This window comes from Triturus cristatus, chromosome 1_2 (assembly GCF_964204655.1).
Source record: "Triturus cristatus chromosome 1_2, aTriCri1.1, whole genome shotgun sequence".
Taxonomy (NCBI): domain Eukaryota; kingdom Metazoa; phylum Chordata; class Amphibia; order Caudata; family Salamandridae; genus Triturus; species Triturus cristatus.
In genome coordinates, this window is record NC_140580.1 from 519,381,200 (window position 1) to 519,432,688 (window position 51,489).

Here is a 51,489-nt window from a genome sequence, read left to right on the forward strand (position 1 = left end):
GACGTCTCTGGAGAACAGAGCCCTGCGTTGTGATAGACAAATTGACAAAATAAAATATGTTTTGAAAAAAAAAAACTTCGATAATGATATTTAAAGGTCATAAGCTTGTAAGGTTTGAGACTTTGGTGTTACAATATATTTTCAACAAATATCAAAATATATCATCTACAAACATTATTCTATGTGTCTGTCTTTTTCCTTAGACTGATATGCTCAAATGAGAGAAAACTCCTGATAAAGAAGCCAATGTGCTTTGAAATGCATTGTCACACAATATATTATGTTTTCCTTTGGACTTTGTAAAGTTTTTTTGAAGTTGTGTTATCACACGTTAAATGAAGGATGTTGTGTACAAAAATGAGAATCTGGATTGAGAAATAAAAATGAATCATCATAAATCTTAGCTGGGTTTCCTGCATATGTCCTTTAGATCCATTTGGCGGACACAACAGTGATCCGACTGAGGGTGGGTGGTATCTGTAGCCCGTCTCAAGGTGCTTGGGGTCCAGCTACAATACAAGCCGTGTCTAAATTCCTATGTGGAAAACATGAGATGTTCTTACTAGACTGCGATCCAAATGCTACAGCAGGACCCAGTCCTTGGCAGGGGAGCAGATTCCCACCCATTGCCCTTAAATTCACCCACAGTTGGCAGCGTTATCAGTGGCTAATCATACGCTTCACCTACAAAGAAATTGGCTGGTCCGAGTTCTGATGATTCCATTCCATTATCTGTGCACTGTACGCGTTGAGTACAATATGGCACGCCTAGTCAGAACACACTTGGCTGGGTTAGAAGGGAAATGGGCGCAGCAGCCAGGCAGTTCCGCAGACAGAATAACTGAGCTCCTCGCGCTCAGGAGAGACAAATACACAACCCACTCCTTGAAAACTTCCAGTTTACACATATAGTCATTCAGCATCCCTTTCCCTGAAGTAACAACCCAAGCAATCACTACAGGCACTGTGATTCACTCTGGACTCTGCTCCAGGCATACCCCAGACTACCGTCCTTCGTGGCAGAAAGCACAATCTTGTGTTTCTTTCTGGGCCTCCTGGCAGTGTCTTGGTCTGAGGCAGACAGACTATCTTATCTCTCACACTCGGTCTCTTTAGGTCTCGCCTAGGCAGCACTTGCGCTGTCTCTTCGAGACATGCTGTATTCAGGATATGGGCATAAAGCTCCGCCCATCTTTATAACTGGCTCCTGTCCTTCGTAAATGGTGGCTTTTCATTGGTCAATAGGCTTAGTAGTCCCTCCTTAGTACCACCCTGTCTCTTCTTGTAACCTCCATGAAGACACCCCCGTTACATGTGTTGTTACTCCCTAGGTTTTAATTACAGCCTCAAGGCACTACTTTCTTAAAAGGCTTCAGGCAAGACACACACTTGGTCCTAAGCTAGGCTGGCAGTGGTTACTACACTCACTAGAACATCTCACATTTATATGAGTCAGTCTATAAATTTCCCATCATCAGCTCCACACAGAATACAGCCTAATCCGAAATTAAAGTAATAATTATTTTGTTACATTTCAAAGCTACTAACTGTATATATGGAGATAGCAATTTTAATGTACTCATAGTATAGTCTTGCATGCAATGCATTATGGGTAGGGTGGATTTACCATATCTTCTGCAGGGTGCAGTACCATATGTGACCAAAAGAGGTCTGCAGTGCTGGTGCCTTGCTCACTAGGGGCCTCTAGGAGCAGCTTGCGGTACTGCACCGAGACATGCAGTGTTAGTGTCCTTGCTCACTAGGGACAGCTTGTGGTACTGCACCGAGAGATGTAGTTCTGGTGCCTTGCTCACTAGGGACCTCTAGGACCAGTTTGCGGTACTGCACCGAGACATGCAGTGCTGGTGCCTTGCTCACTAGGGACCTCTAGGAGCAGCTTGCGGTACTGCACCGAGATGCAGTGCTGGTGCCTTGCTCACTTGGGACCTCTAGTAGCAGCATGCGGTTCTGTACTAAGACATACAATGCTGGTTACCTGGCACACTACGCAAGCATTTGTAATGCACTTGGTTTCGCATTACTGAAAGTATGAGCTATTAGCGTTGCATTATTATTTGAAACACCAGTACCTCAAACTATCATTAATGCAAGACCTATTGCATTGCAAATGCTTGTTTTTCACAGCACGGAAGCCAACCCTACAGTTATCAGTAAGGTCAGACGGCAACAGGTGAAATTAGTGCCAGCTGTTATACTATACCACAGGCCCCCTTCAGAAGTGGCACTCGCAGTCTTTGTTGATATTTTATGGGCAGGGCGATGACTTCTTAAGAGACGTGTGGCAGTGGTGTATAGTATGAGTTATCTAGATTAGATACACTACAAAGGGCAAAGCACATGATTGAAATGATTTTAGCATCTTTTTATGCCGGTAGAAAATTACTTTAACAATAGTTGTTCATAACAACATTTTTATTAGTGCACACCACTGAATTATTTGTAAGCAGTGTCATAATATAGTCTTTTAGCCCGCCATAGCGGGCTGTACCGGCCATTAAAGGCCCTCTCCAGCGTTAAAGGCCCGAGCTGAAGGCGAGGGCCTTTAACATGGGAGCGGGACTTTAATGGCCGGTATAGCCCACCTATGGAGGGCTATAAGGCTATTAGAACATTCTGCCACTAGAGGGCAGAATGTTCTAACAAATAAAACAAAGGCCTCTCGGAGCTCAAATGGGTTTAAATCCCCTGGAGCTCCGAGAGGCCTTAGTTCACAGCAACAGCTGTAAACAAACACCATGTGAAAAGTTGCTCAGCGGGCTTTTACCGGCCCGTAGAAGCATGGAGCACTCCATTGTCTTCAATGGAGTCCTCCACATTCCACTGATCTAATAAGTATTAATGAGTACCTCAGGGTCTTCGACTTTATGAAATGCTGAAAGGATAATTATGTGAGCTACATACACAATGGGCTTGATTCACAAAGTTAACTTACACGTTTGAGTAATTTACACTTTGGAATATGTTTACTACTTTCAGTATTCACAAACTCTGGGCCTGATTCATAAACTGCACTTTGTACTAGGTTATGTAGTGTTACAGAAGTACTACAACATGTACGACATAGTTCTGTTTACAAACTGCACTTTTGTAGCATCTTACCTTTCTGGGTAAGTTTACTACTTTTCAGAATTCACAAATTGCACTTTTATAGTACCTTATACTTTTGTATACTTTTGTACCTGCATTATTTTCTACGAGAGGGTGTTGCATTATCTGTGGTTGGCCATGTGTAGAGCTGGACTTACTACAAAAGCGTAAGTCACTACAAAAGTGCAGTTTGTGAATACCAAAACGTACTCAAAAGTGTAAGTTACTTATGTGAATCAGGCTCATGAAGTGTTAACGTACTACAGAAGTGTAAGTTGCATGTCTCCATCCCAGAGTAATGCAATTGGCTTATTTTTGTAGGGGCGGGGGTGAAGTCCCTTACCAAGGCCCTGATTGACCCTCACTTACTCCCTTCTAATCTCATCCCCGTTTGTACCCCTTTTCCCTCCCACTCCCTCCAGTCCTACCTACATTTACTACTAAAACGTAAGTATGTGGAGACTCCAAAATCGAGGTGGAGAATTCCGCACACATAAATATAGGCATTGCTGAAGCATAAAACTTTGCACGTAGTTTGTGAATTGCAATTTGTAGGACGTTTTGTAGTACTACAAAACATACTACAAAGTGCAGTTTGTAAATCAGGTCCAGTGTATTTAAATGTCTGTTTTTTGGGGGGAAATGAGTCACTAAAGGTTACTGTCTACTTCCAGTACATATTTAGAGGTGCAAATCCAGTTTTCGCTTATATGAAACACAACTAAAAAAAAAATAAACGATGAAAATGTTAGGCAACACTTACACCACTTAGTGGTTGCGTCGGTCACATTTGCTTGTATTATTTTACATTACATATACAAATGGACAAACTACAAAGACTGCACTGAGGCTGAGTTAGATGAATTACAGGTGGGAGGCAGGGTAACAGATTCCGTTCTTGGTGGTATTTTGTCCTGCATGCTGGGGTCCAGATGGCATAAGTCCGATTTCTCAGGAATAGCTTCAACACATAGCGACTTTGCCATGTGACATTTTGCATAGCGTCCACAAAAAGCGCGCTCGCTGGTGCACACACCTTGCGGGCTTGTATACGATGTCTGGTAATTGGTGTAACCATCAAGATAGCTGGTTGCTTTTGGAGGTGTATCATGACTCCATAGAATAAAGTTCTGAGAAACCTGCTGCCCTTTATCTTTGTCAACCTTCTTGCGCCCAAGGCCCTATGGAAAGTATTGAAAATGCAGTTAGGAAAATCGAACAATTAAAAAGTGCAAACGTTTTGTTATTTCTTTCTTGTATCTAGCTGCTGACATCTACATCAAAATCACCTTCTAATGTAATTTGTTTTAAATCTCTCGAACAGACATTATATAAATGGCCATCTCTGGATCTGCTAGGTAAATATTTGTTTTACTGAATTTATATTTTGTATTCATTTGAGTTTTATAGCTGTCCCTAAAGAACTTCTCAGTGTTAAATCCGTCTGATGATAGGTAAAGGCAAATTGCAAAATCTACGACATCGGTTCCTAAAGTTTTGACTTCTGTGGACCCCTTACTGAATCACAACTGGAAGCCGAAGGCTCTGACCTAAGCAATATCTATGATTTAAACTTCAAAACAGTAAACAAAAATACAGAAACAAGTATACATCCAACAGATACACAAATCACGAACATTTGTATTTAGTTCAGAAACAAAAAATATACAAAAGCAAAATTTAACTTCAGTGGTTGGGATAGATCTTTCCAAAATTTGGTTTTATTTCTAAAAGACAAACAGATATATGCCACTGCATACTCTTATTCTGTCAGTCCATACCAGTGTTTCAAATGAAGCAACCAGTCATCCATACTAGACTTTGGTTGCTGGACTTGCGCTTCTACCATGAATAAGCTAAGGATACCAACTTAACTTTAAACATCCAATTTCAAATTATTTCACGTTTATGGAGCATTGTACTATTTCAATTTTGCTCCTTTATGTATATATACTTTATTAATCTGCCAATGGTATTTCATTTTGTAAACAGCCATAGGCCCCCTGAGCTGGGGTTGGGGACTCTAGGGTAAGAACCGCTGATCTAGGATAAAATAAGAACATTTTAATCACATTCAAATAAAAGCTGAATGTTTAAAGCCAATCAAACCATTGTTACTTTTTTAGATGAACCTACATTAATTTCTATTGACATTTAGGTTACTTACTCCTACAAAAATCTATATTAAGTCCAGCATAGCTTGTTGAGACTTTTCCCCATAGTAAGAATGTATTTTTAGTGTAATGAGTCCTTCCTAAGTCATTCTAGAGTTTAATTCTTCCAACAAAAGTAGTCGTGTGAAGTCCTATGAAAAGTAACCAATGTTTGTGAAAATGAAACAATAATTGGAGGTGCCACTGTCAATGGATGCAAACTTATAGATGTCCACCTACTCAAGATAAGGTACTGTAGAGGATATAAAACAACCAACAGGAGGAGGGGAAGATGCTAAACAGGTAGATATCCAAAAATCTAGAAGAATACAGCCATGAGATAGGATTCCACATCTAAGAAAACAGAGGTGGACCACTGCAGAGTATAGTGTCGCTGTGACTGATGTACTTATGTCATGTACATGGAAATGCCAGATGAAAGTAGGAAAAATACCATTGCCTACAAAAGCAATAAGGCATCATCAAGATGGCAGCAGAATCTGATATAAGAATGCAACTGATGAATGTTAAGAGGTAAAAAATTCAAGAACATCACTGCCCACCAAGTACAACCCTAGCCAGTGTGGACTGTTTGGACCATTAGGCGTTGAAAGACTAAGAAGCAACACTAGAAACATTCTATCTTACCATGTAACTGAAGAATTCTCGAAATGTTGCCTTCGAAAAAGAGGACGCAGAGCACATTTAATAAACTCTCAAGAACCATATGTCACTTTCACTGCCTTCCCTTGCCAAATAAAGGCTCTGCAGCTGTGGCGAAGGGATGCAGACCAAGGACTACAGGTGGTGTATGTTACCAAGGATGAGAGGTGGTATACGTTACCAAGGACTACAGGTGGTGTACGTTACCAAGGACTACAGGTGGTATACGTTACCAAAGACCACAGGCGGTATACATTACCAAGTACCACAGGCGGTATACATTACCAAGGACCACAGGCGGTATACGTTACCAAGGACTACAGGTGGTATACATTACCAAGGACTACAGGTGGTATACAATACCAAGGACTACATGCGGTATACGATACCAAGGACCACAGGTGGCATACATTACAAAGGACTACAGGTGGTATGCGTTATCAAGGACCACAGGCAGTATATGTTACCAAGGACCACAGGTGGTATACGTTACCAAGGACTACAGGTGATATACGTTACCAAGGACCACAGGTGGCATATGTTACCAAGGACTACAGGTGACATACGTGACCAAGGACCACAGGTGGCATATGTTACCAAGGACCACAGGTGGCATATGTTCTATGGCACCCTCACGCTGTCAGATTGCAAGTCTTGGAATGGGAGAGGGATGGTCTGTCCTCTGTTCCATGGATATATTTTGCTTTAACCCTTAAATGTTTGGGGTGTGGCTAGCCACCGATCATGGGGGACGCAGAATAGAAGAGCTCCGGAGCCCGGGCACAGATATCCTGCAAAATCCCAGTGTGCCGAGCCCATCGTGACGTGTCGAACGAGCAGAGCTGAGTGTGGATCGAAAGCAACCCATCCTGTAGCCGTGACACCGAAGTATTCACTGCACCCAGCAAAAACTGAAACGTGGCCTTCGCGATGGCTGCCTGATACAGGGAAAGTGAGGCAGAGACCTACGCAACACCGAAGATGTCCGATGTGGTCTGCGCTGCGACCTGAGAAGCCATCCAGACGCTATGCCCATCCCCTTGCAGAGGCCCCTGCTGTCCCTGAAATCACTGAGGGGACAGGGAGGGCACCGGGGGCCCTGAGCGCCGCCGACTCTGGTAAGGAGCAGGGCAGACCGCACCCACCAGCCAGGGGCGTAACAAACACCCCCGCAGCCCCCGCGGTGCGGGGGGGCCCCCAGTCTTCGGTTAGGTGAAGGGGGCCTCCTCAGCTCTTCGGTAAAGAGCTGGGAGAGAAATGCTTGCTGTAAAAAGCAGGTGCAGTCTGCAGCCTGCTCAGAGCTCCTCGCGCTGACCCAGGGCAGGACTGAAGAGAAACAAAGTAACAAGTTACATTGTTTCTCTTCAGTCAGAGCCCGGCCGGAAAAGGGATGGGGGTGGGGGCCCCAGAGAGAGCATTCCCCACAAGGCACAGCCTCTGAGAAGGGACGAGGCAACAGAGTGTTGGCGGAGAAGGTTTGCAGCTCCAGGGACAGGACTCTGCTGGGACACATTGGAAGGTAAGCAAGCATTGGAAATGCAATTGGCTTCGCAGTCTCCCTGGATGGCACAGAGTGTTTCCTCTGTGGCCTGCAGTGTCCCCCGATGCTGATAGTGAACATGGAAACGTTCCCAGATCTCCACAGAAGAGAGAAAAAAAAATGGCTCAAGAATGTTTGAAAATGGATGTACGTGTAGAAAATGACAGAGAATACTTTATTAAATAGTTCAATATAGCGTAAGCTCGCCCCCAAGGTATTGGAGCGCTTTACACGAGCACCAGTTACATTACATGGATATTTATTTTTCTATGCAGCGCAGGAAAAAATAAGTTTGTTTATTCCTATCACCTTTCCTGACCCCTGCAGCTGCTTATCACATCAGGCTGTGACACAAAGTTTGACTAAAGGTGTAGGTAAGAGAATGTGTTACCATTTGTTTTTCTTTTTAAAATATGCACAGGCCCAGCAGGACACATACTTTGTGTGTACTTCATTTAAACAGTTTTTATCATTATCATGGCTGATGCAGGACAACAATAAGACAATGCAAAATGCCCAGATAACGCTGGTGCTAAATGATCCTGCTGGAGAGAAATCATTTGTCTGTTAGTAGTTTTTAATTGTAGAAGAACTGTATTTTATGTGGAAGCTCAGTGGGTTACTGCCTTTGTCACAGAGATCCTTGTGCTACTTGCAGTTCAGTAGTTACAATCCTAACATAGGACAGTGACCAATGACCTGTCATCAAACAGCTGCAGACAAACATGAATGGTATAGTTAGAACTTCGCTTTCTTTTTTTGTGATATAGTTAGAACTTATCCAGTCTTTCATTATTCTAATGTTGCTAAAATGAGTAGGTGTGGGCAGATATACATTTTTATCAGTAAAGCTGACCCCCATGGAATACTCTTTAAATCCTGAGCTTGTGTTTCCCCAGACCAAACCCTCTTAAAATATACTGCCCACCAGTATGGATGACATGTGATTCCTACACCTTGTAATCCTCATTGGCTTATGTGACATTCCCTGTAGACTGATTTACATACTTGTATGATTCACTGTCTCTGTATAATGTGTGCGTTGTGTAAAGTACTGACACACACTACACTGATATGAGTAGCGCTACACAACAAATGATATGCATATGAGAGAGGCGCTACGTAAAGATGAGGAGCACTGTTGGAGGGTTACACAAGGCCACACTTATTTTTTAAGCACGGGGTTAAGTGATTTGCTCAGAATCACAGGATGTTGAACCAACGCTGAGACTCGAGCATGATCCCCCAGTTCCAAAGCCAGCATCTCTGGCTGTTATGCCACATTCCATTTGTATCAGTGGTCTTCCCAGCTGCAAAGGAAGGGAGAACATGTCTGTGGTTGTTGTACATTTTTGAGCGACATTTGAGACCAAGTGCAAAACTATCTGGAGCCTTCAGCAAAATTCTATTTTTCTGTTTTTTGCTCCCTCCTTAGAATTAATTGGTAATATTTGATGCTTTTGGTGTCAATTTGGCACTGTCTGGTGCTGGCACCCTCGGCACCTGCCTAGTATTATTGACTCGCTTTATCATCAGCCCTTTTATTTACTTTTAGACTCTGGCCATGGGCGTACGTACCAATGGTGCCGCATTGCAGTGGCATCGGGCCTAGGAATGGGGAGGGGTACACTGACTACAGCTGTCTTTCAGTACCCAGCCAGGAGCCAGGGGGCACTTTCACCTCCTTAAATGAGGTCGCGTGAGGCTCGTGCTATGCCACTGACTACAGCTTAACTCAAAAACTCACATTTTAGGGGCCTCCAGAGTACTATAGAGTTGGGGAAAGTCATTCCCAGGTTCCACAGCACAGAACCTTCATTTTCTTTTTTTTAAATACATTTTAGGTATCCAGTTTCTGCCCATGCTGTGCACTTTTTATTTTATGTTTGTTTTGCTATGAATTCTATTTCTTGTTATTCACATTGGTAATATTTTCTATTGAAGAATCCAATAAAGAGCAGGTTATGAATTGGTACTTAAAGTCTAATGATGCATAGAATGAGCCCAGAACAGCAACGAAATGCTAAAAATAATAGAGATATATTCAGGGAAATGAATGGGACTGGAGTGTAGCAAACTATCACCAGAGTCATATGGGAGAGAGTAGGACACACATAAGAATGGAAGGACATTGTGGGTCGGAAGGGGAGAATCCATGTAAGATGTCATATCTAATAAGCGTTGGCAAAGCCAATAGGTCTGACGTTGGTTGGAGGACTATTGGCTGTACCATTGTATGTTTCTTTTGCTGTAGTTTATTATGAATTTATTGTTCCAAGATGGCTAATGGATGCTGAGAGAAGAAAGACATGAAGGAATCATTGAAATACGAAAGGGTGTAAATACAGCGGGTGGACAGCGGTGTATGAGAGACAATGAAATACTTCAGGGTGTAAATACAGTGGGTGGACAGTGGTGTATGAGAGACAATGAAATACAGGGTGTAAATACTGCAGGTGGACAGTGGTGTATAAGAGACAATGAAATACTAAAGGGTGTAAATGCAGTGGGTGGACAGTAGTGTATGAGAGACAATGAAATACTACAGGGTGTAAATACAGTGGGTGGACAGTGGTGTATGAGAGACAGTGAAATATGAAAGGGTGTAAATACAGCAGGTGGACAGTGGTGTATGAGATACAATGAAATATTACAGGGTGTAAATAAAGTGGGTGGATAGAAATGTATGAGCGACAATGAAATACAGGGTGTAAATACTGTAGGTGGACAGTGGTGAATAAGAGACAATGAAATACTACAGGGCGTAAATACAGTAGGTGGACAGTGGTGTCTGAGAGACAATGAAATGCGAAAGGGTGTAAATACTGTATGTGGACAGTGGTGTATGAGATACAATGAAATATTACAGGGTGTAAATACAGTGGGTGGACAGCGGTGTATGAGAGACAATGAAATACAGGGTGTAAATACAGTGGGTGCGACAGCAGTGTATGAGAGACAATGAATTACAGGGTGTAAATACAGTAGGTGGACAGTGGTGTATGAGAGACAATGAATTACAGGGTGTAAATACCGTAGGTGGACAGTGGTGAATGAGAGGCAATGAACTACTACAGGGTGTAAATACAGTAGGTGGACAGTGGTGAATAAGAGACAATGAAATACTACAGGGTGTAAATACAGTAGGTGGACAGCGGTGTATGAGAGACAATGAAATACAGGGTGTAAATACAGTGGGTGCGACAGCGGTGTATGAGAGACAATGAATTACAGGGTGTAAATACAGTAGGTGGACAGCGGTGAATAAGAGACAATGAAATACTGGGTGTAAATACAGTAGGTGGACAGTGGTGCATAAGACAATGAAATACTGGGTGTAAATACAGAAGGTGGACAAGGGTGAATGAGAGACAATGAAATACTACAGGGTGTAAATACAGTAGGTGGACAGTGGTGAATAAGAGACAATGAAATACTAAAGGGTGTAAATACAGTAGGTGGACAGTGGTGAATAAGAGACAATGAAATACTGGGTGTAAATACAGTAGGTGGACAGTGGTGAATGAGAGACAATGAAATACTACAGGGTGTAAATACAGTGGGTGGACAGTGGTGTATGAGAGACAATGAAATACAGGGTGTAAATACAGTAGGTGGACAGTGGTGCATAAGACAATGAAATACTGGGTGTAAATACAGAAGGTGGACAGTGGTGAATAAGAGACAATGAAATACTACAGGGTGTAAATACAGTGGGTGGGCAGTGGTGAATGAGAACCAATGAAATACTACAGGGTGTAAATACAGTGGGTGGACAGCGGTGTATGAGAGACAATGAATTACAGGGTGTAAATACAGTAGGTGGACAGTGGTGTATGGGAGACAATGAAATACTAAAGGGTGTAAATACAGTAGGTGGACAGTGGTGAATAAGAGACAATGAAATACTGGGTGTAAATACAGAAGGTGGACAGTGGTGAATGAGAGACATTGAAATACTACAGGGTGTAAATACAGTAGGTGGACAGTGGTGTATGGGAGACAATGAAATACAGGGTGTAAATACAGTAGGTGGACAGTGGTGCATAAGAATGAAATACAGGGTGTAAATACAGTAGGTGGTCAGTGGTGAATAAGAGACAATGAAATACTACAGGGTGTAAATACAGTGGGTGGACAGTGGTGAATGAGAACCAATGAAATACTACAGGGTGTAAATACAGTGGGTGGACAGTGGTGTATGAGAGACAATGAAATGCAGGGTGTAAATACAGTAGGTGGACAGTGGTGCATAAGACGATGAAATACTGGGTGTAAATACAGAAGGTGGACAGTGGTGAATAAGAGACAATGAAATACTGGATGTAAATACAGTAGGTGGACAGTGGTGTATGATAGACAATGAAATACTAAAGGGTGTAAATACAGTGGGTGGACAGTGGTGTATGAGAGACAATGAAATACAGGGTGTAAATACAGTAGGTGGACAGTGGTGCATAAGACAATGAAATACAGGGTGTAAATACAGTAGGTGGTCAGTGGTGAATAAGAGACAATGAAATACTACAGGGTGTAAATACAGTGGGTGGACAGTGGTGAATGAGAACCAATGAAATACTACAGGGTGTAAATACAGTGGGTGGACAGCGGTGTATGAGAGACAATGAATTACAGGGTGTAAATACAGTGGGTGGACAGTGGTGTATGAGAGACAGTGAAATATGAAAGGGTGTAAATACAGCAGGTGGACAGTGGTGTATGAGATACAATGAAATATTACAGGGTGTAAATAAAGTGGGTGGATAGAAATGTATGAGCGACAATGAAATACAGGGTGTAAATACTGTAGGTGGACAGTGGTGAATAAGAGACAATGAAATACTACAGGGCGTAAATACAGTAGGTGGACAGTGGTGTCTGAGAGACAATGAAATGCGAAAGGGTGTAAATACTGTATGTGGACAGTGGTGTATGAGATACAATGAAATATTACAGGGTGTAAATACAGTGGGTGGACAGCGGTGTATGAGAGACAATGAAATACAGGGTGTAAATACAGTGGGTGCGACAGCAGTGTATGAGAGACAATGAATTACAGGGTGTAAATACAGTAGGTGGACAGTGGTGTATGAGAGACAATGAATTACAGGGTGTAAATACCGTAGGTGGACAGTGGTGAATGAGAGGCAATGAACTACTACAGGGTGTAAATACAGTAGGTGGACAGTGGTGAATAAGAGACAATGAAATACTACAGGGTGTAAATACAGTAGGTGGACAGCGGTGTATGAGAGACAATGAAATACAGGGTGTAAATACAGTGGGTGCGACAGCGGTGTATGAGAGACAATGAATTACAGGGTGTAAATACAGTAGGTGGACAGCGGTGAATAAGAGACAATGAAATACTGGGTGTAAATACAGTAGGTGGACAGTGGTGCATAAGACAATGAAATACTGGGTGTAAATACAGAAGGTGGACAAGGGTGAATGAGAGACAATGAAATACTACAGGGTGTAAATACAGTAGGTGGACAGTGGTGAATAAGAGACAATGAAATACTAAAGGGTGTAAATACAGTAGGTGGACAGTGGTGAATAAGAGACAATGAAATACTGGGTGTAAATACAGTAGGTGGACAGTGGTGAATAAGAGACAATGAAATACTGGGTGTAAATACAGAAGGTGGACAGTGGTGAATGAGAGACAATGAAATACTACAGGGTGTAAATACAGTAGGTGGACAGTGGTGTATGGGAGACAATGAAATACAGGGTGTAAATACAGTAGGTGGACAGTGGTGCATAAGAATGAAATACAGGGTGTAAATACAGTAGGTGGTCAGTGGTGAATAAGAGACAATGAAATACTACAGGGTGTAAATACAGTGGGTGGACAGTGGTGAATGAGAACCAATGAAATACTACAGGGTGTAAATACAGTGGGTGGACAGTGGTGTATGAGAGACAATGAAATACAGGGTGTAAATACAGTAGGTGGACAGTGGTGCATAAGACGATGAAATACTGTGTGTAAATACAGAAGGTGGACAGTGGTGAATAAGAGACAATGAAATACTGGATGTAAATACAGTAGGTGGACAGTGGTGTATGATAGACAATGAAATACTAAAGGGTGTAAATACAGTGGGTGGACAGTGGTGTATGAGAGACAATGAAATACAGGGTGTAAATACAGTAGGTGGACAGTGGTGCATAAGACAATGAAATACAGGGTGTAAATACAGTAGGTGGTCAGTGGTGAATAAGAGACAATGAAATACTACAGGGTGTAAATACAGTGGGTGGACAGTGGTGAATGAGAACCAATGAAATACTACAGGGTGTAAATACAGTGGGTGGACAGCGGTGTATGAGAGACAATGAATTACAGGGTGTAAATACAGTGGGTGGACAGTGGTGTATGAGAGACAGTGAAATATGAAAGGGTGTAAATACAGCAGGTGGACAGTGGTGTATGAGATACAATGAAATATTACAGGGTGTAAATAAAGTGGGTGGATAGAAATGTATGAGCGACAATGAAATACAGGGTGTAAATACTGTAGGTGGACAGTGGTGAATAAGAGACAATGAAATACTACATGGCGTAAATACAGTAGGTGGACAGTGGTGTCTGAGAGACAATGAAATGCGAAAGGGTGTAAATACTGTATGTGGACAGTGGTGTATGAGATACAATGAAATATTACAGGGTGTAAATACAGTGGGTGGACAGCGGTGTATGAGAGACAATGAAATACAGGGTGTAAATACAGTGGGTGCGACAGCAGTGTATGAGAGACAATGAATTACAGGGTGTAAATACAGTAGGTGGACAGTGGTGTATGAGAGACAATGAATTACAGGGTGTAAATACCGTAGGTGGACAGTGGTGAATGAGAGGCAATGAACTACTACAGGGTGTAAATACAGTAGGTGGACAGTGGTGAATAAGAGACAATGAAATACTACAGGGTGTAAATACAGTAGGTGGACAGCGGTGTATGAGAGACAATGAAATACAGGGTGTAAATACAGTGGGTGCGACAGCGGTGTATGAGAGACAATGAATTACAGGGTGTAAATACAGTAGGTGGACAGCGGTGAATAAGAGACAATGAAATACTGGGTGTAAATACAGTAGGTGGACAGTGGTGCATAAGACAATGAAATACTGGGTGTAAATACAGAAGGTGGACAAGGGTGAATGAGAGACAATGAAATACTACAGGGTGTAAATACAGTAGGTGGACAGTGGTGAATAAGAGACAATGAAATACTAAAGGGTGTAAATACAGTAGGTGGACAGTGGTGAATAAGAGACAATGAAATACTGGGTGTAAATACAGTAGGTGGACAGTGGTGAATGAGAGACAATGAAATACTACAGGGTGTAAATACAGTGGGTGGACAGTGGTGTATGAGAGACAATGAAATACAGGGTGTAAATACAGTAGGTGGACAGTGGTGCATAAGACAATGAAATACTGGGTGTAAATACAGAAGGTGGACAGTGGTGAATAAGAGACAATGAAATACTACAGGGTGTAAATACAGTGGGTGGACAGTGGTGAATGAGAACCAATGAAATACTACAGGGTGTAAATACAGTGGGTGGACAGCGGTGTATGAGAGACAATGAATTACAGGGTGTAAATACAGTAGGTGGACAGTGGTGTATGGGAGACAATGAAATACTAAAGGGTGTAAATACAGTAGGTGGACAGTGGTGAATAAGAGACAATGAAATACTGGGTGTAAATACAGAAGGTGGACAGTGGTGAATGAGAGACAATGAAATACTACAGGGTGTAAATACAGTGGGTGGACAGTGGTGTATGAGAGACAATGAAATACAGGGTGTAAATACAGTAGGTGGACAGTGGTGCATAAGACGATGAAATACTGGGTGTAAATACAGAAGGTGGACAGTGGTGAATAAGAGACAATGAAATACTGGGTGTAAATACAGTAGGTGTACAGTGGTGTATGGGAGACAATGAAATACAGGGTGTAAATACAGTAGGTGGACAGTGGTGCATAAGACAATGAAATACAGGGTGTAAATACAGTAGGTGGTCAGTGGTGAATAAGAGACAATGAAATACTACAGGGTGTAAATACAGTGGGTGGACAGTGGTGAATGAGAACCAATGAAATACTACAGGGTGTAAATACAGTGGGTGGACAGTGGTGTATGAGAGACAATGAAATACAGGGTGTAAATACAGTAGGTGGACAGTGGTGCATAAGACGATGAAATACTGGGTGTAAATACAGAAGGTGGACAGTGGTGAATAAGAGACAATGAAATACTGGATGTAAATACAGTAGGTGGACAGCGGTGTATGATAGACAATGAAATACTAAAGGGTGTAAATACAGTGGGTGGACAGTGGTGTATGAGAGACAATGAATTACAGGGTGTAAATACAGTAGGTGGACAGTGGTGTATGAGAGACAATGAAATACTAAAGGGTGTAAATACAGTAGGTGGACAGTGGTGAATAAGAGACAATGAAATACTGGGTGTAAATACAGTAGGTGGACAGTGGTGCATAAGACAATGAAATACAGGGTGTAAATACAGTAGGTGGTCAGTGGTGAATAAGAGACAATGAAATACTACAGGGTGTAAATACAGTGGGTGGACAGTGGTGAATGAGAACCAATGAAATACTACAGGGTGTAAATACAGTGGGTGGACAGCGGTGTATGAGAGACAATGAATTACAGGGTGTAAATACAGTAGGTGGACAGTGGTGTATGAGAGACAATGAAATACTAAAGGGTGTAAATACAGTAGGTGGACAGTGGTGAATAAGAGACAATGAAATACTGGGTGTAAATACAGAAGGTGGACAGTGGTGAATAAGAGACAATGAAATACTGGGTGTAAATACAGTAGGTGGACAGCGGTGAATAAGAGACAATGAAATACTGGGTGTAAATACAGTAGGTGGACAGTGGTGCATAAGACAATGAAATACTGGGTGTAAATACAGAAGGTGGACAAGGGTGAATGAGAGATAATGAAATACTACAGGGTGTAAATACATTAGGTGGACAGTGGTGAATAAGAGACAATGAAATACTAAAGGGTGTAAATACAGTAGGTGGACAGTGGTGAATAAGAGACAATGAAATACTACAGGGTGTAAATACAGTGGGTGGACAGTGGTGAATGAGAACCAATGAAATACTACAGGGTGTAAATACAGTGGGTGGACAGCGCTGTATGAGAGACAATGAATTACAGGGTGTAAATACAGTAGGTGGACAGTGGTGTATGAGAGACAATGAAATACTAAAGGGTGTAAATACAGTAGGTGGACAGTGGTGAATAAGAGACAATGAAATACTACAGGGTGTAAATACAGTGGGTGGACAGTGGTGAATGAGAACCAATGAAATACTACAGGGTGTAAATACAGTGGGTGGACAGCGGTGTATGAGAGACAATGAATTACAGGGTGTAAATACAGTAGGTGGACAGTGGTGTATGAGAGACAATGAAATACTAAAGGGTGTAAATACAGTAGGTGGACAGTGGTGAATAAGAGACAATGAAATACTGGGTGTAAATACAGTAGGTGGACAGCGGTGAATAAGAGACAATGAGATACTAAAGGGTGTAAATACAGTGGGTGGACAGTGGTGTATGAGAGACAATGAAATACAGGGTGTAAATACAGTAGGTGGACAGCGGTGAATAAGAGACTATGAAATACTGGGTGTAAATGCAGTAGGTGTACTGTGGTGAATAAGACAATGAAATACTGGGTGTAAGTACAGTAGGTGGACAGTGGTGTATGAGAGACAAATAAATACTACTGGGTGTAAATACAGTAGGTGGACAGTGGTGTATGAGAGACAATGAAATACTACAGGGTGTAAATACAGTAGGTGGACAGTGGTGAATGAGAGACAATGAAATACTACAGGGCGTAAATAAGGTTGCACAACATAGACTTGAATTAACACAGGGCAGGGAGTAAACACAGTGGGCTCTGAAGTCGTGACCCTCAGCTGTCCTGCAGAGAACTGTACTCAATTTTTTTTTTAAACGTAGTTTTATTGCAGAATTAAGTATGAGAACTCCATACTAGCAACCTATGCCCACCAGGTATCTCAGAGCCCCCGCCTCTTTGTAATACTGTACACAGCCATTCAGCCCACATCCCGGAGGCCGGGCGGCACAACATTACCATTCTCTGAGTATCATAGCCATCCTGTCACACTAGAGCAGGTCAACCTCCCAAGGCAATATCTGCTTTTCTCCCAGCCGCCTCAATCCCCAGCTGTCCATCATTATACTACTACAACACCCCGATAACTCCCCCCTTCCCCACCCTCCCACCCACCCATTACTGCTGGCGGAGGCCCCGATCATGAGGTCTAGCATACTGTTGCTACTGCTGCCGGTTGTTCGCCTGTGGCACCTAGGCCTCGTGGAGCCCCTCCCTCCCGGTCCTCCTGCTCTGTGCTCTCCAGCCGGTAATCCTTCATAGTCTGTACTATCAGCTCCCATGCCCTCACCCATTCCAGTCCCTTCTCATCCTGCAGAGAACTGTACTCAAGTGCCCCATAGTCAATTTCATACCCCGCATCACGCATAAAGGTCAAGCTATTTTTATTCTCTAAAATTTCTCCCCATACTTCCCTAAATAAGTAACCATTCCAGGATGGTTGATATGCATTTGACCTGTAGAAGGGTACAGGGGACATATGGGTGTCCTTGTGTACTGTGGGAAGGGCTGTGACGAGAGGGGGTGGACTGTTAGAGACAAACAAGGAAGCCGTTCATATCTTTCTCTCTCTTTTCCATTGTGCCTGCGACATGCCTTTGTGTAGAAAAAACTATCATTAGGTAAAGAGGGGAGCTTGTCACAGCCACTAGTGAGATTCTACAGAGCTACCCCATTTCAACACCAGCAATGTTCCATGATTGTGTACTTAATAAATAAAATAACATGACATAATGTTGGCCCTGCCATAATGGTGGCACATATCGGCCCAATGTGCTCACCCATGGTATAATGGAGCCCAAACCAGGTAAAATGCGGGCGCTGGCATAATAGTGGTAATTCCTGTCTGATTGCGTGGTGCACAGTCCTCATACTTGCTTCGGCATAATGGCGGTAATTCTTGGCATAAGATTGGCGCATATGACATGCAACTATGACACATAGATATTCAAGGTGGAATCCAAAACTGTCTGTACGCACCGCGGTGCCCGAGCAACTTTGGGTGATGCCCGGAGGAGCTGTCCTATGCAGCTATAGAGGAGTTTGGCTCTGGTTCACCCCTTGTCCGCCACCTACCCAGCCGGACATCGGACATTGTTTTCCTCGTCTCCACGTTGTGTTTCTTTCCCCCCCCCCCACCTCCTCCCTCCGTGATTCTTTGTCTGCCTTCCCTTTTCCAGCCTGACTCTCCTGTGTCACCTGAAGTACTTTCCCCCTTACCGTTTTTTTTTCTAATGTTATGCTATGCTTTTGTAATTCATGTAACTTTTGTAACTCCAACAACTGATGTAACAATGTTCTGAAACAATGTCCTACTTCATGTAAAGCGCTTTGATACCTCCGGGTCTAGCCAGCGCTATATAAAACTTTTCAAACAAACAAACAAGGCGGAATCTATCATGTGTTTTAGTGGTTCATGACAATAATTGAACTTTTTCACAAAAAAGATAACTTCTTGATTTATGTAAATTTAAATTATTTTTCAAGAAGGCAAAGCTGGTATTTAATAGCAAAACGTGTCTGCTTTCATAAACTGACAAGCTGATATTTTGGAGACAAATGACTGAATTTATTTAAAGCTGAAATTTGAGTGGTTAAAGGGCCCACTTGGGAAAGCCAACCCCGAACACACCTCTTTCACTTTGGTGTGCTTGCTGTACTCACTTCCTTCTTCAACTTGGTTCTCAGCTTTTCGTTTCACCACTTTTAGAATTCACCAGCCGCCACTGGTGCATGCGCAGCAGGCCCCCGACCTGAGAACTCCTGACTGAATCCGGAGCGTGGGGGGCCCCCCTCCATATTCTTTGCAGGGGGGCCCCCTCAAGTTTCGTTACGCCACTGCCACCAGCGGCAATCGAAATGTGACCTAGGCGACGGCTGCTGGTGTTGAAGTGAATGAGACCGGGCCCGCGCAGCATAGTGATAACCCGATGAGTGTCAGGCTACGTACCGGGAAGATACACAGAAAAGGTGCCTACCCTCTGTGGAAGCCCCTGCTGTCCCCAGCTCTGCCGCAGGGAGGACCAAGGACGAGCTGCAGGCCCTGGGCTCTGACGGTTTCCTTCCTGTGTGGGGGTGATCGAGCTCATTTGCGCGAACTGCCCTGTACACGGCGGGACCAGCGGGCAGATTCTTCTTTACTCCCCCTGAGCAGCTGGTGGGTGCATGTCTAATGAACACCAAAGGCATGGGGAAAACTCCCGAAAGCAGCTACTGGTAGCACGTGGTCCATGCTGCGTGAAATACTCACAGCCCTGTGAACAGGCCTGGTGGTGCCCGAATCTCGCTGGACTTTTGGACGGAGTCCTCTTTGCTGGTGCACATACTGGGTGAAGCTCCCAGACACAGCAATCGGTGGCGCCGGACCCCCCTTGCCTTCCGGCACTGAGCCAGACTTCCAACAACCCCCACAGCTTTCTTTCTCTCCCCCTTCCCCCTCCCTGCTTCTTTATGATTAAGGATTACAGCATAGCCGGGGTGTATGTGCACTAACATTGGGGGGAGTTGGCAGCGCACAAGTATCTCTGCACTACTGCGGATATCAGATTGTTGCCCCCCTCTTGGCACCTCCAGAGTATGAGCTGAACTGATGGGGCAAACATATATCCTAAAGTTAAAAAGAGCTGTTTGAGCGGGGCCAGTGAGAGTGCAGAGGCATAGAAGACATCTCAACACAGTGTGCCTGGCTAGCGGAGTACAGCAGATGGCACAAAGACGTGGAGGTGAACACTACCGCCCACCAAGACCCTGGGAGCGCCGAAACAAACAAGTTTAGTGGAGTGAGTGCATGCTAGCTGGGAAATGCACTATCTAGCCAGCACTGACAATACTTATATAGTGGGAAGCTAAAACACGCACTCACTGAGCAGCACCACTGGGACACTGTGAATCCATTACTTGGGTAATCAACTGAGTCGCGGTATTATCATACCTACCATATCCGGCGCAAAAACTGCTACTGAGCGAACACCACCTAGAAAACGAGGACCCCACTATACCGGGTGACAGTAGACTGTTGCGGGCATTCACTGTGAGACATGGGTTGCCCAAAAGGCAAACTGCAAGAGGCGGCTGCCACAAACTCACAAACTACTGACGACCAGGAACTCAAAACAAACCCGCAGTCATTACCTGTATACCGCCCACGAACTAAATAGAAACCACGGACAAATTGGACTTGATCTTATGCGAGGTTAGGGAATCCAGGAGAGCAATAGAACAACAAATTGGTACCCTCACTACCGGCTTCACTTTGCTCAAGGCAGATCACCCTAAACTAGCAACTACAGTGAAAGCTAACACCTTAGCCCTGGAAGAAGTGCTGTCTCAACACAAAGAACATGCGTCACAAATTCAGACGCAACAGAGGCAAATCACAGGCCTTCTAGATAGGGTTGAAGATGCAGAGAGCAGAGCTAGACGGAATAATATATGCATGATTGGGCTCCCGGAACGAAGCGAGGGCACAGACGCCACCACCTTTATGGAACAGTGGTTCCGAACACATGTAGCCCCTGATGGACTATTGGACTTCTTCTGTATTGAAAGAGCCCACAGAATCCTTACTGGACGACCAAAGGTGGGAGCACTGCCAAGGCCACTAATAGTCAGGATCCTAAACTACAGAGATCAAGATACTGTGGGCATGCCCTGGAGGGTTCTGGTGAGGGATCAAACGAATATTAGAGGAGACTACGCATCTTTCAATAGACTGCACGGTACTGGAGTGCTTGTTGGGCCTCCGTAAGCGTAGGGCGCCGCAGAAGGTCCAGCTTCGCTTCCTGGATCTGGCGCTTATAGTGGCCAAGAGATCTATCACCATGCGCTGGAAATCAGCTAAACCCCCTGCAATATACAAGTGGCACAGCGAACGAACAAGATAGGGTGGAGCAGAAAGCGCTGCTCTGCGCCGAAAGGAAGCCCGTGGGCTAAGGAAAAACCTGATATCAATGGAATGGGACACAATGCTAGAAGCCCTTAAAAACGCTAACCCTGACGACATTTCTGACACTCTGAACACACAGTAGGTACTGGTGAAGAGGAGGTTTATATGGTTCTCCTATAGCGGACAGGGAGGGTGACAACGCACAAACATGCGCAATGGAATGAGAACACAATGCTGGGACGCAACGGGAATTTGTGCTTTGAAAGAGAATGCCAGAGCTTGTGGGGTTGTGGGTGGGGGGGGCGGATGGGTGTTAGAAGTTAAAGGTTTGCGTTTATTGTTAAATGCATACTCGTGTCACAGCACTCAGTTATATGGTGATGGCTACCTGCGGTATTGCTACATAATAGAACATGTAAGAGATTACGAATATGTTACAAGCAATGCTAACTTGAATAATGTAAATGTACAAAGGCTTAAACATGGAATATAACAGAATATGTGGAAAATCAATAAAGTATGTTTTAAAAACAAAAATTTAAATGTTTGGTGCTAGTACTTTAACAGATTTTCACTATTCCAAACCTATTATTGTTTTTCGAGAGATACTTAGAAAAGTATACTTACGGCATCAAAATATTCCACTGAAGTCTGCATTGTATTTCTGTTATCATGAGATGAAAAAGGAAAATCGGGCTTTGTATTCTTCTGTGAGAGGTAGAATGAGGTAAGTTAGATGCAAACTTATTTCTTGCAACCCTAGGTTTACAATCAATACAATCTACTTATAAATTGAAATTTTATATGCACTTTGTACAACTTGCAGTGATTCAATTGAATGCAGTTGTGGGTAGCACGGTCTCAAAACCTTAATAAATGCTACTACATGACAACAATTATTTAAATAAAGGTAGATGGACAACAACACTGTTAATAAATATTTAAGATAGTTAGGTTCAGCTTTAACTTTGAAGTAGATTTGACAAGTAAGTTGTGAATTCAAGTTGCAGTGCATCCCTCTCACAAAGCTGTTTCTAGGAAATAATTATAACAGATGCATTTTTTAAAATATATTTTTATTAGCATTTCTGTAAAGTACAAGGCTGATCGCCACGGATACTGTTACAATAAAAAATGCTGTCATATGAGTGCAGGCACAATATCAAAGAATTTGTTGCAATGCAATATGCCAAGTCGTGTTAACAACAATCGCCTAAGACAGGCTCAGCTGAAAACACATACCACTGAAACTGAAAATGAGGTAAAAAACAAAAACTATCTTTCCCCTCCCCTCGTGCTCCATCGTCTGATACAGGGTTCTCCAAAGTCGATCCTGGAGGGCCAGATCCATGCTAGATTTTTAAGATAACTATGTTTATCTAAATGGGGATATGCTAAAGATCCGGCATGGATCCGGCCATCCAGGACAGAATTTGGGGAACCCTGGTCTAATCCAACCAGTGTGGCTCAGTGGGGCCTTTCTTTATCCTGTTGTACCATCTTAGCGCAGTTATGTGCTACCCATCTCCCATGCCTACTCGGCTGCAGCCCAATTTACCTCATGTACCTCCAATAGCGTTCGTGTCAGTGGTCCTATGTTGGTCCCTGACCGGCCCCTCAAGGGGGTCTGGCATAAGGAGGGTCAGTCAGGGTGTGTATCATGGCTCCCCATGAGATCGGATCATCAGCCAGTTAAGTTTCTCATTGCGCCTCACCTTTCTCATATGTACCTCCTGCCGATTCTATCAAATCACGTTGCCGTTCCCTTATCGAGGAGGGGAGCAGTAATCTAATGGCAATACGCTTCTTAGCTAGGGCCAAGCTGAGCATTGTAAATGTTCTACTCAGTTTCTTATTTTTCCTCTCGGGGAGCAAACCCAGTAGGCATTGCATAATCATAGGGGAGACTATCCAGCCCATAGCCCTGCTACGCTGTTCTAACCCCTCTACACAGAATTTTGTAATAATGGGGCAACGCTACACCTCATGAAAAATGTCTGCTGGTTCACTCTTACAGCACACACACCACAGGTAGCACGCTGGACGAATAGCGTGTAAAAGCTTGGGGAAAGCGAGGTAATATGGATGACATTGTACTGTATAAGCTTAAAGCATGCATAGATCAAAACCTCTCACATTCCACCATGTACTCTGGTCCATTCCTTAGCTGTAATATGGTCATCACTAAACTGTATCCATGCATCTTCAACACTCAGAGGCACCACCGCTTATCAGCCCATAGTTCCCAATATAAACATGTGATTATCTTCTGCCCCCCCCCCCCCCGCCATAGATAACATGGTGACTATTGTTTGCGTGGGTTCAGGGGCTCCGGGCAACAAAGGCCAGATTCCTCTGGCTGTGGCAGCGATTTTTGTGTACTGGAGAAACAGTCGGGTCCCAGTCCAAATGTCTCAAATGCATAGCGGGATATAGATCAGACAGCGGATTACATTCACCATCTCACCACAGGTCAACGGCCATGTTTTGAGCAACCTGCGCAAAGGGTCTCATTATCCAGACCTCCAAATCTGGCCCTTAAGGGGCCCAGCATCTCAATTCCCTGAACCACTATCTTCCAAAGTCGGCATATCAGTCTAATCACATGTGGCAGTGTCTCGGGCACTCTTTTCCCTCTCATCATTAGGCCTCCAAATTACTGTTGCCATATGTACCTGCAAGTAGAGCATTTTCACAATTCCACCACAGGCCAAAAAGCCATAAAGAGAAGCAAGCTAAAAGCTTAATTGAACCCACTTCTAGATAGCCTACATTTTACTGTGCTAGAGGTGCTGAAAATGCAGATATTAACAACCAAAATACATTACAGTCAAGACAGAAAGAACTTGTGGCCCAACCCAAGATTTATTCAAAAATATGTTAACTAAATATCACTAAGTGGTCAAAGGGGAATAAGCCAAAGGCTGTACTCATCATATTCTGCAGGCATGGGGACTGGGCATATAGCGGCGCTGGAGGTCACTTGGAGGCTAGATTCTGCTGTGCACTGCTGAAACTTATGCTCCACATGATATAGGCGGATGCGCAAGACTGAAGGCCCACTAAAGCTGGTTATGGGGGCACAGGAACTGGGTGCAGGTTATAGCCAGAGTCCAAAGCCCCTGAAGAGCTAATACTGGGAAACAAAAGCAGGGAGTGAGGCATGGCCAGAGGCCACACCTTGCTCCAAGAGCTCGCTGTATTCTGGATTCTGGGAGCATAGGACTGGACACAAGGCATGGTGAGCAGAGGCCGTGCTCAATGGTTGCTTGTTTCGGCTAAGGGCCAAAGAACATCATTTAAATGCTCAAACAATTCACTCAAAACAGTAGGAAAATTGTTGCCTAAACTAAAAAGAAAAATTTGTGTCAACTATAAAACCACATAGCCTTAAAAATCCTGAGATGAAAGGGGTGCTATAGTTTATTTTGTTTTTTTGAGTTTTATATAGCGCTGGCTAGACCCAAAGGTATCAGAGAGCTTTACATGATTTGAGAAGAAGTTTACAAGAAGTACATGATGAAAACGTCAAGTGGGATTAACAAACAGTTATATTGAAAAATATAGAGCAGTGAAGTAGACCACAGTAACATAAAACAATCAAGCATTTGGGTAATGGGGAAGGGGACGGATTTCAGTCTGCATAGTTGATTCATCAGGGGACCTTCCCGACAGAAATGGTCAAAGAGGGTTGCGATTCTGGCAGAAGTAAATCATCTTGCGTTCTTGTTGAAGTAGTTGTTGAGTAGTAGAGATTTATGGTCCCGTTTGAAGCAAGAAAAGGAGGGCTTGCGGCGTACGTCCTTACGGAGTGAGTTCCAAATCTTGCGAGCACTGCCAGAGAAGGAGCATGCCTGAGAGGATTTATTTTTTAATTTGGGAGGTATGAGAAGAAGAGAGTTGGAGCTTCTCAGAGACTGGCCTTTTCCTGCTCTCAATAGTTTAGTTCCTAGATATTTTCTTTTTGTATGTGTGGCTTTGTAGGTGATAAATGCAGTCTTGTAGATGCACCTTCCTTCAATGGGAAACCAAGTGAGATTTTTTTAGGGCTGGTTAGATGTGGTCAAACCGTTTGATTCAAGTGACCAGCCTGGCAGCCGCATTGAGAATTGTTCTTAGGGGCACAAGGTAGCTATTGGAGGTTCCTGTCAGGATAGCATTGCCATAGTCCAGTTGCGAGTGGACTAGGGATTGTACTACCATTTTACGATCGTCAGGGGGAATAAATGGTTTGATTTTCTTGAGATGTTTTAGCGTGTGGAGTGCTCCTTTGGCTGTATTTTTGATGTGTTCTTTTATTGACAAGTTTATGTCTAGTGTGATACCAAAGGAATTAGCAGAGTTGCACAGTGTGGTAGGGCAGTTTAGTGTTTGAATTTTGAGCCATTCTTGGATGATGAGGGGTTTGTTTTTTGGGGAGAGGATTAGCATTTCAGTCTTGTTGGGGTTCAGCTTAAGGTGGCTACTGATTAGCCAAGTTTTTGTATCCTAGTTGTTGTGCCATTAAGAAGTCAGACGTTGCTGGTTTATTTTATTCTGTAGTAGAGTTGCGTGTCGTCAACATATCGGTGATACTTGATACCAGCTTGGTTCAGGACAATTGTGAGGGGTTCCATGAAAAGATTGAATAGGGCTGCCGAGTGGATGAAGCCTTGTAGTACGCCTTGTGGTAGTTGTTTATTATGTTGAAAAGGTCCCTTGGTCGGTCTTTTGAATGGTTGAGTTGATTACGAAAGAAAATGGCCTTTTCTATGAAAATGTGTTTCTCGTAGGTGAGCCATTCTCATTTTAGGATTGAGAGGTGCGCCAGTGAGGGGTTCAGTCTCCATAACTTTTCGGTTTGTCTGAGTTGCCCTCTTTCTTTGTTAAGGTCGACGTTGAACAAGGATCTGGATAAGATTTCTCTCAATCCCTTTAGTTTGAGTGGTGCAACCTGGTCAAGAACATCATTCATCAATGAACTATAGTGGGCAGTGAATTCAACAACGGTGTGTAGGAGGGTTGAGGATGTAATTGAGTATTGATCTTGGACTCTAGTTCTATTAGTGGTATATGCTTGATGTTCCTAGCCCATTGCATGGGTTTGCTGGATGGTGCTGGGAAGGGTAAGGGGTGTAATTTGAGATTGAACACAATTTGATGGTGATCCGCCCAGTTGATAGGCAAGATGAGCCTTTATTGTGGGTCTGTTCATTATTAGCTGCTTGAGATCGTTGATTTCCAGTAGGATATTTAGGTTACGGATTGTGGTGTCTTCTGTGTCATCCCAGTGCAGTTTGAAGTCACCCAGGAGAACATCATTGGAGTCATTTAGTGAGAATTGAGTTATTAGGTAAGTTCATTCCTCTGTGACGAGTGTGCAATCACCAGGAGGGTGATAGGTGGTGTTGAGGTTTGGTGGAAGTGGTGCCTTCAGTTTTGATTTCCTACTCGAAGGTCGAGTAGTTTGTGGTTTCTAGAGGGTTAAGTAGAGTTTCCATTTTGTGGAAGATTGCATGCCAGCCCCCTATTCGCCGTGGTCTATCCCTTCTAATGATCGAGCAGCCAGGTGGAGTGAGCAAGTCTAGTATCGGGGTTGAGTGCTCATTAAGCCTGGTTTCCGTAAGGTGGATCAGATTCGGTTGAGATAAAGAGGTGAGGGGTGACGAGAAGTGTCAGTCAAAAATGGTGAGGTAATTGTCTGCAGATTTAATTAGTATGTTCCCCGTTCTAAAGATAGATATGCAGCTCTCACCTCTAAAATTTTGGGAAAGGGTAGTGGTGAGCTTATTTGCATAGGTAATTTTGATTGTTTTTGCAATTTGAAGGTGGAAAAGGAAGATGTTCCTCCATTTTGCAGAGCGTTTAGAGATGAAAATGCGGTCAGTTATAGTGTTTCCGTTGATCATGTAGTGGTAGGTATTGGCGATAAGTGTTTCCGGAAGTTATTTGAGTAGGTTGTGTTTTCATTTTTTTCTTTCATAATTTGAGAGATTTTTGGGGTATTTTATTTTATTCTCCTTGAGTTGGGGGCCGAATCTCTCAAGTGCTGTGTAGAGGGGCTTAAGAAAGGGGTGAGACATCTTGGCTGTCTTTTGCACTAGTCACTGTTACTGAAGAGGTGTATCGCACTGTAAACTATATGCAAATTATTGTGTTTAGGGTCAGAGTTCCGAAGGGCCAGGGTAAGCAGCTTAGGGCTACATCGTGGGTGATGGTCCAGTAGAATATTATGTCTGGGGAGAATGAACAGCAGTCTCTTGTAGAGCCTCGTAGACCTAGGCTTGTTGCAATCATATTGTTGTAAGGATGGAGCCTTTACACCTAGAAAGGTTTCCCCTTATTAGACATATTTAAATTGCATCATTTACATTGTGAGTCTGCAGGGTGTTCCTCTTTTAATGTAGAATTATGGGAGGTGTTTAGCTCCCTGTTTCTGTATTGGGGGGGTTTTAATCCCGGTTTCAAAATGTCCCCTGGGCCTAAAATAAGTCCATAGATTGTCAGGAGTTTTCTCTCCAATTTAGTAGAGCGGTTAATAAAGGAAAGATCACTCCATCTCTCTCATTTTCCAAGAGCCGGAGAACGCCTTTAGGAAGGAGGAGCAGGGCCGAGCTGGAAATAAGTGGAGCTGGGGGCATTCCATGCAGAAAAGAGGGGCTCTCATTCAAAGGCCCACAGGCCATTCACAGTGAAAATCTACGTTCAGAGGGGACCAATTTTTATTGTATAGGCGCCCTGAGAGGAGTTGCTATTCACGGGCCCTTTGCCAACAAGCCCTAGCTTAGTTCTTGGAATGTCAGACTAAGCATTAAGGGTCTAGCAAATCCACAGTGAAAGAGTACTAGAAGACCCAGTGTTGTTACATGATGGGCGAACCATTTGAGGTATATTGGTATAGTTATGCAAAGGAGTCCTTCTTTACTTTCAGTAAAAATGAAGTGAGTGGAGTTCCTATGTCCATTGCTCATGTGACCATTTTCAGGAAAGATCCATCAAGTGCGAAAAGAGGGGCTACAAATGGAGGGCAAACCATGCCAAGAGTGACCCCCATTGTGTTCACGGGGCCCCAAAACAACCAGAGCGCAGATTAATCCAGCGTCGTCTGTGGGAAAAAAACAGCACCCAAGACCAGCAGGCCAAATCAGTGAATGAAAGAGCACACAGCACACGGATGCTGAATCTGAAAAACATTTGAATTCACCAACTATGATGAGCAATACAGTGGTTACTCCTCTCCTCTCATGCACTGCTCATGAATTCTAAGGGATCTTGGTTTCTTATTTAGACATATGACTAACAGATTCAATCAGTCTGTATTAAAGAGCAGAACACTTTAATAACAGTATAGATTATACTCCCACCTCTTTAATTTCCCTTACCCCAACAAGTGTAAGGTGTTCCTTTATTAATTCTAATTATCCTTATTATCTAAAAATAAGTTATCATACTGTGTATGTTGAAAATTTTAAATTGGGGCTCTATCTAATTTTAATATTGCGACCCTAGCACTCAGCTAGAGCAGCCTTGTGAATAACTCTCTGTCCCAGAATACATTGAGCTAGTGATATAGATCTTCTAAACGTTTTTTTCAGGTATCTAGGTACTCTTTATCCAGTGTTTTAAATGGAAATATAGAACTACCTGTTGAGTCCTGAGACGTGCTGGTACTCGCCCATTAAATGCATTGCAGCAGAGTAGAGCAGTGCAGAACTTTCGCTTGCAAATTAAAGAAGTGCAGCTACTCAGAACCAGACAGCACTGCCTTTATCATCATTCATTGGTTATTAAACTTTTAACTAAAAGGATTTTATAAATCCCTACTTTGACCCAAATTAATTAATTGTTTTACATAGAAATAGTTGTGTTAATCTTCTTCAGTCATCATAAAAGAGACTGTCATCTGTCCCCATGTACAAATATCCCTACTGCAGAACGTAAAGAATATCACATCATACATCTTATGTCAATTATTTCACTTTACGATTTGACCATCACAATGTCAGACCTTAATGAGGCGGACCTACCATTCTGGGTATTTATTCAAACATTTGGTCACTTCATGTGTTATGTTCATCCAAATAGCTTTCTGCTTTCTGATGCTAGGGTTCAATTTCCACACCTTCAGGATTCTTTGACATATTCTATACACATAAATGTATGTTTTACCAGACTCTTCCATTTATGTAAGCCAACAAAATGTATTACTGCAGTATATTTTTGTGTTTTTTATGTTTTGCTGCTGTTAAATGCTCTTGCACCAATCTCCTAGCAACCTGATTGTGGATCCTACATCTTATTGCAAATATGTAAAACATAGTATTACAGTTTATAAATTGCTTTGCTCTATTGTGTAAACTAATCCCTTGAACATATTTGATTTGTCTGCTGTGTACTGTAAGCAAACACTATAGCCATACTTGTACAAGGTGTTTCGTAACAGCTGCAGCCAGCTCTTTCTCCACTGGTATCTGATCTAACTAAATCACTTCGGCTAAGTATGGATTTTCTACCTCGGTCAGTCTGTAATACACTCTCAGAGTGTCCTCAAACATGAAATCCTACACAGTTTATAGTTTTTAGGTATCGCAAAGTATGATAAAGTACATGGTGCACTCTATTTCTTCTTTCCGTTTCTCTAGTTTGTCTGACAGCAACTGTAAATGATTCTTGTGGTGTTTGCAGTTTAGTTTGCTGCTCAACTGACATATTTGTATTCCCTTTTCAAGAAACCTTCTTAAGATTATAATTAACGTCTTACTTGAAATTCTTCTTCAGGGATATAATTACTGTGAGAAGTTGGCCTGGCATATGCTGTCTCCTAGTTATAGGGACACCTTGCATCAGTCCAATTCGACTCTTATTGATGATAGGTTTAAGACAACCTTTAAAGAAAGCTATCCTAGTGGTAGCTGTGGAGAGCAGCCTTCAGGCTAAGTCTTGAAGGAGTGTTAAGCTTATTGTTTTACCATAATAACCTCTTGAATGACCAAATGAAAGAGTAGCCCACACAGGTATATATATAAAATATATGTATTTATTCTAGACAGAATCCCAGTCTCTTTATGAAGCTGTGGCAAAGTTACAATATCAAACAAGCATTGATAGACACAATAAATAGCACTATTAACATTGGGCCCCAGGGGGAGACCAAACCATATACGAAAAAAGTGGTATAAGAACCACAACAATTCTACAGGCAATGCCTAGGGCATTTAGGATCGCTGGCCCCTTAAGAATCCACCCCAGGTTTTGAGGAAGGGGACCCACGGGAGGCGCGTGCAGTGCAAGTAGCTGCTATCGGGATCTCTATTACAGCCTATGGAGAATGTCGCGGTTGGAAATAAACAGTTTAAAAATACTTCTAGCAGGAGTACAAAGTTAAAACTTCAAACTTAAGCTTTTGAAGAGCCCACTACCACGAGAGTACCGAGGTACCACTGTTACCTGCCCCAGGGAAGCCGGGTGCATAGGTCGTTTCTGCTGTCGGGTCGCGGGCTGATTTTCAATGGGAAAATAGTCAAACGTTCTGCTAGCCAAAAGCGTCGATGATGCCGTGAAGATCAAAGATGTGAAGATTGTAGAGAAGTACCTGAAAGCAGAGGGGACAGAGTCTGGGTCACAGCAAAGTGACCAGGAGGCTCAAAGCAAAGAGCCCTTCGATATCGGGTGCTTCAGGTGGAAAGTGGTGTAGCTTGGATCTGCAGCCACGGGCTCCGGGAGGCTTCAAGGAAGGCCAGCTTCAGGAGGACAACTGTCCCACGTCGGATGAGGGTCGCTGCGGTGTTAGTGTCCGGATTGAATCCACTAAGCCTTGGCAACCGCAACCCACGAAGAATAAACAAATCTGCTACAGTGCAGACCCACGAGGTCTGGGAGAGATCTCCTTCAAGGAGACTGTAGAGCAGGCCTGGAGCAACCAGGGGAACTCTTGATTGTAGAAATAGACCTCCGCTAGGGCCCACAAGTCGAGAGACAAGGAACCGCGGGAGGCGGCAATTTGGAGTGCGTAAAAGGGCACCCACGGGCCACCGGAGGGGGCTAGGGCGCTGATCTTTGGCACAATTGCTGTAGAGTGGTTGGCTCGTAAACGGGCCAAAGCACAACTTCCCCACTGGTCAGGGTCTTGTGCTACGCAAGAGCTGGCCGGTGTCCTGGGGTATTGGGGATCTCTGCACCCACGCGGTCCACGGTGCCCAGGGGGATAACTCCTTTATCCCAAGGGAGATTTCTTCCGTCAGCTGGGCAGCAGCAAGTCGAAGGTCAAGACTGTAAACTTCAAGATTAATCTGAGGCTCTGGGGCCACGTTATTCACCTTTATCCCCAAGATTAGGGGAGTGTCCAGAGTAGTGTCCACCAATGAGAGGTGAGGCGGGAAAGGGTGGCTACACCCTCTCCCCTTTGTGTGTTTCCCGCCAGGCGAGGGGCAGGATGTCCCTGAACCGGTTCCAAGCAATGTATGCAGAATGCGGCTTCTGCAGCTGCCTACGTGCAACTCTGAAAGGACATTTGGTGCACCCACCCTGTTCCAATCCACATTATCCTGTCTGGGGAGATGCTAGCACCTCCCTGCCACAGGAGCCCTATTGTCCAGCTGGCAAGGCTGGGGTTTTCCCCAGCAACAGCCAGCCAGGGTCGTGTAGGTGGCGGGTAGTAGCCATTTTGTACTGCTTGTGCACTTTTAAATTGGTGTCTAAATTCTGCCGCTTTTCCCATATCGCCCCTCTAGCAGGGGGGAATCGTACCCTCATGCCCATGGCTGGACTGCGGGTATGATTCCTACATGTTTGACACCAAACACGATATGGTTCTGTGTAGCCATTCTCCAGTTATCGCGATAGACTTATAATGCGGTTAAGAGTATATGGTATGGCTACACTACAAACAACCCAGCAATGATTTTATGAAGGTTGCAGAGAGGCCCTACTCATGTAGGGGTCCCCCCTCACACATACCTCAGCACCCTGCCTTGTAGGATTACCAAGGCCTGCTAAAGGGGTGACCTATGAGAGTATATGTGTTGTAATGGGGTGGGATATAGGGTACATATATCCCTGTAAGGGGTGCTAGCACCACCTTACCCAGACTACAGTAGTGGTCTGGTGGTGTCAGTTTGTATGGCTGTCCCAGGGTGGCACAATAAGTGCTGCAGCCCTGGTAGGCCTACTGAGGGACCCATGCCCTGGGTACCTAGGGTACCATCTACAAGGGACTGTCAGGGCATCCTCAGCATCCAATTGGTTGGTACCTAGGGTACTTCACATCAGTTTTAGGGAGAAAGCAGATAGGCTGGGGTCCTGGATAGCAGGATCCCAGCCAGACTAGTCAAAAACCACTCAAATACCAGGCAAAAAGTTGGGGGCAACCATTAGTCAGATTCCACCTTCCTACATAACCCCCCCCCCCAAACGAAAGGAGATAAGGCTAACCTTGTCCAGATAAGCCTTTATTTCCTGAGTGGCCATATAAGGAAGAACCTGCACTAGCATGGTTGCTCCCTGTCTCATGGTCCACTTGGGAAATCCTACCCCAAGGGGTTCTAGAGTTTCTCCAAAGTCTAGGGAAATTACCTGTATTGGTTTTTGGGACAGAGGTGGGCTGATGGGGTGTCTGAGTCTGGAAGTGAGGCCCTATTTGGGTTGGTCTCAACCTCCTCAGATCACTGGCCACTATGGAAGCCTTTCTGCCCATGACTGTGTCATATCTGGCCCTAAGGGTCAACCTCTGGCTGCCTACAGCTGGGGGTTGGATCCCTTTGGTTGGAATAGTGGAGGGCACTGGAAGGTTTGGGGCAACTGTGCCCCAGGTTTCCCTGTGCTCAACATCATCCATTTGAGGGGTAAGGGGGATGCCTCAGTTTGTAGAGGAATATTCACCTGGCTGAAACTACTCTGCTGGGTGTCCCTAATCTGCTGATGAGGGGGTTCCTCTGGACAGGGGCCCCTTAAGGGTCCATTGACCTCCCTGACCTCTGCAGCCCTGGGCTGAATGAGGCAGGGTAGAGAGGGGCAGGATACCTGCTCCAGACTGGGTACCACCTTGGAAGGATCCCCTGCCATCAGAGAGGTGGGCAGGCCAGGCCTGTCCACTTCTGGGGCAGTTACTTCACAAGGGGCAGGATCAGTTCCCTGAGACACTTGACCCTTACCTTTAGTCTGGTGGGGGGAGGACTGTTCCTCACCCCCTGTGCTCTCTGTTTGGGTGGAGTGATCCATAGTTTCAGGCTTCCCTCCCTTCATTTTCTCCTGGGGTGGAGGCGAGGCCCTCAGGGTCCCATCCACTCTCTCAGGGATTCCTACCATTTTCAAATGGGCCTTGTGGTCAACCTCAGCCCAGGCTGAGATTTCCAGATCATTCCCCAGTAGACAATCTACAGGCAAGGTGGGGGACACTGCCACTCTCTTTGGGCCAGTGACCCCTCCCCAGCTGAGATTTACTACTGCCATGGGGTGGTCTGTCCTAACTCCATCAACGTTGGTCACCTGGTAGCTAAACCCAGGTAAAAGCTGTTCTAGGGGCACTAGTCTCTTGGTCACCATGGTGACACTAGCCCCTGTGTCCTTGTAGGCCACAGCCTTCTGACCATTGATCATGGGCTCTTGTCTGTACCTGCCCAGGATACTGGGACTCATGGTAAAGTTGGCAAACCCCATGCCACCATCACAGACTAAAGTTGCTTGTGCAGGGGACCTGGTTAGGCCAGAGTCCACCTGAGTTCCCCAAGAAAACCCAACTAAGTTTTTGGGTGCACTCCCACCACCTGGGGGATTACTACTAGTAGCAACAGGAGGTGTTGGAGCTGCAACTGGAGGAACATTTTCTTTATTGCCATTCTTTGGACAACTGGAGTCAGTTTTCCAGTGGCCAGGTTTCTGACACACATGGCAATATGGTTTCTTTTTAGAAGAGGAAGGATTTTGGGACCCACCCCCAGCACTGGGTTTTTGGGGCTCTTCAGGGGACTTTTCTGTTTTATTATCCCCACCTTTCTCTTTGGGCTTGGTAGAATCTTTCTTCTGGTCACCACCTTGGTTCTTGGGCCTGATCCTGGTTCTGACCCATTTGTCTGCCTTCTTTTCCAATTCTTGGGGAGAGGTCAGATCAGAGTCCACCAGGTGCTGGTGTAAGAGTTGGTTATGACAATTATTAAGAATCTTCTCCCTCATTATGAGATTATACAATCCTTGATAATTATTTACTTTACTGCCATTTAACCAACCTTCCAATGCCTTGGTAGTACAATCAACAAAGTCTACCCAATCTTGATCCTGTGCTTTTTGGGTGTCTCTGAACTTAAGTCTGTATTGATCCGTGGTTAAGCCAAACCCATCTATTAAAGCATCTCTCAAGATATAGTAATCATCTGCACCCTCTTCTCTTACAGAGAGGAGCTTGTCTCTACCTTTGTCTGCAAAGGAGAGCCACAGGATTGCTGCCCACTGCTCTACTGGGACCCTCTGTACTTTACAGGCCCTCTCAAGAGCAGATATCCATTTGTGGATGTCATCCCCTGTATGATAGGGGGGCACAATCTTGTGGAGGTTCCTATTGTCAGGGACTTTCTCTCTAACTCTAGGGGTTTCATTTCTGCCACCAGGGATCTCTAGACCCCACTTCTTTGAAGCTTTCTGAAGCTCCAGGGAATCCCTGTCTAATGCTAACTGCTCTTTCCTTAGTTGTAGCTTTGCCTGCTCAAACTGGAGCAATCTGCATTTCCTCTCTTGGGAGGATTCTCTCCACTGAGGAGAGGCAGAGGTCCTTTTGGATCTCCTAGAATGGCTGGACCCCACTGAGGGGGACCTGTTTCTTCTGGGATCCACCACTCTCCCATTAGGGATGGAGGGAGTGCCTCATGGGCCATCACCTCCATGTTGTGAGTGGTCTGGTTCTTCCAGGTCAGGATCTTCATCCTCTTCCTGGTCCTCATCAGAGTCCTCTCTTGGAGGGTCCTCTTCTGATGGATGCCCACCCAATCTGTCTACCCCACCAGACCCTAAAGTCTGCATAAAGTCTGCTATGAGCAGGATTTCCCTGAGACGTTGGGTATTGGCACCTTTGTTTGTCTTAAGTTTCCTAAGGGTGCACATCTCCCTAAGATCAGCAAAGGAGAGATGATCATACTTGTCAACTGGGATCCTTTGGGGTCCTTCCAGAGCCTTATGGGCACCTGAACCTAAAGACATTTCAAGTGTAGTGATAGTGGTGTATCTACCTACACTAAGTGTGGCCTACTGAACCCTTTCTTGAGTTGTAGTCAAGGTGTGCTAAACCCTCTACACACAACTCCTAAGTTCAGTAGAACTTATTGTATTCTAAGCTTGAATTTATATGTACCTTTGGTACCTAGTGGCTTTCACTTTAGAAATTCAATTTGTTATCTGGTAAAACAATGGCAAGCTTGAATCCAACCGCTGCACACCAATGTGAGAAGTTGGCCTGGCATATGCTATCTCCTAGTTATAGGGACACCTTGAACCAGTCCAATTCGACTCTTATTGATGATAGGTTTAAGACAACCTTTAAAGAAAGCTATCCTAGTGGTAGCTGTGGAGAGCAGCCTTCAGGCTAAGTCTTGAAGGAGTGTTAAGCTTATTGTTTTACCATAATAACCTCTTGAATGACCAAATGAAAGAGTAGCCCACACAGGTATATATATAAAATATATGTATTTATTCTAGACAGATTCCCAGTCTCTTTATGAAGCTGTGGCAAAGTTACAATATCAAACAAGCATTGATAGACACAATAAATAGCACTATTAACATTGGGCCCCAGGGGGAGACCAAACCATAAACTAAAAAGGTGGTATAAGAACCACAACAATTCTACAGACAATGCCTAGGGCATTTAGGATCGCTGGCCCCTTAAGAATCCACCCCAGGTTTTGAGGAAGGGGACCCACGGGAGGCGCGTGCAGTGCAAGTAGCTGCTATCGGGATCTCTATTACAGCCTATGGAGAATGTCGCGGTTGGAAATAAACAGTTTAAAAATACTTCTAGCAGGAGTACAAAGTTAAAACTTCAAATTTAAGCTTTTGAAGAGCCCACTACCACGAGAGTACCGAGGTACCACTGTTACCTGCCCCAGGGAAGCCGGGTGCATAGGTCGTTTCTGCTGTCGGGTCGCGGGCTGATTTTCAATGGGAAAATAGTAAAAAGTTCTGCTAGCCAAAAGCGTCGATGATGCCGTGAAGATCAAAGATGTGAAGATTGTAGAGAAGTACCTGAAAGCAGAGGGGACAGAGTCTGGGTCACGGCAAAGTGACCAGGAGGCTCAAAGCAAAGAGCCCTTCGATGTCGGGTGCTTCAGGTGGAAAGTGGTGTAGCTTGGATCTGCAGCCACGGGCTCCGGGAGGCTTCAAGGAAGGCCAGCTTCAGGAGGACAACTGTCCCACGTCGGATGAGGGTCGCTGCGGTGTTAGTGTCCGGATTGAATCCACTAAGCCTTGGCAACCGCAACCCACGAAGAATAAACAAATCTGCTACAGTGCAGACCCACGAGGTCTGGGAGAGGTCTCCTTCGAGGAGACTGTAGAGCAGGCCTGGAGCAACCAGGGGAACTCTTGATTGTAGAAATAGACCTCCGCTAGGGCCCACAAGTCGAGAGACAAGGGACCGCGGGAGGCGGCAATTTGGAGTGCGTAAAAGGGCACCCACGGGCCACCGGAGGGGGCTAGGGCGCTGATCTTTGGCACAGTTGCTGTAGAGTGGTTGGCTCGTAAATGGGCCAAAGCACAACTTCCCCACTGGTCAGGGTCGTGTGCTACGCAAGAGGTGGCTGGTGTCCTGGGGTATTGGGGATCTCTGCACCCACGCAGTCCACGGTGCCCAAACTCATTGAGCACACTCACTGGCCTCTGGGATGCGCTGGAAACCCACCTCAAGGTTTCTGGAAGTCGTCGAAGTTCGTGAGAGCAGCGAAGTTCCAACCGGGTCACTTGCAGTGTTTCAGGTGCCTGCCAAGCAGGGGAATAACTCCTTTATCCCAAGGGAGATTTCTTCCGTCAGCTGGGCAGCAGCAAGTCGAAGGGCAAGAATGTAAAGTTCAAGATTAATCTGAGGCTCTGGGGCCACGTTATTCACCTTTATCCCCAAGATTAGGGGAGTGTCCAGAGTAGTGTCCACCAATGAGATGTGAGGCGGGACAGGGTGGCTACACCCTCTCCCCTTTGTGTGTTTCCCGCCTGGGCGAGGGGCAGGATGCCCCTGAACCGGTTCCAAGCGGTATATGCTGAATGAGGCTTCTGCAGCTGTCTACGTGCAACTCTGAAAGGACATTTGGTGCACCCACCCTGTTCCAATCCACATTATCCTGTCTGGGGATATGCTAGCACCTCCCTGCCACAGGAGCCCTATTGTCCAGCTGGCGAGGCTGGGGTTTTCCCCAGCAACAGCCAGCCAGGGTCGTGTAGGTGGCGGGTAGTAGCCATTTTGTACTGCTTGTGCACTTTTAAATTGGTGTCTAAATTCTGCCGCTTTTCCCATATCGCCCCTCTAGCAGGGGGGAATCGTACACTCATGCCCATGGCTGGACTGGGGGTATGATTCCTACATGTTTGACACCAAACACGATATGGTTCTGTGTAGCCATTCTCCAGTTATCGCGTTATCGCGATAGACTTATAATGCGGTTAAGAGTATATGGTATGGCTACACTACAAACAACCCAGCAATGATTTTATGAAGGTTGCAGAGAGGCCCTACTCATGTAGGGGTCCCCCCTCACACATACCTCAGCACCCTGCCTTGTAGGATTACCAAGGCCTGCTATAGGGGTGACCTATGAGAGTATATGTGTTGTAATGGGGTGGGATATAGAGTACCTATATCCCTGTAAGGGGTGCTAGCACCACCTTACCCAGACTACAGTAGTGGTCTGGTGGTGTCAGTTTGTATGGCTGTCCCAGGGTGGCACAATAAGTGCTGCAGCCCTGGTAGGCCTACTGAGGGACCCATGCCCTGGGTACCTAGGGTACCATCTACAAGGGACTGTCAGGGCATCCTCAGCATCCAATTGGTTTGTACCTAGGGTACTTCACATCAGTTTTAGGGAGAAAGCAGATAGGCTGGGGTCCTGGATAGCAGGATCCCAGCCAGACTAGTCAAAAACCACTCAAATACCAGGCAAAAAGTTGGGAGCAACCATTAGTCAGATTCCACCTTCCTACAATTACACTTACCTCTGGGGAATTCACCATAGGGAATGCTGGATTTCAAACATTTTGTTCAGTTTGTTGTAGCATTTAGAGTTTAATTTATTGCTTTCTTTCTAAAACGGCTTCTTTCAAGTCTGATCATACGGACTTAAAATGTGCATACTAAACTTTACATCACTGTGTTTATGTGTTCGAATCACAATCATCTGGTTTGAATTGAGATAGTTGTGCTGCTACACACTTGATCAACCCCACATGACATTGAAATGATCTATTCAATGATCCTAGAAGATGATTTTTGTCATGATATTGCCCATTATTCTCAGCCAGTGCACGCATGCCTCTTCATAGACCAGCTTATAAATGGACACAACTGTAAAGTTTCTTGTTTGTATAGTTGGATCTCATACAAGAAGTAATCATTGTATGGAGTCCCTGTCATGTTTAATACATGTGAAGAGTGATTAGGTTCCTCACAATCTTGGTCACCAACTAGTGTTCAGAAATGTTTGAGGGATAGTGACTGCCTCTTACAAATCATCTCATTTTGGTCACCCATTACTTTGACCACACGACCTGAATCTGCATTACACTACACTAGATCCCTATAGAAAATTGATGCACCTTCAAAACGGCCGGCTTTGTCTACAAGACCAATGAACCAAATATCTTGAAGTACGTGGCCAGCAAACTCTCAATTTTTGGAGGCTTAGGGGCGCTATGTATGAAAGAAAAACTGTCTGAAAATCTGCAGTTTCACATAGCAGGAAATTCAGAGCCCAGCTCCTTTTTGCCTGCACACTGAAGATCTGGAGCTCTTTACCCTGTGAGCTGCGATGTACTCCGTTGCTTATCTTCCGGAAATATGCTCACGAATATTTTATTTGAGAAGAACATCTTCACAGCATCTAACCATGCATTGTACCCTGCCTTTATAGATCTACAACAATTAATAATACTTGGTTAAGTGCATACTCGAACATTGTCTCAGTGTTGCGACATTGTCATACTTCTACAAGGTCTCAGTGTTACCACTTAACCATGGCTAACATTATGCCATGACCATGTTTTACATAACACCTTAAACAATTATTCATCTTTTGCCTACCCTTTTGTGCAGAACCCTAATATAAAGCTTAACTGCTTGCATATGCTGCAGTATCTCATCACGCCACCAAGACATGTAACCCTGTTCTGCTAGCTTGTTCTTTGCTGTGCCTCTAGGGGATATACTGTCCTCTTCTCATGAGTGTCCACTGGATTGCTATGCACCATACAGTCAGCTCCCTCCTCACCCTGCTGACAATCCTCCTGCAGCACTTGTTCTAACAGCTTGAATTGCTAGGATACCTTTAACCGGTCAGTTATTCACCCGGATTTACATTTGAAAATGTTGTGTCCCCAGGCCTGGACATAGAGCACGGGATTGGTTTCGTCCTCACTGAAATCTTTATCTCTCTAGACTGTACAATCCCTTACCTTTGCCGTATCCTTGATTCACCACATCCTCAATTCCTGCAGTGGCCACTGCTTGACCGCAAACAAATTGTATGTATTTTTTCTCCACCCACAAGTCTTCATTGCACTTCCCATGAAATCAGAAGTGTTAATGCTTGCACCTGAGCCTCATACTTGGACTCTGCATATCCTCTACAAACATTATTCATCTCAATACACAGAAAAAATAGGTTTTGATTCTATAACCATTTTCAAAAATAGATCTGCTAAACTGAACTAGAATGCCAAATAAGATCTTCACAGATTGTATTCTCACTAATTTTCTACAATGTCTTCTTCTGTTTTTCTTTGTGTACTTCTTGATGTGTCACAGAATGTAAATTTATGAAATATTAGCACTTTCTGGAGGGCCATGTAAGAATGCAGGGAGGTTCCTCATTTTCTAAGCATACATTTGGCTCCTGGTCTCCTGAAGCAGTCCAATGCATCAGATTTTTCTGAGCATGTCTGTGACCTCGACACATCTATACTCGTCTGTGCATGTCTGTCAGCACTGATCTTCTGTGGTTGGGCATGGATTCTGTTCTTTTTTGTCCCCCTTTTGTCCTCTGATGTCAGATCGCTAATGGATTCAGCTTTTGTGTTTGGTCACAGCCTCAGAACTGTGTTTGGCACTGGCCTCTGATCACCTGAATTTTCCCATAGCTTCAGATGTTTGATGAATTTGCCATGGCCACAGATCTTTGGTGTCAGGGCTTCTGATTTTCGGAATGTACATACGGCCTCTTATCGCCTGACTTTCATAATTTAAAAATGCCTGGAACACAAATGACTTTTTTCACTTTTTTAATGCCACCTTCTTTCTCTATCTCTAGATGTTAATAGCTTTCGATTTGGTAATTCCCTTCAGATAGCACAATCTGATATTTTACGTTCTACACAGCTCCTACGATTATCGCAGAACAATTGATGCTTTCAAGTTGTATTTTCCTTGCGAGAACAAGATTTCTCCGGTATGACAGTTACTGACCACTTGTGCACGTAAAACCCTCACTCCCATAACAACTCGGGAGGAGTAGCACAGAACAGATACGTTCTGTAATTTTTTTACCTCTGTGGTATATCGGGGGTACCTTTCTAATGTTTCCTTACCTTACCTGCAACACACCATAACTGAGTGGAGAGTGTGATGCGTGCAACCGAAAGGGGAGTGATATTGAGTGGGCTAAGGGTACAACAGGTGATGTATGTGGCCTCAGATTCAATGAGCCCGTTCAGGGTCTATGATCTTAGTCACTTGCCCATAACGTATGTTCTTCCGTTTCTGGGCTCAGTCTCCGATTTTCTGAGTCGTAGATTTGACTGGTGCAGTTCCAAATATTTGCTTAGTGTCTTGATGGAGTAGTCCAGAATTGACAATTGACCGTCTGCTCAATAACAGCCTTGTTCGTATTATTCCTTTTTGAAATGTTAATCCACAGCCCAAATGCCACTATTTGAAAGATGAGAAGCCGTTCAAGGGTGTGATTATGTTGATTATTTAAATCATTATGAGGGTGTGTATTGGTGGGAAACGTGTTCACCTGCAGTTTCTCCTTGTGTGTCTTGATTCTGTGCGGAAAGCTCTCTTTAAAGGTCTGCAGGGACCACATATGCAGGGGGAATTAGAGAGAGGTGATTCCGCGGTTGACAAGATGATTGGGTTTTTGTTTGACTTCATGTTACCTTGTCCCTTGTTTTCACTATATAATTGGGGGATTTTGGTACTGATCATAAAGACCATAAACATTATCATTATTTATAAGAATTAACAGCATACATCTGGAGTGTCAAAGTTTCGGGTAAGATGTTTCAGTTCACCCATTTATTTAACTCGTTTTTGGTATTTTGAAGTTAACTACATAGCACTTCATTTTCAAATTCATATTCATGCCACTGTATCTTTTGGGTTTGGTGGATCCCATAGAGCGCTACAACGAACAGTGCTGTTTTTTTTTTGGAGGCTGACATCACTGCTGTGCAGCAAAGAAAAGCTGAGTGGTGGAGCTGGTTATCCTGGTATTTCCTACAAACCGATGGGATTTCAACCCAGATACCCTTGAGATGTTGGTACCCTCAAAGGGAGCAGTCACCACTGGAGACATGCGCACAGCACAAAGAGGAAGTGCAGAGAGAGCCACCCTGATTTGACAAAGGGGTTGGTTGTGCCTGAGCCTGGAAGCCCCTTAAGGTTTTTTTTAAATCATCCTCATCATCACAGTTTATTGTGTTACCCGTTGCATTACATACAATAAAAGTAAGTAGAAGCAGCAGTAAATGCATTATAATTTAAATACCACTACATTCAAAATGCATCACTAATTGACAGAAATTACACTGAAGATGGTCTGATTCCATTGTGTGAATTCTTCCAGTCAAATGTTCCCGTCGCAGCACTGCTGGATTAAGTCTCCTTATTGTTCTCCTGGATGTCTGCCTCATGAGACTACTGGTTTCTGTAAATACTGTTTTTAGGTACAGAGATATGGCATCTTCTGCATGTGTATGTTTAAAACTACCTATACAGAGGTGCAAAGTATTGGTGAATCTGATCATGTCAGCTATGTGTAGTTCTGGTGTGATGTGGTGGATGGTTAGAGATGTTGAGTAATTCTTTTAATTGTCTATGTATTTTTATTTTTGGGGCAGCTGCTTGTTTTTAGCCTGTTACTACAGCAAGTATGAGTAGTGACATTTTCCTCAAACCTCTTGTACCAAGGATGTGATAGTTGTTTTATGGGTTACAGTTTTATGTCCTTTGGTTTGGGCAGTTGTTAGTAATCCAGTATCCAGCCATTTTGGAATGCTTCATCTGGCGGTGCTTAGGTAGTGAGGGAGGGAGGGACGTTAGCTTCCATCTCATAAAGTAGGGACAGTATACTTTAGGACGCAAAGGACAGGCACAAGGCCTTCTTGAAATGTGAACCAGGAGCCAACCACATGGACATTGTTCATCTGCTGCTGTCAGTTTGCAATATCGACATAGGGGTGCTTTATGGTTTTAATTTTTCATTACGACTTCAAAGGAGCTGTATCAGGTTGCCGAGGTTTCGATGAGACGGGTCAAAATGGTCTGCATTTTGGTTAGACCACATCCCTGTTGCTTCCTTGTTTACAGTTATGACTTGGACCTTTCTTGATTAGAAGTATTCCCCAGACAAGATCAATAGTTTCATGTATGTACCGCGGTATCGTAACGTTAGTTGTCGCTGGTCTGACATTTGAGTAAGTGTGCTCTGCTTAGATAGTGTGTGTTTTTATGTTATTTTCATATTATTTCGTGCACTTGCGATGTTAGTTCCCAGGATAGTGGCTGGGTGAGGCATGCTGTACTTGATTTTGGGTCTCTCCTGTGATCTTGGCCATTTTAGTGAGGTAGTGTGTTGTGTGCCAAAGCTGGCCTGTAGTGTGTCACCAGTAATCTACTACAGCGCTTACAAAATGGCACCCCTTTGTGCTAGACTTGCAAGATTCTGTCCCTTTAGAGTGTGAGCAGCAGCATAAGGGTTTTCACTTCATTGGGACAGAAGACAAATAATATAGCAGTACCAAGTACAGCAGAATTGATCATGGGCTTGGATCAAGGTGACAAAAAGAAACCATGACAGACAGCGATAACATTTATGAAGCGTAACCTGCCTGGTAAAATTAAGAAAAAAAGCTGATCCCAAAAAACAAGAAAATCAACAAATAAGGATTAGAGAGAAAAATCTTAAGATTGCTTTAAAAAAATAGCTTAATAAGGGGCTAAACGAAGGCTAAGTGGGAAATAATTCCAAAGTTTGATGTGAGATAGACAAATGATCCCCCCCTCTCCTAGCTTTAGGGATCCGAGGAACTTGAAGTAGTTTGTATACGTTCGATCTCAATGTTCTAACCTGGCAATACGGTTTGGATCTCGTTCTTACATAAAAGGTCCTTTTTGTTCAAGTGCTCTATAGGCAAAGGTCAGGGCCTTAAATTAAATGTGTTTAATTACAGGCAGCTAGTGTCGTTTTCACAGGTGAGGGATCACTGATATTGGAAAAGGAACGCCATTGCCAAGGATTGCTGGTTGAAGAACATCCTGAAATTCTCCATTGAAAGAGAGCTGAAGGACAATTTCCCACCTCGGTAAGTGTTCACTACACAGCTTAATCACAAAAGTTCCTTACAAGTTGAAGTGCAGCTATCACTACACTACTGTTCTCACGGTAGAGACATCCCTCATCACTGCTGTGGATCTGCATGAAGGTTTCAAAAAGCGACAGCTCTGCAGGAAGGCACTCCTGTGACGCACATCAAGGTTGCTACTTCCACTGGCCACTTTAACCTAGTCCTTCCCAAAACAGACATATATGTTGATGCAAACTTACCTGGGGCTTAGCACAGAATTTCAATGGTGATCGCCACTCTGGGTCTTGTGCTTTTAAAAGTTCAGCGTTCTTCAACATGGCCACTGTACTCTGCATAGTGATTGTTCCGAGTTCATCGGGATCAGGATGACGAAACTGAAATTGCAACACTCTTGATTACTAAACTCTCAGATCTCAGTTAAAACATGACACACTGTTGTTTAATAACTCGTGGAACTTTCTTGGGCCTGATGGGCGTTTATGTCTCAAAGCTCACTTATAACTTTCTTATGCCCATACCTCAAAATCATTTTTTATACGTATTTTTTAGAAATTCTTCAGCATAGGCATTCCTCATAGACTCAGATGCCCGAACCAGTATGTATCCTATGTTTGCATAAATATGTAATGTCTTACCCCTTCTGGTAGGTCATGTGTGTGCTGTGCATGTTCTGATCTGTACCGGCACAGCTGTATTTTATTATTAGATCCTTCTGATTTTGCCAAAAAATATATTACTCGCCCCAACTGTTATTTGTCTCTTTGGCCTAGTTTTAGGTCGAACCTATGACAGCACATGTGGGGCATGTTCTCTCGCTTGTGAGACACTATTGTGTACAATAAATGGCCTGGATCCCACCCATTACATACCATTTGTTGGCTTCAGTGTCAATTTCCTTTGCATCCTCATAGTGTGGCCAGCGTAGGCGAAGGGTCACTCCCGTTCTTTTCTGTGGGTCATGGACCAAGCATAGATTGATTCAACGTAATTAGTGCCCACTGCTGCTCATGCTGTGATAGAGGTAGTACCGTTTCTCCCCATTCTACTACCCCGTCTGGTACTCCATCCCTCCTCCCCGCACCTCCCTTGATTTGTTTTTCTGATACCCCTCTTCCTCCAGCTGTCCTTTAATGCTGCTCCCTTGCCACTTGTTTTACTTCCTCCTCCCCCCCTCTACTTTTTAAAACACATTGCACAGCAGAGCGCGCCTGCTGTGCAACATGGCGTTAAAAAAAGAAAGCGCTATGATGCGGTTAATACTGGCTGTGTCATAGCACTTTTTTCTTGACTTTAAGCCATGTTGCACAGCAGCTTAGCTGTTATGCAACATATCTTAAAAACATTGACAAAGCCAATAGATTTTGCATAGGCGAGACTTATTGGCTTTGCCAGTGCTTCATTGTCTCTAGTTCTAGGAGGTGGGCAAGCCACTGAAAGCTGGAGCCAGGCTAAAGTCAAATGCCTGGCTCAGCTCAAAGTCCTCTTGGAACCTTGACTTCAAAACATGCTGACGAGACTTCTGCCTGCTCCTTATCGTCTAACCTCAGGCACCAAGAATTAAAGACAACACATTAATATTTGATGAAAAAGGAGAGAAAACGAGATACTTAGTAAGTGGCTGAATAGCACAAAGTAAATCCAGAAAATCTGAGATCAAATTCAGCTTCCCTACTTAACTAAATTATGTGGTCTTAGGTAAATATTTTATTTCAATTAGCTTCCCTTTTCTCCATTATCACACACGGAAGCACCTCCAAATACACAAGTTCTGGACGTGCGCAGTACAAAAACATCCTGTGTTTGATTTACTGAACTACAGTGTAGCTCTTTGTATACTTATATTCAAGTAAATATATAATGTGCAGGATAACTGACTTGCCTCTTAGTTCACTAATGGCATTGGCCTCAAGTGTGAAGTTCATGTTTAATAAGTACCTATTAATGCAGAGGTTTAATTTGATGTACTGCAGTGAAACCCTTCCATATGTTAAAGAAATACTCTTTTTTTAAATTTAAAGAGACTTTATCATATATTTTACAAGCTGTTTGTTGCACGATTTGCCAAAGATTTCAAGGCTAGTCTTATGGGAGGGCTGTTAGATCCAAAACAGCCAGGCCCTTGGCTCTGTACACTTTGTTTATTAGCTCACTCCTCTATTGTTATGCCCTTAAAATGTTTTGTTCTTATTCTTGGAAAATAGGGCTGACTGAGCAACTTCGCTGGGCACATCCTAGATGTCATTTTTGCTAATACAGAACTAGTTACATTTCAAACGCTGATTCCAGTCATGTGGTCAGACCACCATTTGCTTGCCTTCCAACATAAAACAACACTAAGCAATGCACCTAAAACCACCTTACATGCATCCACCAATCGGCAGTGGAACAAACTCAATTTGGAACACTTAGAAGCACAACTAACATTCAGTAGAGATCTAGAAACAATTAATTCTGTCCAAAAACTATATAAGTGGCTACAGGAAGCTTTTGATATTATGTATTATGATACCACTAAAAACCACACAATCGAACTAAAGAAAACAAGCACCTTGGAGAAATACAGAGATAAAACAAGAAATTAGAAAGCTGCAATGTGCCAGGCTCAAAACAAACGCCAACCAAGGCAAACTTCACCTACAGAAAATTAACAGATTGTACAAGTCAGCTATCAAAAAAGTGATGAAAAAATACTATTCAGACAGAATTTAAAATGCTGAATGTGCAAATAAAGAAATCTATAAAATTCTCAATGAATTTCGTAAACCAAATTGCCTAGAAGCAGCTCATTCGTTACTCAAGAGTTTACAGACAAACTGGCAAATCATTACAAGGACAAAGCAGACACGTTTTGATTCATACTTAAAACAGAGACAAAGCATCAGTACTAACCCTTTTACAAAGCTTCAATCCAAGAATACTCTAACCCAGCCTCTCCGTTCCTTCCAACACATTTCACACAATGGATTTATGGACCTGGTCAAAGTAGGCAGGCCTGTCGGCAGCTCTTCTGACCCGTGTCAACCACAAACCTTCAAGATAATTCTTCTGACAACCTCTGCTGACACTCTAGTAAGGAGAATCATCAACAACTCCATATTTCCAGAAGAACTCAAAAGAATCATACATACACCCATTACTGGAAAAAACAAACTTGGACCAGCTGAACCCTGACAACTACAGACCGATTTCAAATGGACCTTTCCTGGGCAAACTGATAGAAAGAGCAGCTTTCACCCAGATGTCACAATTAATTGAAGGGAATGCCATTCTTTCAGACTTCCAAACGGGAATCTGCCCAGGAAGAGGCACATAATCTGCCCTCTCCACTATCTGGGATGACCTGAAGAACACAGTTCACCATAATGGGGTTGCTGCGATACTTCTCTTGGACATCTCGGCTGCCTTTAACACGGTTGACGATGACACTCTGATACAAAGACTCCAAGAAGCCGGCATAGAAGGGACTGCTCTAGACTGGATTGTGTCCTATCTTTGCAACAGAACTAATGTCTTCCATACCCCACCTTTCTCGTCCAAACTGTACTTCACAAAATCAGGGGTCCCCCAAGGATCTATTATCTCACCCATGCTTTTCAACATCTACATGAAGTAATTACCGGCCCTGATCAATCAATTTCACCTCACATGCTATAACTATGCAGATGACACGCAAATACTCCTTCAACTACAATGCCCCAAAGATATTGGAAACTCGCCAATTTTCAGTTGTCTCAGAGCTGTGGATCGATGGATTACGTGAAACCATCTCAAACTGAATGCTTCCAAAACAGAAATACTATGTGTGGCAATTGGAAACATTATGACCAGCTCGCCATGTGGCTTGGTGATCTGGGAACACTGCCTAAAATATCGAATAAGTAATAAACCTCGGAACAACCATGGACTCCAAGCTATCGATGAATGACCAAGTGGACGAACTAGCAAGATCAAAACTTTGTTACTATAAAAACTCTGCGACTAATCTATCTTCACCCATATGGGATTTCTACACAAGGTCCAGGCTAACATTTCCCTTCTTTTGTCCAAACTCGATTACGCTAATAGCCTCTACCATGGATCACCTTGAAAAGACTACAACAGATTCAGAACTCAGCTGTCTGACTACTCTAACATATAAAACCGCAAGATATCATCTCCCCTGCCTTGAAGGCCCTGCATTGGTTACCCGTTGCCAGAAGATCCACGTTCAAGCTGCTTTGTATCACTCAGAAAGCGATACATGAAACGGGACCTCTCTTCATCAGAAATAAAATTACCAAACACATTCAACAATGGAACATCCGCTCCAAAGTGGCACCTTGCCTCAAAATCCCAAGATTCAAGAAATAAACAATGGGTGGCGCATCATTCTCTGTTCATGCAGCCAAAGTATCGAACTCTTTACCCCCCAACATAAGATCCATGGATAACCACCTTCTCTTCAGAAAACTACTCAAGAATTGGCTCTTTCCCCACATAACTACCATACACAAACAGAAATATACAGCATATCTCTCTGTATTTAAGCATTTATTTGTACTATAGATATGTACCTATAAATGTGTATTGCTTTGTATAAACGTGCAGAATACTTATGTTAAAAAAATGTTTATATATAGATATTCATTAGTTCTGCTTAACAAGTGTACATATTACTGATAATTACATTATTCTATGTTTTAACATGTATATAAGTGATTGCATATTAAGTAGATTTTTTATCATACCTATTTACAGTTGATTCACTATTTATCTAAAATAAAAAATAAATATATATATATCAAACTAATTTAAAGTACAACAACACTTGAAAGCCAGAGTTTATTTAATGCATCTTTAATCTACAAATACTACCTTCCTTTATGCATCTATATACCTTCTATGTACATATGGATCTATATCTTTATTACTTGTGGATATATATATTTATTACTTTTACTTACTTAAAACGTTTCTTCTAATTCAGCATATCCAATGCACTACTCTATTTTTTACCCTATACCGCTCTCAATATATCCTCTAGCTCAACTCTCTGAGTCAAATCAAACTCTTTCTACTACTCTTTCCAATTCACGAGCCTGTTTCTCACCATATACCTCTATCAATATATCCATTACCTCCACTCTCTCATTCATCCCAAACCCCCTATCCCCATAATAAACCTTTCGAGACTCTTCCCTACTCTAACCCTCCTTGACTCATCTCATACCTCTTTTTATGATTCCAATGCCCAAAACAAGCCTGTCTAAACCCTCCCCCTGACTCATCCCCTTTCAACTCCCTTTCACCCATCCCAAGCCTCCTACTACTGCTATGAGCTCCAAAACAAATGAACAAAAAAAAAAGAATTCTAAATCCTTCCCTTCTATCCCTCCACTATCCTTTTCAATCCAAATAACAGACTAACATGTTCACCACTCAAATGAATTTCATATTTCACTATACTAATTCACCACTAATCTTTTATGGGTTGCAGAGTAGCATGCTACTCGCTCAAAAAGCACTTCAACACCTCATCAGGGGTAGCAAGCGCTATATAAATGCAAACCTTTATCTCTCTTCTACCCCTTTGCTATCCTTCTCAATCCAAATAACTGACTAACATATCCACCACTCAAATTACTTTCATATTTCACTATACTTATTCACCACTAACCCTTTCTGGGTTTCGAAGTAGCGTTCTATTTGCCGAAAAAGCGCTTCAACACCACATCAAGGGTAGCAAGCGCTATATAAATACAAACCTTTTTCCCTCGTCTATCCCTCCACTATCCATCTCAATCCAAATGACTGACTAACATATCAACCACTCAAATTACTTTCATAGCTTCACTATACTAATACCCAATAATCCTTTATGGGTTCCGGAGTAGCGTGCTACTCGCGGAAAAAACGCTTTGACGCCTCGTTATGAGTAGTAAGCGCTATATAAATGCAATTACAATACAATACACAATGGTTGACTGTTCAGCGGCAAGGAGAGTATTGAGTGAGTCTGTTGTTACAGACAAAAGTAACCAAAGCACAGACAGCGGGGTGGAGGCGGGTTGGGGTTGTGTCAGATCTCTCAGCCCTTGCGGGCAGTCAAAAAGTGGTCTCTAGTTCCTTCAGTCCATATCCAGTACATCTCGGTACAGAGGACCTGCACTTCTAATTATCCATTTCATGCACTGGTATTTCTTATACGTGATATTGTTTTCTTTTTTAAGAAACAACTTGAAAAAGGTTTAATATCATGCATAAGGGCATTCTGTTGTGTTTTCACGTTCATTAGAAACTTTTCTGCAACAGCAATATCGCAACTACAAAAAAAGTTAAAGTTAGAACAGCATATGACAGATTAGATGACCTCCATTATTGATTCGACATTCCTGAGACAAGGGAAAATCTAATTGTGGAGAGCGTCCGTCCCGCTCCCTGTTCTTCTAACCATGTATGTATTGAATGTACTACCTCCTACAACATACATGCAATCCCACATTAATTTAGATGAGGCGGTCAGTGGTTAAGTAACGGATTGCGGGAATGTACACTGACGTGCACCGCCCCTATGCACAGACGGGACTAGAGTGCACTTGTGCTTACTTACACGGGCGTTAGTTACTAATAGTTAGCTGCTGTGGGCAGGGGCGCCCAGTGAGACTCTTACCCATATGCCATCACGCTGGGTGGACGGGTTGTAGAGGCGACCCTTGGGCATGGTGCTGTGCTCGCTGGTCCGTGGGCAAAGCGCAGCCAGTGGTCTCTAACTCTGTTCCTCAGCTGGCGCCCCGAACTTAACAGCGGTGCCGTGTGCGGGTGAGCCCGGCCGGTCTCTCTCTCGGCTGCCCCACAGCCTGTCTTTCCCTCCAGCGGGCGGGAGCCGCCGTCTGCTTCTTCAGCTGACGGGCAATCACGGCCTCTGACAGTGTCGCTGGGGTTTACACGTTGCCCCGGAGACGGCGGGAGAGGACGTAACTTCCTGCTTTATTCCCTGTACCGGCGCAAATTGTGAAGGCCTCGGGAGAAGGAGTGAAGGCGCTCACAGAATTTATTGGAGGCTAAGTTAATAAGTACTAGTATTGGCAGGGGCCTGGAACTTACATGCCAACATTTTAGACTATGAAAGTGGGAGATTTTGAGAGAAAAAAATTATAGGGGGATTTTATTTTCCCAACTGACTGCTAAGGAGCCGGGAGA

General features: G+C 43.7%; 1 protein-coding gene across 1 annotated transcript; it reads right to left on the bottom strand.

The window, feature by feature from the left end:
* Positions 1–3,872: 3,872 nt before the first annotated feature.
* TEX36 (testis expressed 36) lies at positions 3,873–51,219 on the bottom strand. The gene is made up of 4 exons (XM_085615003.1): positions 50,960–51,219; positions 44,550–44,684; positions 22,189–22,269; positions 3,873–4,289 (listed from the first exon to the last, which is right to left on the bottom strand). The coding sequence occupies exons 1-4, from the start codon at positions 51,008–51,010 to the stop codon at positions 3,939–3,941; spliced, it is 618 nt and encodes a 205-aa protein (XP_085471129.1). The 5' UTR covers positions 51,011–51,219; the 3' UTR covers positions 3,873–3,938.
* Between the last annotated feature and the right edge of the window lie 270 nt (positions 51,220–51,489).

Coding starts and splice junctions, on each gene's coding strand:
- TEX36 (XM_085615003.1), bottom strand. CDS start 51,010: ATGCCCAAGGGTCGCCTCTACAACCCGTCCACCCAGCGTGATGGCATA. Junction 44,685..50,959: donor CCCAGCGTGATGGCATATGG/GTAAGAGTCTCA, acceptor TTGCAATTTCAG/TTTCGTCATCCTGATCCCGA. Junction 4,290..22,188: donor CAGTGGAATATTTTGATGCC/GTAAGTATACTT, acceptor TACTTTCCATAG/GGCCTTGGGCGCAAGAAGGT.